Source organism: Mus caroli, chromosome 13 (genome assembly GCF_900094665.2).
Source record: "Mus caroli chromosome 13, CAROLI_EIJ_v1.1, whole genome shotgun sequence".
Lineage (NCBI taxonomy): Eukaryota > Metazoa > Chordata > Mammalia > Rodentia > Muridae > Mus > Mus caroli.
The window spans coordinates 51,161,916-51,232,066 of NC_034582.1; the positions used below are offsets into that span (position 1 = coordinate 51,161,916).

The 70,151-nt window shown below is 49.0% G+C and overlaps 3 protein-coding genes across 6 annotated transcripts in view; 2 read left to right on the forward strand and 1 right to left on the reverse strand.

The window, feature by feature from the left end:
- The window catches only part of Pcbd2 (pterin-4 alpha-carbinolamine dehydratase 2), a 48,218-nt gene extending 38,346 nt beyond the window's left edge, over window positions 1–9,872 (forward strand). For all 4 annotated transcript variants that reach the window (XM_021180717.2, XM_021180716.2, XM_029468631.1 and 1 more), the window contains 2 exons: window positions 8,810–8,890; window positions 9,647–9,872. In XM_021180717.2, coding sequence (XP_021036376.1) covers window positions 8,810–8,890; window positions 9,647–9,672 — 107 coding nt within the window. In that variant the 3' untranslated portion in view covers window positions 9,673–9,872. The remainder of the gene's footprint in view (window positions 1–8,809; window positions 8,891–9,646) is intronic.
- Window positions 9,873–14,314: 4,442 nt separating this feature from the next.
- Catsper3 (cation channel sperm associated 3) lies at window positions 14,315–39,000 on the forward strand. Its single transcript, XM_021180581.1, has 8 exons — window positions 14,315–14,488; window positions 15,902–16,055; window positions 28,278–28,517; window positions 34,317–34,499; window positions 35,240–35,380; window positions 35,755–35,874; window positions 37,762–37,916; window positions 38,823–39,000. Exons 1-8 carry the CDS (start codon window positions 14,391–14,393, stop codon window positions 38,917–38,919), a joined length of 1,188 nt encoding a protein of 395 aa, XP_021036240.1. The 5' UTR covers window positions 14,315–14,390; the 3' UTR covers window positions 38,920–39,000.
- Window positions 39,001–54,309: 15,309 nt separating this feature from the next.
- Pitx1 (paired like homeodomain 1) lies at window positions 54,310–60,638 on the reverse strand. The gene is made up of 3 exons (XM_021180701.1): window positions 59,991–60,638; window positions 57,671–57,906; window positions 54,310–55,864 (listed from the first exon to the last, which is right to left on the reverse strand). The coding sequence occupies exons 1-3, from the start codon at window positions 60,157–60,159 to the stop codon at window positions 55,322–55,324; spliced, it is 948 nt and encodes a 315-aa protein (XP_021036360.1). The 5' UTR covers window positions 60,160–60,638; the 3' UTR covers window positions 54,310–55,321.
- Window positions 60,639–70,151: the final 9,513 nt, after the last annotated feature.

The window sequence follows — 70,151 nt, forward strand, 5'->3', positions numbered from 1 at the left end:
TGGCAGTGATCTTGCCTTGTATTTTCCTTAATAATTTTCATTATTTTTAATTAAAGTTGAAGAAGTGCAGACTCTAGCTGAAATTAAGGTAGGCTGTGTTGCCGGAATCTGGTAATTACTTTAATTGATCACAAGATAGTTTCCTTGATCACCAATTAGAGTAAATTGCCGATCAAGTTTCAAGACGTGAAGAAATGCCCAAACTGATTTATGTAATAGTGTTTCCATTTCTAATCAGACATAAATATCATTTCCTTCCACAGCAATTGTGTTTTTTAAAAGGAGGGTTATAGGCCTACAAACATGGAGTGATTCGTAAACAATAGCGAGTTCTAATTCATTGCATTAGTGAGGGAAGTATTTAGCGGCTTAATGGAGATTGTAGTGGGGAAATTACTTGAGAGTACCTGGTGCTCATTTTCTTAGTGGGAGATATGTTCTTTTTTAGTACATAATTAAAATAGTCTATAATCAAAATATGAAGGCAGTTGATTTGAAGGACATATATCAAAGGGAGGCATGCTGAGGACCGCAAGGTTCATGTTGTAAATGCGCCCAGAGCTAAGCCTGTGAGCTTCAGTAAGTCATACATGTTACTGGGACCAAGGCTGCGCCCTAAGCGCGGGGTGCTGGGACACGTTTCACAGTTTGATACGGATTCCTGTTTTCGTTTTGTTCATCTGATAGTCTTCCGTGGTCCCACAGAGGAAAAGGAAACAAAAGTAACTGAGAAAAATTCCAGTTTCCAAAGAAGACTTGATTTGGGGTTCACAGAAAAAAATCTTTAATTGCTGGCGGTTTGGAGATTTCCAAATGACAAACTTGGTTGGCCCAATTTGCTGTGATTGTAATGCTCACATTCCTGGGAATGGCGGAGAGACTCAAGGACTCATACTTCATCATGCACCCCGGGCTTGGTCACGAAATGTTTGTAATTTGCAATACAGGAAAGACTGAAACTATTATCAGCCATTATATGTTATTTGTTGACCATATGTTTGTTTGAAATGGCCGTGGCTCAACAGAACACGGCTCATAGACAAACTATGCTGTAAATTGGCACTAAAAACCCACCTCAACAGGTAGGCATATGTTAAGAAGCTAACATGAGCCAAAGTATTTTAATATGAACCATATTACACATGTTGCAGGATCCTGGCTCCCTGTACAGCCATAACTTCATTTGCATGACTCCTTTGTTTTTGTTGTTGTTTTTTCTCTCTCAAACTAATTCTTCAAACTAGATCAAATATATTCATGGTACAAATTCAGAAGGTCCTAAGAATGCAGTGCATTCTTCTGGTTTCTGGCCCTGGTCACCTGCGTCTCAGCCCCTGCCTTCAACCACTTATATTGTTCCTGTAGGTCCATAATGCTCAAAGAAAGTAGTGCACAGACAGGCTTGGGGACTGCCTGTCCTCAAACACAGCTCACAGACTCACATGCTCTTCTCATTCAGTAGTGGTTCTTGGCACTACTTCTGTGTTTTCACATCCTTCTTGATGACTGCATCATATTCCTATGTATAAAGGTATCACAAGCCACACTATCTGTCTTCTAGTCCGTGCTGCAACAAAGTAATAAGTTATACTATTGTAACTGTTGTATGAGTGTCTGCAGTGACACATTCTGAGAAGTGAAACTGTTTCTAAAGTCATGGACTTGTGTGCATGCACACCCATGCGTGCATGTGTGTGAGTCTAAGAATGTGGCACGCGTGTGCTGTGGTGTCTGTGTAATGTGGCACGCGTGTGCTGTGGTGTCGTCTGTGTAGAGGCCAGAGGGTCATTTCAAGGGTTGGTTCCATCTTTTCACTGTGGATTCCAGGCCCTGAACTCAGGTAGTCAGGCTGTGTGGCAAGCACTTTTATGTACTGCACTGTCTTGCTGTCTCCTGAGCCATCCTCCTTTTAAAGCCAGGGTCTCACTACACAGTCCTGGCTGATCTGGAACTCTCCATGGACCAGGGTGGCCTCAAACACACAGAGACCTGCCTGCTTCTGCTCCCAGGTGCTGGGATTAAAGGCGTGCATCATTACTCCTGGCTTTAAAAAAAATCATTTTATTTTTAATTTGTGTCTAGCTGTATCTTTGTGTGTAGGTGTCCCCTGAAGCCAGATTGCAGGTGATTGTGAGCTGCCTGTGAGTTCTAGAAATTGAACGGGACTGGAAGAGCAGCAAGGGCCCTAACTGCTCAGCCTTCTCTCTGAGGCATGTTACCATGTGGCACAGGTTGGTCTCAAGCTTGAGGGCTCTTGGTTCAGCTCTCTCAGTGTTTGATAGCAGGTGTGTGCTACCATGCCTCTCACAGACATTTATGTTTATATACACGTAAGGGTTTTTTCTCCTAGAATTTTATCCATGAGCACTTCTTCTATATCACCCAACTCTTTTCTCTCCCTTTTTGCTTTTTTTTACAACCATCACTTATTTATTTATTTATCTATCATTTATTCAGTGTGTATGGGTGTTTGTCTGCAGGTATGTCTGTGCACCAAGTATGTGCCTGGTGCTGAGGAGGTGCCGGAAGAGGACATTGGATTCCCAGGGATTAGAGTTACAGACACTTGTGAGCCACTATACAGGTGCTGGGAATCAAACTTGGATCCTCTGGAAGAGCAGTCAGTGCTCTTAACCATTGAACCATTGCTCTCCAGCACCATCTCACTGTACATTTTTTTAAAGGGGGAGGGTAGTTATTTATTGTAAAAACAACAGTACTAATCCTCAATTCCTCCCACTCCCAGAACATTTAAAATGATTTGTTTATTTTCCTTTTTTATTTGTATACGTGTTTGTCAGCATGTATCGCATACATCATGAACTCGCAGTAGCTGTGGAGGTCAGAGCGGGTGTTGGCTCCCTTGGAACTGGAGTTATGGCTAATTGTAACCTAATGTGGGTGCTGGGAACCTACCGCAGGTCCTCTGCAAGAGCAGCAAGTGCTCGCTCGCGACCCCTGGGCAGCACTGCACAGCCCTTCATAGCCCCTCCCCAGCATTTCAGAAAGAGGGCGTATTTATGGACCGAAAACCTGCCAACTCAACATAAATGTTGTATTTGCCTGTATTTTTCTGTACTTTCTGCATTGTTAGTTTTGAGGCTTTTCTTCATCGCATGGGTTGCACCCCTTCATTGTTTGCTTTTGTAAAATGCGATGAAGCAGTGCCCACTTGCCTTCAATTACATGATGCTGTTTGTGCTGGTGTGTCTTCACGTTTTATTTAAGTTGTATTTTCCTTAGTTGGAAATGTTTGCTTTATTTTCAGTCTGGAGGATACCATTACACATACAGTGTTGCGTGACAAATGCAGCCATCTCTCCTTCGTACTCTCCCATTAAACTGCATGAGAACACAGGTGCTGTCTGTCTGTCCCTCTCTCCCACTGTTAGCTCTGATTGATACTGGCTGTCTCCAGCTGCAGTGCCCCATTGTATGCCTGGAAGGACCTCTAACACTTCTCTTCAGCTTTCAAACCTCCTGGGCTTCTCTTTCCTCTCTAGTTGGTAATACTTACTAGCTGATTCCATTTGCTGTTGGCTCCTTAATTGGTCTAGTTGTGATAAGTGGTATATGTGGTGTGTGTGCACATGTGTACGTGTGTGTATGATGGTATATGTGGTGTGTGTGTGTGTGCATGTGTTTGTGTGCATGTGTGTGTACACATGTGTATGTGTGTGTATGCATGATATATGTGGTGTGTGTGTGTGTGTGTTTGTGTGTGTGTGTATGTGCAATGTGTGTGTGTTTGTATAGAGCAGAAAATAACTTTGTAGGATGGCTTTCCCCTTTCCAGTTCTCCATGGATTCTGAGACTAGGATTTCCAAGGCTCCGAAGGCAAGAGCCATCTCACCAGCCTGTCTCTAGGATGCTTCTTTTACATCTTGTTTTCCTTCAGTCCTGGAGATCACCTGGCTTCGGTTAGTGCCCAGGCTGGATGTTCTACCTCGGAGCCACCTGTCCCCTGGCTCTGTTTATGACTTTCCTCCTTGCTGTGGCAAATAGGCTCACGTTAGATGTTTTATTTGTCTCATTTATTCATTTTCTACTTCCTTTACATTGTTGGTTTCTTTACTTTATGTTTATGGGTGTTTTTGCCTGCCTGCATGTCTGTGTACCATGTGCCTGCCTGGTGCCCAAGGAATTCCGAAGAGAGCATTGAATCCCCTGGGCCTAGAGTTACAGTTGGTTTGAGCTGCTGTGTGGGTGCTGGGACTTGAACCCAGGTCCTTTGCAAGAGTAGCAGTGCTCTTAACCACTGAGCCACCTCTCCAGCTTGTTGACTACTATCCATGCCCCTTTCCTTAGTCAGCCTGGACTGTTAGGGAGCCTGTTCAGTTTCCAGCTTTGTTGGGTGGAATGATTTTAGAAGGCCTAAACCTACTTTTTTTGATTCAAATAATCTTTATTTATTATTATCATTATTATTTTACTTATTCATTTTATATCCTGCTCCCCCTCTGCCCCCACAACTCTCCCTCACCCCCTTTTCTGAGTAGGTGAGGGCCCCTCTGGGTATCTCCTCACCCTGACACAGAATGTCTCTGCAGGACTAGGTGCATACTCTCCCACTGAGAACAGACAAGGCAGCCCAGCTACAAGAACAGGCAACAATTTTTGGGATAGCCCCTGCACCAGTTGTTCAGGACCCACATCAAGACCAAGCTACACATCTGCTACATGTGTGCAGGGAGGCCTAGGTCCCGTGCCATGTATGTTCTTTGGTTGGTGGTTCAGTTCTGAGAGCCTCAAGGTCCAGGTTAGTTGACTCTGTTGGTCTTCCTGTGGAGTTCCTATCCCCTTTGGGGCTGCAATCCGTCCTCCTATTCTTCCATAAGAGTCCCCAGGCTCTGTCCACTGTTTGGCTGTGGGTGTCTGTATCTGTCTGAGTCAGCTGCTGGGTGGAGCCTCTCAGAGGGCAGCCATGCTAGACTCCTACTGCAAGCATAACAGATTATCATTAGTAGTGTCAGGGATGGCTGCTGCCATGGGATGGGTCTAGTTGGGCTAGTTATTGGTTGGCCATTCTCTCAGTTTCTGCTCCATCTCCATTCCTGCATTTCTTGTAGACAGGATAAATTTTGGGGTTGAAAGTTTTGTGGGTGGGTTGGTGTCCCTATTGCTCTGTTGGGGTTCCTGCCTGGCTCCAGGAGGTGGCCTCTTCAGGTTCTGTATTCCCAGTGTAGTGAGTCACAGCCAAGGGCAACCTCGATTGATTTTTGGGTGCCTCCTTTGACTCAGGTCTCTGTCTCATCCTGGAGATGCCTCCCACCTTCTCATCTCAGTCAGTTGCAGATTTCCATTCATTCCTATGCACATGTGGACATCCTTCCTGTCTTTCCCCATACCTGATCCTGACCCCCCCCCATTCTCCTTACCACCCCTCCCCCCATCCAGTTCCTGTCATCCATCTGCCTCTTATGACTGTTTTATTCCCCCTTTTAAGTGAGATTCAAGCATCCTCCCTTGTAGCTTCTTCCTTGTTTAGCTTCTCTGGGTCTGTGGCGTGTAGCGTGGCACCTGTATTTTATGGCTGCTATCTACTTTATCAGTGAGTACGTACCATGCATGTCCTGTTGGGACTGGGCTACCTCATTCACGATGATGTTCTCAAGTCCCATCCATTTGCCTGCAGAATGCATTATGTCTTTGTAGGTGAATAGTATTCTATTGTGTAGATGTCCCACATTTTCTTGGGAATAGTTCTCCCTCAGTTATACTAGCTACATCACTCCTGGACCTATACCCAAAAGATGCTCCACCATCCCACAAGGGCACGTGCTCAACTATGTTCATAGCAGTTTGATTTATAGCCAGAAACTGGAAGCCACCTAGCTGTCCCTCAACTGGATATGGAAAATGTGGCCTACACTTGTAATACCTCAAGGCCATTAGATTCCACTGGAACCTTGCTAAGCAATAGCTAAGGCTGTGAAAAGAAATCTTTGAAAGAGGACTGTCGCCTGTGCTCACTGCTGACATGGTTGTTTGGTTCTTCCAGTGTCTTCCACATAACCACAGTCTTCCTTCCTCCTCTCCCTGCTCGCCACTCATCTAAACCCCTGCAACCATAGATCTTATATCATAAGTGTGTATTGTGTTGGACATGGTAACTGTGTAAGCTCGGAACTAGGTATAGAGTAGAACTGGTCTGTTGTGTAGAAGGATGCAGGCGGGATTTCTTTTTTGCACTCTGAGCCAATTGTGGGATTATTAGACGTTGTGATGTTTTCTTTACTAAATTAAATTTATATCATCGTCGTCGTCATCATCATCAATTAGTGTGTGTGTGTGTGAACCATGGTCCACATGGAGGTCAAAGGACAACTTTTGGGAGTTGGTTCTTTCTTTCTATTATAGGTAGGTTCTGAGAGTCAAGCTCAGGTTGTCCAGCTTATGTGACAAGTGCTTTTACTTGCCAGCCATAGTCACTGCCCTGTGATATCATGTCTGTCTGTCTATGTACCAATTATCTATCTATCCCTTTCTCCTTCCTTCCTTCCTTCCTTCCTTCCTTCCTTCCTTCCTTCCTTCCTTCCTCTCTCTCTCTCTCTCTCTTTTTTGAGGCAGACTCTCACTCTAAAGTTCTGTCTGGCCTGGAACTCTTTTTGTTTGTTTGTTTTGTTTGTTTGTTTTGGGACAGGGTTTCTCTGTATACCCGTGGCTATCCTAGAATTCACTTTGTAGACTATGCTGGCCTTGAACTCAGAAATCCACCTGCCTCTGCCTCCCAAGTGCTGGGATTAAAGGCATGTGCCACCACTGCCTGGCTTCTGGCCTGGAACTCTGTGTAGACCAAACTGGCCTCAAAGTCTTAGAAATCTGCCTGCCTTTGCCTCCTGTAATATTTTCTTAAATCTGAATCTTAAGGGATGGCAAGATGGCTCAGTGGGTAAAGATCATACCACCAAGCCTCAAATGCCCCGCGTCCCGTGTGTACAACCACTGCAGTCATTTGCTCACAGCCATAGCTACCTGCAGCGGCAGAGGGGGCACTCACAGGCCCCTTTCCCTCTGCACTGCTGATCCTTCCTAGATTTGGGGAGAGCAGGAGACCACTGTCTTTAGCGTGTACCCACTGTTGAGCCCACTAGGCTCTCGTGATGGCTCCAGACGCATGCTCACACTGATGGCCCTGGCTAATCTTGGTGGGTCACAAAACAAAGGGAATAGTCGTGAATGTGTGAGAGAGATTTGTGGAGGGTTGGGAGAGAGGCAGTGGGCAGATGGGGGTGAGAATGGTCGGTATTATGTACATATGTGAGAATGTCTGAGAAAAAATTAAATTAAAAAAATAAACCCATAAGGGCTGGATGGCCCGTGATTCAGAGTGTGAGCTGCTCTGTAGAGAACCAGAGTTCGGTTCCCTGTGCGGGTAGCACACCTCTGACCCCAGCTCTAGGGTGTACATACCCACATGCAAGCACACACATATACACATCATTTAAAAATAAATCTTAAAAAATAACTGAGAGGGAAATAAGGGGAGAGACAGGGAGAGAGGGGGAGAGAGGGGGAGAGAGGGGGAGAGAGGGAGAGAGAGAGAGAGAGAGAGAGAGAAAGAGAAAGTTTGAGGTCAGCCAGTACTACATGGGAGAGAAAGAAAAAGAAAAGGAAAATGGAGTCTAGGATCACATGACCATGATGTCATAGTGTCAAAATTTAAATCCAGAGTTCCCAGATTTAAAAGGCCAGGATGCCCTTAACCACATCCCGTCTGCCATTGCTGGCTCTTCCAGAAGTCCTCTACTTCTTCCATGTTGAATAGAAACCAGCCACTCTAGACAGTGGTAGTTCCAAGTCTGAATACCCGAAGCAGACATCCTAGCTCCTCACAGCGTCTGTGGGCTCTCAGAGATCAGATCTGGAGTGAAAGGGGCAGGAGAGGACGTTTGCTCTGGCTAAGTCCACATGTAGCTAAGTGGATTCTTCCCTCCCCTTCCTTTGAAAATGTATTGCCCATGACTGACAGTTCACAGGACCAATCATGCGTGTGCACAGTGCAGGTAACTCAGCACGGTTGTGTATTCATGATTGTGCTGAGTCCAGACTGCAGTCCGAAACTTCATCCAGTTGTCAGCTTCTCACAGACTTTGTGGTCCCTTTCCACAGAAGTCCCTGAGCCTTAGAGGATTATTATATGTAGATGCCTTCATAAAAGTGTATAAGAAAGTAAAACAGAAGCAGAGGCTGTCTGCTTGGCATCTCTGGTTTCCCTGTGGTGTGAGCCTGGCTGTCCGTGTTGTTGGGTAGGGTCCTCGGCTTGTTTCCAGGCTCGTCTTCTGCTGAGGCACACTGGCACCTCAGCTTGGTGGGGCCGTAGCCATGTAGCATGGTGGTGAAGGTAGGCTTTCACTGGCCATCCCCTGACGGGTGGGCTGGGACAGCTGTCGGCCTTTCTCCACAGCCCTGCCAACGATGGCCGAAGTACCCCATTCACTAAAAACAGAAGGACCAGCTAAGAAGCAAATTGGCTCCCTCGATTGGGGCAGGTAGACCTAGGGCGCTGGGTTGAAGGGAAATTATCCCAGTGCAGTCGGGAGTCCTAGGACAATTAAGCCGTCCAGACAGGTCACTAGGTGACACTCATTTCCTGGTTTGTTTATTTGAGCCAGATTGCTTCCCCACCTCGCAGTCTGCTGCCCTGGTGCCCTGGCTTGCAGAGAGTAGCCCTTCTTCCCCTGTGATTTCCCAGGCTTCCCCAGCAGGCCAGCAAGCCTTTATCTGGTTGGGCGGCTCTGGGATCTCCCAGCTACAGAGTGCAGGGCGGGGCAGGTAACTAACTGCTCTGGACTCCGTGTTTTGCAGGCATTTGGCTTTATGTCCAGGGTTGCCCTGCAAGCAGAGAAGATGAATCACCACCCGGAATGGTTCAACGTCTACAACAAGGTAAATGAACCTCTTTATTTTTGGATGACTTTAATTTTGGAATTGAAGAAACTTATTTGTGAATCCACAGAAAGTGCCGAGAAAGTATTCTCTAAGGAACCCCGTGTGTCCTTGTTAGTAACACAGGCAGGGCGCTCCTGAGGGCAGAGCTCATCTTTCAGACGTTTGGGCTAGATTAGGCTCCTGAGTTGATCTTGGATATCAGCCATGAAGATAAGATTATATATATATATATATATATATATATATATATATATATATATATTTTGTGGAGGGGGATTTTAAAAAGAAGCAATTCCTAACTGTCCAGTTCCGGATTGAGCTTGTCCACCCTGGATGTCTCTCTTGCTTTTCAATCTTGTTGAGTCATGGCCTCACCCAGTCCCTCAGCTGGCAGCTTTTGTACCTCACTCAACTGCTGCCTGCCCGATGGGTCAGTTCCCTTTCCTGGAGGCCTGAACAGAGCCAGCAGAAGTGAAGTTCTGGAGTTAAAATGGAGCCTCCATCTCCATCCCTCCAGGAAGCAAGGTTTTCTATTGCTGGCGGCTGATCCCCCCTCCCCCCGCCCCGGGGACCTTTACTCTTAGGTGGCTGATGGGTCTGGGAAACTCCGTGATTATCCGGAATGTATTTTCTAAGTTACATAACCCCCCAGTTCTCAGATGGGAGTGTTGAGAAGAACACTCATGCCTGCTGCCCAGGGAGAAAGCCCACAGGGCCCTGCTCAGATCTGAAAAGCTGCATTCCCCTTCGTAGGTCCAGATAACCCTCACCTCGCATGACTGTGGTGGCCTGACCAAGCGAGATGTGAAGCTGGCCCAGTTCATTGAAAAAGCTGCTGCGTCTCTGTGATCTACGCCCGCCTTGTCTGCAACGTTGTTTGAAAGCCACTTATGTTAATAAATTGTCATAAAGTAGTTCATAGTTACATGTATACATTGTTGTATGATTGATGCTCAAATATAGAGTGATTTGAAGCCAAGCCTGAGTTATTTGTCATTACACCCAGTCAGGGACATGATAAACCAACCTGAATTATTTAAAAATTAAAAATGTGTGTGTGTGTGTGTGTGTGTGTGTGTGTGTGACTATGTGTGTGTGAGTACAGCTGTTTATGGAGGTACAGGGGGCACTCTGGAGCAGTTGTGAACTGTCTGATATGGGTTCTTGGAACTGAACTCAGGAGCCTCTGAAAGAGCAATATAAGCTCTTAACTGCTGAGCCATCTCTCCACCCCCAACCTGGATTGCTATATGAATAATATTTTCAAAGAAATACAACTTTTAAAGAAATGTTTTTTTTTTTTCTAGATAGGTTCTCGCTCTGTAGCTAGACTGCCTTTGTATTGTCCAGACTGGCCTAGAAAAAAAGTGGGATTTTGTTTTTAGATTCACTTTATGTCTATGGTGTTTTACTTGCACATGGACCACGTGTGTGCCTGTGGAGGTCAGAAGAGGGCATCTGGTCCCCTGGAACTGGAGTGACGGACATCTGTGAGCTGCTGTGTAGGTGCTGGAATTGAACCTGGGTCTTTGGCAAGAGCAGCAAGCGCTAAACTGCCGAGCATTTCTCCAGCCCCCAAACGGCCGGGGCGCTGCTAGGAGAATAGTCCCCTTCCGTCACCCAGGAACTTCAGAGCAGGACTTTGTAATACAGGGTTGGAGGGCCACAGGAAGGAGCTCCTCATTCAGAAGATGTGTATATAGAATAATTCTCTCGAAGCAAAAGTCATTCTGGGTTTGGCTGTTTTACCACTCGAGTAGTTAATGTTCTTACAAGAGTGACAAAAATTGGATAACCTGTCTTGGTTGCGTTTTCCTTTTTAGACAAGGGGGTTTAAGAAGAGGACAAGCGTTTTGTCCCTGGCTTCAAGATGTGGCAACGCAAGGATTCCTTGTCATTGTGATTGTCCGCCTGTGCGTTATTGGGCTTAATGAGTTGAGGAAGAACCGAAAGCCATCGATTCCCACAGTTTCTGTGTTGTTGCCAGGGAACAGTCCACAGACTTAGACTCTAACAAAGATCATCTTTGCAGGAACCTCACTTCACAAAAACCTGACTGCCCCACCCCCTGCCACCCCTTCAAGGAGCCTGTGTGGTCATGTGATAAGGAGCCAAGCTTCCAAAGCCACTTCCTGGCTGTTCCGTTAGGCAGGCAGGGCCTTAGTCACTTTCTCACTGTGAACAGATGTCCTAGAGCAATCGGCCTAGAGGAGGGGGCAGAGAGGCACTTGTCGTGGCTCAGGCTTCAAGGATGCAGTCCCTCAGGGCACGGAGAGGAGACGGCAGGTATGTGAACCGGTCACTCTACATTTGTGATCAGGAAGTCTATGGGATGGTGCTATCTACACTTAGGGTGGGCCTCTTCTCCTCAATTAAAAACCTCTGTAAAAACCCCTCTGGATACATCCAGAGATGTCTCCTAAGGGATTCTAAATCTAGGCAACCTGATACCTGAGCATACCACCTCTGCCCCACCCCAATTTTATTTTAAATTAATTCTGAGATTAGTATACAATGTAGTGTTTATTGTTTGCTGTGGGTTTTGTTTGTATTTTAAGGTAGGATCTCCTGCAACTCAGGCTCAACTTCTTCTCTCTTTAAAAAGAAATTCTTTTCATCTGTGTGTGTGCGCCTGCATGGATTTCTATGTGCTGCATGCAGGACGCAGGAGGACATAAGATCCCCCTGAAACTGGAGTTATGGGTGGTTGTGAGCTGCCAGACATGGATTCTGGGAACCTAACCTAGGTCCTCTGCAAGAGCAGTAAGTACTCATAACCACTGAGCCATCTCTCCAGTCCCTAAGGAATGGATCTCTGCTGCCTTTCTTCATACTCTTATACTTGGTGGGAACGTGGGATTATGGATAACCTAAGTCCATGTTTCTGGGTCACGGTCACACAGGTAAACTAAGATCTGTGTTTGTTTGCTTTTGCATTGACAAAGTTTATAATTAAGAAGTAAAAAGAAGGGGCGGGGTGGGGTGGTGGTGGGGAAGAACCAGAGAAGGAAGATAGAGGAACAAGAGGAGGAGCCTTTAATCCCAGCACTNGGGAGGCAGAGGCAGGCGGATTTCTGAGTTCGAGGCCAGCCTGGTCTACAAAGTGAGTTCCAGGACAGCCAGAGCTACNTTCTATGTCTTCATCCAAAGGCTGCTAGTGGAAGACTGACTTCCAGGCAACTAGGGTGAGGATCTTATACCCACACCCACAGTGACACACCCATTCCAAACAGGTCACACCTATTCCAACAAGGCCACACCTTCTGATGGTGCCACTCCCTGGTCCAAGGATATACAAACCATCACAGACCCCGACCATAAAATTGTTTTCGTTGCTACTTCGTAATTGTAATTTTGCTACTGTTATGAACTGTAACGTAAATCTCTGTGTTTTCCAAGGGTCTTAGGTTGGTTGACCCCCCCAAAGGGGCCAAGACCCACGGGTCGAGGACCACTGCTCTAGTTGCTTCTGCCTGGTGCAGTGTGGGTGAGTAGGGTGTGAGTGGTAGTGTTCCTGGGTTTGTGGCGTCCGTGCAGGAGGTTGTAAGTCCTTTCCTGGGCGTTCCCTTGGATCCCTGTGCTCCATCTGGCCCTCTTCTGGACTTCACTTGAAGTTACCAACACATTTTTTAAAGTTCTGTTGTTTTTAATCCAGAGACAACTGGATGGAGCTAGATGTGGCAGTACACACCTGTAGTCTCATCGCATAGCACCGAGGAAGAGGAGGAGACGGCAGGAGGCTAGGAGTTCAATGTCAATTTCTGCTACCCATGAAGCTTGGGACCAGCCTGGGCTATCTCAGACTTGGTGTCAGAAAACCAATTTTAAAAATTGTATATCTTTATAAGACCCAAGGCACTATGATTCTCATCTTTAACACTTTTCACCTGTGATCAGATGGTTTGAAGTCCCTGCTTTTTACTATAATATATAGCATTGTTGATTGTAGTCACCAGGACTTAATTCTCCTATTGGGCAGGCTGTAAACGCTCTTTCTCAATTTGCTGTACTAGCTGCTTATATGGATGTTTTCTTCCAGCAGTGCATACGGACACACATTTTAGTATACTAAGGACAGGCTGGGGTGGAGTGCTTGGCCAACACACAAAGTGTGGGTTCCACCCCTAACACTACAAACCATAGAAAAGAAAGAATATTAGGGTCATACGGTACAGATGGTGTGATGGCCACCCCGTTTTCTTAAAGCTCAAGAACATGTGTTTCCAGGAAATTGACTAAGTCGGTGACTAAATATTTAATATCACACAGCAATCTAGATCTCTGTTTCTTGCCTTGGCTTGAAAGAATCAAGCCAAAAGGGGGTGTCGGGGGGACAATACCGCTTTAAAAGGGTTGAACAGAATTAAATCCCTGTAGCTCTTGTATTTAAAACATGTCTTTGCTCACACTCTGGTTTCAGTGTTGTTCATGACTAACCTCTGACCTCTGAGCCAAACGTCTTTGGGAGTTCAGCAGTGGTGGCTTTGCAAGACCGACCCAGCTGGGCTTATTGATGTTGGCATCCCCACGCCCTCCATCGAAGGAAGGATGGGGAGAGGCGGGGCACAGAACCGTTACATGAGTATCATGTAACATGCCACATGTGTGCAGTTCTGCCCTGACTGCTGTGCAGGAGCCTTACATGAGTAGCTAGTCATTCCATGCCACATGTGTGCAGTTCTGCCCTGACTGCTGTGCAGGAGCAAGGCTAGAGTGCGTTGCTGGTGAGACTTAGGTGGGGCCTCCATTCTGCAACTATGGGAAAGCAATGCCTGCGGTGGAGCCTTTGGGAGGGAGCAACCACACTCCTGTCTGTAACCCCTTTTTTTTTGTGCTCTGTAAGACAGACCAACAAACTCATTGATTCCCCGGAGTGAACTTTGGTGCCCTCCTCCCCAGGTGTGTCTGTGGGACCTTAGACATTGTTTACATTTTCCTCAGGAAAGGAATTTTGTTATCCACAGCCCAAGCCTCCTCCTAGCAAGATCTGTTGTGCCCCCTCTGCGCCTCCCATGGGTTTTGTGTCCATTGCCTGACTCACTGCAAACTTCTCTTCCTTCTAGGTATCTCTGGTGCTGGCTCTGGGTGTGTTCTGACCCTCAGAAACTCAGACAGCTTCATTTTCCTCCATGATTTTCAGTTTCGTTTTATCACCTTATAAAAGGCCTTTGCCTGCCAAAGCGGGCACATCATGAGGGAAGGCCTTCACATCTCTAACGATCTCTCACCTTGCTTTCCCCAGGGTTGCTAGGTACTCACCCTCTCTGGGGCATTCCTTATCTCAGGAAGAAGGAACCACACGTGAATAGGCCTTAGCCAGGCCTCCCTCTCAAGCCTTACCAGTGATGGCTAGAATGCCTAAGAGCGACCTCATAAAGCAGAGAACCCTTCCCAGGGTCCCTTGCTGCTGCCTCATAGAATTCAGGTGCCAAGGACCTTAGGCAGAGGTGTTTATCTGTATGATAAAAGTGAGGGAGTAAGACAGAAAATTTGGAAAATGTCCCAACATTTTCACCACAACCCTGTACGAGTCAAGTCGGGCTCACTGTTTGCTACAGCATCGGAGGCATTGCAGGCAAGACTGAGCAAGATTAAGTAAGTACCCACAAGACTCAGCAAGATTAAGTAAGTATCTTTTACCTCCATGTTAGGAGATGAGTGAAGGATAGCCTTGGTTCAGGACACCCAAACTCTTCCTCTTCCACAGGTGTCTGTGTGCACCCCAAGATAGAAGAGCTTGTCTCAGACACGCCAGTCTCTCTGGAGGCCAGGGTTGGCACAGTTGCTGTTAACCTGGAGTAATGTTTTTTTCTATTAAAGTATTGGGTAATTTCAAGAATTTTTCTTTCTTTTGCCACAGGGCCTATTTAAAATCATATGATGAAGACGATTCATTTTGTTATAGATGATAGAATATATAGAATATATATAGTTGGAGGGTTTTGTTGCTATTGTTTCTTAACTGGGTGTGTGTTATGTGAGTGCCTGCATGTATGTATGTGCACTGCCTGTGTCTGTGTTGACAGAGGTCAGAAGGCGCTTCGGCTTTCCCTGTGTGTGGTTGTGTTTTAAGACGAAGACCTCATCATGTCTCAGGCAAGCGACCTTCCGTCTTCAGCTTCTGGGCTTCTGGAGTAGGTTTGGGACACCGCAGATGCAGGCTGCTACACACAATTTAAATTGTGTGTGTGTGTGTATATATATACACACACACATATATATACACACACACACATATATATATATAAAACCATGGGATAACCATGTGGAACTGAAGTCACCTTGTTCATTTCAGCTTCTATTCTTTTGGACTCAAATCCAGATGAAAGAACTTGAACTGTTCCGGTCTTTTGTTTCGGTTTTGTTTTGAATCCAAACTGACCAGTGTAGGTTTCCCTGTTCCTTAAGAAAAACGCCTACCACATTTCACTTGTGAGCATGAAATGCTATCACATGGAAGTATTCACTCATTTTATAAGCAGAACACATACAGGTGTTATTTTGTATCTCCCTCATACCATCTCAACTGGCATGACTTGGCTGTGTGTTCCTTTTCTCTTAGGGTGTTTGAGTTAATAATCAAGACTTGTGAGCTTATGTAGTTGTATGTACATATGTATATCTGTGACTATATGCATATATGTGATTATAAATCAGTGATATATGTCATTTGATGTGTGCGTGCTTATTCATTAATAAGTTTTTCCTGGGATACTCAAGTAGTTCCTTGTGTTTAAGGAAACGTTGTCTGAGACGTAGTGACCACTCTTTTTCAGGAGTCCAGGGAGAGGAGCCTGGTAGGGGTAGGCTATGCTTATGACCGTGTCTTAGGGGTCACTGTGTCACTCAACTGTTTATAAGCACACAACCCCCCACCCCCAGCCCCACCCCACCCCACCCCGTACATTTCCTTTCCCAGTGTGGGAGGAACAGATGCCTCAGCCCTAGGAGGGGGGCGTTGAGTGGGACTCTCTGTGTAACCACGCCTCTCGTCCCTCCTTTTGGCAGGAGGAAGGATAAGGAGTGCCAGGCTTACTTCAGGAAGGTTATCAAGAGCACTCTCTTCCAGATTGTGATGATCACCACGGTCACCACCAACTCCTTCTTACTGGTCTTGGGGACTAATTATGACATACAATTCAAGTTTTTCAGAACCTTTGAGGTGAGCTGAGCTGAAAGCAGCTTTAATTCTTACTACTTTGCCTGCATTGTTTCTGAAAATGTTAAAATATTTCAAAGGCATCTTTGTTGCGAGAAGTTTTCTATAGGAACACTTTTAGAGACCTTTGACCTCCACATCAGCTAGTGGCAGAAAGCAGCAGCAACGACATGGCTGGTAAACCTCCCAGAATTCTCTCTTAACTTGTACATGGAGATGCTGGATATCACGGCTGAGTCTCCTGGGCAGCATTTCCAATGGAGTTAGGGTCAGTTCCTGTGGGGAGGAAGCAGAGGGGCACCAGGGTGTGCTGGGCTGATGTCAGGCTAGCTATCCACAATTGGGTTGCCCACAGCAGCAGCTCAGTAGTGAGTGTAGAAAGTTCTTGGTCATCTCTGAAGGGGCTGGAGCTTGCAGGACTGACCAGGCAGAGCTCCCTCTAAAGGGCTGTGCACTTAGGGGAACCCGAGGAAGATTTAGCAAGCTATAGGCATACATATACCACCACCACCACCATCATCATCATCATCATCATCATCATCATCATCAAAGACAGCACTCTGATAGAGCAAAAAGAAATAGAACTACAGTCCTCCAAGTGAAGCTCCTGCTGCTTTTGTTTTTTGTTTGCTTGCTTGCTTGAGACAGGGTTTCTCTGTGTAGCCCTGGCTGCCCTTGAACTCACTGTGTAGGCCAGGCTGGCCTTGAACAGAGATCTGCCTGTTTCTGTGCAACTGCTGCTTGGCAAAGCTGCTGCGTCTTAATCGCTTGGCAGAGTTGGAAGCACACTTTCTGAAAGGCTAGGAAAAGGGACTTAGAATGAAAGACACAATGGCAAGGACTGAGGTGAAGTCGCACACACCATAACAGGACAGAGCAAGCTGGGATCTGATCCCCACAGGTAACAAAACCCTACTGCAAAGATATGGCTGCAAAATCCAATCAACTCGGGAACATCTGACTCTAGAGCAAGCACCATGTCCACGGAGATGGCCCTGGGTGTAAGAAGGGACAGAAACAAAGATACTAAGCCCAGAAAACAACTAGACATCAAATAAAACCATTTAAAAATGAAGGCTAACGTAGGGCAAGCAGTTATGTACACAGATGGTGACTCAAATTAAATGGAGGAATTTTAAAAACTCATTTAAAATATAAGTGATAAAAACCACTGAGAAAATACTGAGCGCTGGTGTCGAGGAGTAGACCCTGCTCACGGATGAGAGGAACTCTGGTGTTTCAAATACCCATGGACCAGAATGCTAAAAATCCAAACCCAAGAAAAATCACCCCAAAATGTGTAAATTGAAAGGGTACACATTGCATACCCAAGAACATGGACTTAACCCGAGAATCACTAAAACGATGGAGCGGAATAGTTTGGCTTCAGAGCATTCTCTGTGGCAATTTGCCCAGCGATAGTGGGGTGACATGCTCAGTCTCCCTTGGGGGAAGAGAGTGTGAGCCAAGAACGTCGGGCGAACAGGAGGGACGCAGATTTATAAAGGGCACAAACTCCCTGATGTTCAGAAACGGGTGTGCAGCCAGCCTGAGTGGCTGGAGAAGCTTCGCACCGGTGCTTTTGGTGATGAGCATGGAAGGGTATAGCTGTCTGTAGAGTCAGCGCTGACCGCCATTTCCCAGGAAAACATGTTCGGCACACAATGGATGTATCCCTTGATCCTAAGGCTACAGTAGGACTGAAAGACAAGGCCAACCAGGAGATCCAGATACAACAGTTTTAGAACTTTTTTTATTTTAAAATTGTCTTTATTCTTTGAGAACTCCATCCATACATAATTATAATAATAAAATATGATCACATGTATCTTCCTCCCCTCCTCTTAATTCCCTCCATATCCCTCCTACAATGGATGTACTAGAATTTCATATCTTTAAATTATTTTTGATGACCCACTGTCTTAGGGTTTCACTGCTGTGAACAGACACCATGACCAAGGCAAGTCTTATAAGGACAACATTTAATTGGGGCTGGCTTACAGGTTCAGAGGTTCAGTCCATTATCATCAAGGCTGGAACATGGCAGCATCCAGGTAGGCATGATACAGGAGGAGCTGAGAGTTCTACATCTTCATCTGAAGGCAGCTAGGAGAAGACTGGCTTCCAAGCAGTTAGGACGAGGATATTAAAGCCTATGCCAATAGTGACACACCTACTCCAACAAGGCCACACCTAATAGTGCCACTCCCTGAGCCAAGCATATTCAAACCATCACACCCACTAGTCTGGCTAGTGTGTGTGTGTGTGATTACCTGCAATATCTGCTAGCACTCCGACAGCTGGCCAGTAGGGAGGCCGTTTCCTGGTTGGCTTGAGATGATTTCTCTATGTTCCATGCCTTCTCTGTGGCCAGCTTTCTGCTGAAAGGAAGCTTGTACTGTCACCAGCAGCAGGGTCTTATCATGTGGACCCATGTTTAACAGACACCTTAGTTGTGATGCTCGCAGTAGTGTTATTCTGAGACACTGTAAAATCTGTGAGAAAGCCATGGGTAATAATGAAAATTTTCTCTTCTATTTATTTTTTCCAGCAGGAAGGGGATGCTCACACACAGTAGGCAAGCACTGGACCACTAACTTACATCCTCTGCTCAGGACAGCTTACTTTTTTTCCTTCCATCTTCCATGTTGTTTGTGGTGTTTATCTGTTTGTTTATAGCAGACCTGAGCTTGTGATCTTTTTGCATCAGCTTCCGGAATGCTGGGACCATCCTGTGTTCTTGACAATGGAGATGTTGTGGAGAGAGGAGATGAGAGATGTGTGGACGATGTTAAATTAAAAGTCCGTGTTTACACTGTGTATGGTGGTCCATGCCTTTAATCCCAGCACTCAGGAGGGAGGCAGAGGCAGGCAGATCTCTGTTAGAGGCAAGCCTGGGCTACAAAGAAAGTCTGTTTGGATTGACATTGTCAGCATGAACTGCTCTATGTTTTCTGAGAACAACTAGAACATTGACCGACTCAGCGGTTCTGCTTTCTTGGCGCCTATGATGTCAGCACTGAAACTGGAGCTTCTTCGAGGAATAGCAGATTCAGGAGCTATGCTGAAGGCTTGAATATCTTGTCATCTACTCTGTAAGGAAGCTGGCAGAGTTTATTGTGCTCATGGCAAAGGGATGCAGGAGATAATTTGGGAATACTTCTGCTGCCTGGAGATGAGCTAACTTGAAGTCCAAGGATAGTAAGGTACCATGGCTAGAAAATTCTCAAAGGCTGGGAGCTCCACCTTAACCCTGAGATGCTAGCTGCAGGAAAGAAGCAAGCTTTACTGGTACCTCTGCTGTGAACCCTGACCATGATGAGTCACCTGTGTGCCTACTCATACTGCCGTGCCTAACATTTCTGCTGGCTTATTTTTGTTTGTTCATGCTCTGTAGCCCAGGTTGACTCCAAACTCATTTTATGTATATGAGTACACTGTAGCTCTCAGACACACCAGAAGAGGGCATTAGATCCCATTTCAGATGGTTGTGAGCCACCATGTGGCTGCTGGGAATTGAACTCAGGACCTCTGGAAGAGCAGTCAGTATTCTTAACCACTGAACCATCTCTCTAGCCAACTCCAAACTCATGATCCTTCTGCTTTAGTCTCCTAAGTCCTGGGATTCATACCATGCATTTATTTCAGTTGACGTGTTCTGGTCTGGTGACAGCTCAGGTGAAGCAATGGATCTGGGCCCTGAGTATCAAAAAGAATCCAGCAACACCGTGTGCCCGCCATGGAAGAATGGCATCTGTCGCCTTGCTTGGTGTAAACCTGAATGTTTGGGTCTTTTGGAACCAGCTGCCTATGGTCAAGAAACATAGAGGAGAGGAGGGTTGTTCTTTAGTCACACCACTTGGATTTAAAAAAAAAGATTGGTTATTTATATATGTGTATCTCTCCCTGTGTGTTATGTGCATACACATGGTGATACTCGTGGAGGCCAGAAGAGGGCGTCAGAGCCCCTGGAGCTGGAGTGACAGGCAGTTTTGAGCTACCTGATGTGGGTGCCGGGAAATGAACTTGGGTTCTCAGCTTGTGCTCTTAACCACTGATCCATCTCACAGTGCTTGGAGTCCTTACCACAAAGATTTTTTTTTTTTTAAATGAGTGGGGGATTTAAATAGTGAATGGTAAATTTCAAATTAGTCTGGGGATACGGGCATAGGTTTCTATTATTAAGAACAAAGTCTTAGTGAACATTGGAAGATTGAGGAGACTCCTGTGTATTTCATCTGACCACAACAGAAGGTAAAGTTGCAAAGCAAGAGAGAGCCAAAGCCACGGGGCTTAAACAGCCCACTCGGGAACAGCGCATGCGCCCTGGAAGAAATCGAGGAGGAGAACAGCATTCCTACGATCTAGTGAAAATGGGAACGCAACACAGCAAACCTATGGAACAAGTGAAAGGAAGTCCTGAGAGGGGAAGTGGCTGCTGCCAAGTGTTACAAAATTAGATGGGCCAGCAGGATGGCCCCCAGGTACGGGTGCTTGTCCCATGAGCATGGAGACCAGGCTTCAACCCCTGGGACCACAGGAAGGTGGAAGGGAAGAAGCAGCTGCAGAGATCTGCCTTTACTCCACAAGCCTCTGTCGCTGTGACCCCCCCCGCCCCCTCACATGCAAATCCTTTTAAAATAAAAAGAGAACTTAGGTAAATGGAGGAAACAGTTATGATCAGGGCAGAAACTAGTGAGAGAAAAATGCATGAGACAAGCTAAGGTATCAGACAGAGGGAGACATGATGGAAAAGAATGGAGGTTCAAACCAGACAAAGATGGCCCGACATGATAAATGAGAGGGGAAAGGGATCCAGGACAGTAGACGCTGATAAACTAGAGAACAGGTTAGAATAGACTTTTAAAACCTTATATCCCACTGAATTGGAAAATCTAAAAGAAGTGAATGAATTTCTAGATCCTACTAAAATGAAAATAAACAACCTTCTTGACAATGAAAATTACCTTTCATTCAACATCATAGACCAGTAAGCACAGATAACCAGAACGTTATGATAAATATTACAAGCTGAAGGTTAAGGAACACAGTGGGTCCTTCTGACTTGACTGGCTGGTCCTCATAAGGGGAGTACTGTGCATGTATATTTATCATTCAGAGAAATGAACACAGATAGTGTCGTTTCTAGTTTTGAGACTAGACTTGATCTGTTAGTGTCCCTGTCACAAGCCAGCTTTCCAAGCTGCAGACAGGCTAGTTAGATTTGTCGATTCTTGGAGAAATCAAGAAAGGGGAGGGGAGACCCTTTTCTTTATTTAAATTAAAAAATATGTTTTCGTACGAAGGAATGGATATGCAAGTAGTTAAGAGACATCTCTAAAGATCGATCTTTAAAGATCTTTTAAAAATTAAAATATAACTACACCATTTTCCTTAGAGTAATAATTTTAGTGGATCCACAACAAACAAGATTAAAACTGTAATAAGAATATCCCGACTGAAAACATCCAGATTCAAGGATTCTCTGATGAATCCTATCAGTCCTTTAAAGAAGAATTAGCCTCTCCAGCCTCCACATGCTAGGGGGAGGAGAGGGCACTAATGGCTCTTTATGAAGCTAGGGTTACCCAGCTGCACATACAAGAAACAAAGAACAGAAAATAGATGCAGAACTATTCCCTCTGCTCTCTACAAACCAGATCTAAGAACACACCAAGAAGATGATGGACCATGCTAAAGCTGGCTTTGTTACACAGGTGTGGGGGCGGTGGGAGTGGGGTGGGGTGGGGAGGCTCAGCATGTGCAGACAGACTCAAGGACAGAAATCACGTGGCCTCTTAACTGAGGCAGAGAAGGCGTTTGATAAAACCCCAGATCCCTTTGTGATAAAACCCCTGAGCAGACCAGCAATAGGGGGAACATATGTTGATGTATCTCCGGCTATCGGGGACAAATCTGCGACAGGAGACTGAACTGGGAAAAACTGAAGGAATTCCTGCTAAAACCACATACTCTTTTCTTTCCGGATGTGTTGTTGGACATCTCAGCTAGAATGGTGAGACAAGAGAGGCAAATCAAGGAGATGCAGAGAAGGAAGGTTGGCGTCTCTAACTGCAGAGGAGGACTCTTCAGAAGAGATCCCAAAACGCAGCCGGGAAACTCTTAATGGCAGCGTACAAAAGTCAGCATAGAAGCCAGAAGCCTTCCTAGCCGCCAGTAATAAATGCTCTGAGGAGGACACTGGGGGACAATCCCATTCACAGTTGCATCAAAGCAAAATAAAATAAAATAAAACAAACCACCCCACTCCCAACCAAACCCGTGTAGGTCTGGTGGGCGAGGCTTCCGCTGCCAGACCTGATGACCCGATTCAGTCTTCCGTGTGGGATGAGTGAACAGGCTCCCACAAATTGTCCTCTGACTACCCCAGCTTACTGTGCCTATACACACCCAAGTGCATGCACACCTGGAGGCCGACGCCACGCTCATGCACGGGAAAAAGGCCATCATGTGAAAATGGCTGTTGTACAAATCTAGTGTAATGTCCATTAAAACCCCAACATCATTCTTCACAAAAATAGGGAAAAACTCACCCCTATAGCCCATATGAAAGCACAAATAACCAAGTAACCAAGCACTGTTGGGCAAAAAGAATAATGTTGAAGCCTTTTCCCCATACCTGATCTTTAGTTGTACTCCAGAGCCAGAGTAACGAAACCAGTACAGTCTGTCACAGAGACAGCCACGTAAATCAACAGAACAGAAGAGCAGAGGCAGACACGAGCACACATCGCTATAACCACCTGATTTCTTACAAAGACAGCAAAGCACTTGGAGAAGAGATAGCATCTTTAACAAATGGCAAGGGTGGGATAGAGAGCCCAGTGGGTAAAACACTTACCAGGTGTACTGGCTATTTTTGTGTCAACTTGACACAGCTGGAGTTATCACAGAGAAAGGAGCTTCAGTTGAGGAAATGCCTCCATGAGATCCAACTGTAAGGCATTTTCTCAATTAGTGATCAAGGGGGGAAGGCCCCTTGTGGGTGGGACCATCCCTGGGCTGGTAGTCTTGGGTTCTATAAGAGAGTAGGCTGAGCAAGCCAGGGGAGGCAAGCCAGTAAAGAACATCCCTCCATGGCCTCTGCATCAGCTCCTGCTCCCTGACCTGTCTGAGTTCCAGTCCTGACTTCCTTTGGTGATGAACAGCAGCATGGAAGTGTAAGCCGAATAAACCCTTTCCTCCCCAACTTGCTTCTTGGTCGTGATGTTTGTGCAGGAATAGAAACCCTGACTAAGACACCAGGCAAGCATGTGGTTTGCATCCCTAGCATCCACATGAATGCTGGACAGATGGAGTGGCTTGCCTGGAGTCCCAGTACTTGGGAGGTGGAGACAGGGAGTGTTTAGAGCAAGCTGGCTAGTTAGACTGGCTGAATAAGGAAGAAACTCTGCCTTAATATATACTGTAGAGAGTGACTGAGGTCTCCACACAAATACATACACATGTGCATGGACATCTGTGTGTATACATGCATATATACACATGTAAACATACATGTATGCATATATACACATATAAACATCCATCCATACATAGCTAACATATGAACACACATACATACATAGGTACACATGAACATACATGCATAGTATACACACACATACACACACACAAACTAGTCATGTTGAGAAAACTGTATACCCACATATAAAAGAATGATATGAGATCTTCATCTCTGACCCTGTGGAAAAAACAAAAAACAACAAAAAACCACAAAAACCAAAAAAACCTTGAGGTAAGACCTGGAACTGTGATTTTCTAAAGAGAAAGAATAGAGAGAGTTATGTAATCTTCAATAGATAAGTGTAGGTTGGGACTTTTTGCATAGGAACCCAGGTGTTCAGGAGATAAGACCAACAAAAGGGACTGTGTCACATTAAAAGACTTCTGTATGGCAAAGGGAACCGAATGGAGCAATGAGATGCCTACACAACAGGAGAAACCTTCATTAGATATATATCTATCTGACAGGATTAATATCTGAAACAAAGAATTCAAGAACCCTAGCAACAACAAAACAGCCTAGTTATAAATGGGCTAATGAAACAAGCAGTTTACAAGAGAGGGAAGAGACATGACCAACAGACATGGGCAACCCCATCGGCCATCAAGGAAATGAAAATCAGAACCACCTGAGGAGCTAGGGAGATGGTTTAGCAGCTAACAGTCCTTTCCTGCTCTGCAGGAAGACCTGAGTTCCATTCCCAGCACTCACACTGGGAGGCTCACAACTGTCTGTGACTCCAGCACCACGGGCTCTGGCCCCATGAGCACCCATACATACATGCTGCACATGCACAGATGCCTACCTAAAACACATCTTTAAAAAAAGCTACGACGTTGAGATTCCATCTTACTCCTATCAGAATGGTAGTAACTAAGAAAACAAAAAGGGGGCCATCTTAGCAGTTAAGAGCACTTGCTGTGTAATCATCATGATCAAAGTTCAGATCCTAGCAACTATATAACAGTCTCATCGATGCCAGTAACAAGCTCCGAGGGATCTGGCATCTGCCTTTGCCCTTTAGGTACAAATACCAAAGAGAACTCTTAGACAATGCCAGTGGGAATGTAGACTTAGTCCAACCTCTGTGGAAATCAGCATGGAGTTCTCAAAAACTAGAAATAGGTCTTCCGTGAGGCTCTGCTGAGTCACTCCTGGGTAGTTCCCCAAAGGATACAACCATTATATCAAGGAGATACTTATATATCGGCGTTTATTGTGGCACTATTACTAATAACTGAGTTATATAGTCAACCTCAGCAGCCAACAACAGAGGAAAGAATAGGAAAATGTGCATGTGCGTAGTGAGGTTCATTCTGTATAAAGAATGAAATTATATTCTTCATAGGAAAATGGATGTCATCGGAGACAATAGCATTAGGTCAACTTAGCTAGTCTCAGAAAGAAATGTGTTTGAGCAATAGAAGTCGTCTGTATGTCCTAGATTTTATGTATTCACACACACACACACACACACACAAACCGTCTATGAATAGATTATGGTAGAACTGAGGTTCCTAGAGGAACAAAGAGGACCAATGAAGGAAGAGTAGGAGAGTAAGGCAGGGGGGCAAACGCATTTAAGATACAATGTATTTGTAAGAAGATTAAAAAAAAAAGTAAACTAGAAAAGTTTCAAATATGTGTAAATCAACACATTTTAAACCAGTGGGTCAAAGAAGAAAGCACGGGAAATGAGCACGTGTTGTGGGCGAGTGGGAATGTCCACGCAGCATGGTTGTATCTGACCCAGTGAAAGCAGTGCCCTAAGGGAGTTCACCGCTGTGAGCTGGTCAGTTGGCAGGAAAGAGCCCAGACTACTTGAGGGGCTCTGAGCTGAGTTGAGAGCCTCACCTCAAGTAAACAGAAAAGGAAGACCAATAGACAAGGAATGATCCGCAGCTGTTTCCATGGATACAGAGAAAGCACTTGCACTTGATGAAATCAACATTTTGTAACAAAACAAGCAAACTAAACCTGTTAACAAGTTAGGCACCGAAGGAAAGTTCCTTACAAATAGAAGGCCTTCTAGGGGTTGGAGAGGTCGCTCAGCGGTTAAGAGCACTGGATGCTCTTCACAGGATCAGGGTTCGGTTCCCAGCACCTACTTGGTTCACAACCCTTTGTTCCAGGGGATCTGATGCCTTCTTTTGACTTCTAAGGTCACCAAATACATATGATATACATAGACATACATGCTGATAAAACACTCATACACATTAAATAATTCCAAATAATTTAAAAATTAAGGACATTAAGAAGAAAACCCACAACTAACATCATACTTAACATTAAAAGGTCAGGAATCAGACAAAACCGACAGCGTTTTACCCTAGTCAACACTGAACTTGAAGTTCTGGCCAGAGTAATTACATCAGGAAAAAAAAGGTAGCCACAGGAATGACAGTATATGACAGTACTACAGGCTAACAGACAGACATACAGACAGACACACACACACATACAGACACATACACACACATATACACATACACACATATACATACATACACATACACATGCATGCACACACACAAGGGCCTACACACAAAAAGCACACACATGCACTTGCACATACGTACACACAGATGCATATACACACCATGCACACACACTCTAATAATAATGACCTAATGGGGACTGGCACTGTACCTCGGGCATGGCGGGCATCTCCAGTGTGCATGAGCCCTGGGTTTGATCCCCAACATCTAGAAAGAGAAGCGGAGGAGGGGGCTGGGGGTGGGAGGCGGAAGAGAAGAAAGAAAGTAATGAGCTGCAATGGTGGCAGAAGAGTGATAGAAGAATAAAAGGAAACCAAAACCAGGAGGAAACAGGAAAACGAAAAGCAGAAATGAATGAAATAGAAAACAGATCCGACTGTAAGCACCAGGGAAGAACAACAAAGCCCGGAGCTGGACTCTTAAACATAGTTAAAATGGCTTTCCTTTGTATGACAATTAAAAAAAAAAAATCAAGGGAGAGCCATAGACGTGGTAGGTATTTCAAAATCTGATAATTTGGCAGGCAGGATTGCTCAGTGGGTAGAGGCGCCAGCTGCCAAGTCTTACGACCTGAGGTTGATCCCTGGGACCCACATGGTGGAAGGAGAGCACTGACTTTTGCAAGTTGTTCTCTGACCTCCTCATGTAACGCCACGACACCTGTCGGTGGCCTTGCACACACGTGTGCACAGGCTAAGTAAAACGGGATAAAAACGAACTGTAAAGCCCAGCTTAAAGAGGGAAAGCTGATGAGTCACACTGCCAGTGCATTTGAAAACCATTATTTAGGAAAGAATTTACAAAATGGACTCTCAGTAAGATAGTAAAAAAAACAAAAAACAAAAAACAAAACCGAAAAAACCCCGACCATCCATCGCATAACCTTGCTGACCAGAAAGTATTACCTTAGAAGTTTGAATTTGATGCTCCCACACCCCCAAAACCAGCCTACACTGGACTGAACGTTTTACATGCGCTGTTTAATTCTGGATGCATACAATTCTTTTGGTTATGAGATACATGGGCATCTGGTCCCACCCACAGAATGGTCATTTCTGGAGCTAGTTCAGCCTTCAGGCCCAAAGGTAGATGAGGCCAGAGTGGAGCAGGGAAACAGCATGCAGCTGGGGCCATGAACTGGGTTATGACCTCTCAGACCACTAGGAGACAATGCAAACAGCGGAAAAGGATGATAACCATCGCCAAGGTGCGCTTTTCCAAAAGCGCGCTTTTTTACTGCGCCCCGAACTCATCGCTGCTTTTACCCAGTTGCCGTGTTTGAAACTCGGGGCCTCGTGGCTCTCTCTCTTCGTGTTATCCTTATGTCAGTGGCAAACCCACCCTCCGTGCAGAAGACTTCTCACACGCCTTGCCTGGTTGACTGTCACCTCGCTGACCCCCGAGTTGCTCTGGCCAGCTCCCTGTAAGTCTCCGCACTGTGCAGAGACCGAGAGCCTATGGCTCCTCTGCTCAGACTTCCCCGACACTGGGAATCCACTCTACTTATCCATTTCCCCTACCTAAAACCGGGCTTGCTTGACCCGTGGTTGTATGGTCTTTTCAGTCCCAAGTGAGTGAATTTTAGATGACTATAAAGATGACAAATGAATTTTGATTCAGAGAAAAGTCTTAGATGCTTCTAAAGGACCCGATAGCAAGAAAAAAGCCATTGGAGCTGTAGGGGAGGAAGAAACATTTGAAGGAGATTGGTTCAAACAGTTTAAGAGTGGTTTTTTAAAAAGCAGAAAACAGGTGACTTTAGTTAAAAAGCAGCTGACTTGACTGATCTTTATCTATGATGACAGCAATGATCATAAATGTAGCTAGATATTTGTATATTTCACCCTAAAAGTGATATTTGTGTATTTCACCACATTCAGGATAGCCAGAAAGGCCTTGACTTTCTCTCAGGGAATATTTTTGCCAGGTGGTCTGTTTCATTGAATACTGACCAAGGCCTGTGTATATACATTTACAGTCAGCTGGTCAGCTACAAGGCTTACATCTTGGGGAAACCTAGCTCTGGACTTAGAGCCACAGGCAAGGAAGACTCAGAAAGGGAAGAGAACCAGGCTCCTTAGGAGAGCTAGGGGTTCTGGGTACCTGCACACCTGATAGGGTGGTCTCAGCAGGGAGAGGGACAGAACGCTGGGGCTCTGCATTTGTTTTGATCTCTAACCCCTGTGACCACTGCAGGTCTCAGAGCTTTTCTTTGTATCTGTCTATGTCTGCGAGTTCCTCATGAAGGTCTATGTGGACCCCATTACATACTGGAAGGATGGCTATAACATACTGGATGTGATCATTCTCATTATTATCACCATACCCTATCTCCTCCGCAAAATCAAGGGGAATCATTTTGCATACCTCCACTTTGCTGATGGCATCCAGTCTCTACGAATCCTCAAGCTCATCTCCTACAGTAGGGGCATCAGGGTGAGTGCTGGTGTGCGTGTGCGTGAGTGTGTGCACCGGAGTGTGGGAGTGCATGCATTTGCATGTGTTATGGGATGCTTTCTAAGAAATAATGACTTGAAATGTTGCCTTTCTGTTAGTTTGTTTGACCCTGTGGCCGGTTAAACTTGACCGATATCATCTCAGTCTTGAAACTGATAAGAAAGGTATGATTGGCTCCATTCTAAAGATGAATAAGCGGAGGCACAAGGTTACTCAGAACCTAAATGTCAAGGCTGGGGTCGACAGAGATGATGCAGCAGTTGAGAGCACAGATGCTCTTACAGGGGACTCGGGTTCAGTTCCCAGAGCTCACACGGCATCTCACAACCCTTCTGTAACTCAAGTTCTAGGGCCCGCCCGCTTCTGATCTCCACAGACCTGAGGTATATACAGAGTGCACATACATACATACAGGCCAAAAACATAAACTTTAATAAAACATCAGGGCTGAGATCTGAAAGCTGTTTCTGGCTGTACCGCCAACCTGAGCCTTTCTTCCTATATGTGGTATAGTAGCTGTCTTTCTTTCCTTCTGTTTGTCTGTCTGTCTGTCTGTCTTTCTTTCTTTCTTGTTTGGTTTTTTTTTTTTTTTTCAAGACAGGGTTTCTCTGTGTAGCCCTGGCTGTCCTGGAACTCACTCTGTAGACCAGGCTGGCCTCGAACTAAGAAATCCTCCTGCCTCTGCCTCCCAAGTCCTGGGATTAAAGGCATGCGCCACCACCACCCGGCTGTAGCTGTCTTTCTTACGGTACAGACTGTTGTGAGCTGTATGCCAGGATTTGCCAGTATTTGGGTGGCTTTGACCACTGGCTGCCATTTCTTTTTTAATGGGCAACATCTCATTGTTTTGGTAAGGCCACTCTGAAGGTGCCATTCCCACCATCTCCCTGAGTTGCCGAGACCATGGGGCAGCCTTCAGAACATTTCAGAACAGGCAGGGTGAGCTTGGGCCCTAAATGTGAGCTCTCTTCCTGGGAGACACTCAGAGACACCCATTCCTTACATGCATGTAATCAGATGCCTGTGTATGTACATGTGGGTGCCTAGGCCTCACTCTTCTCCAGTTCCCGGTCAGTGTCTGTACTTCCTTGTTTCTCGTCATGGCTTGCTTTCTTCCCCCAACTCCTTTCTCTCAAAAGACTAGCCCCTCCAAGGTTGCTGGCAGTCTCTTGTTACTACTTTGTGGCCTTTTGCCTCAGTTTCTCCAGGCTGCCTTCTCAATGTGGATTTTCCTGGCCGGGTCATTGCTTGGTTTTGTTGGCATTGTGTTTGCTGTTCTCTTGCGTTCTCCTCCCCGGGTGATCTTTTCTGTTTTCTAGGATTCTGACCGGCAGACACAAGTGCCATCTGGAAGTTTCATTCCTTCCTCGGACGTGTGTGCGTCTAACCTCCGAGCTCACCCACTCTTGGCTCGTTCTTACATTTAAATCCCTGGGCCCAAGTTCTTCCTCCAGCCTTTTGGTTGCTGGTTGAGGTGTGCCCCTCCCCCAATCCCATTCAGTCACCAAGTCAACTCAGGTGTCATCTTTGACTTTTCCATCTTCAAGCTTGTTGTGTGATGGGATGGTTTGTATATGCTTGGCCCAGAGAGTGGCATTATTAGAAGGCGTGGCCCTGTTGGAGTAGGTGTGTTACTGTGGGTGTGGGCTTTAAGACCCTCATCCTAGCTGCCTGGACATCAGTACTCTGCTAGCAGCCTTCAGATAAAGATGTAGAACTCAGAACTCTGCCTGCACCATGCCTGCCTGGATGCTGCCATGCTCTCACCTTGATGATAATGGACTGAACCTCTGAACCAGTAAACCAGCCCCAACTAAATGCTGACCTTTATAAGACTTGCCTTGGACATGGTGTCTGTTCACAGCAGTAAAACCTTAACAAAGACACATGACCTAAGTAGTTATGAACTTGTTTATAGCTCTTTATTCCTGCTACTTCTAGCCTTTGGTTGGGTTCTTGCAGTGGGGTCCCACCCAGCTGAGAAAGCAGAACGGAAATCCTCAGCACCAGAGGAAGTGCTCTAATGGAACATCAAGTCTCCCTGAGTTTTTGCTTCAAACACCTTGTTTGTACGCTATAGCCAGGTGCTACCATGTGTACTGGAAGGAAGGGATAGGGATGTGTGAAGATCTTCGGATCTGGCCACTTCCAAAAAGCCCATCAGCTAGTTATCAAGGCCACGGGCATGAGCCTGTGAGAGGCAGTTCATAATAGTGTGAGAAAGTCCTGTCCCTGCCTAGCAAGGAGACAGGCAATTAATTACACATTCCCCAGTTCTTTCAGAATGACCCTGGAAGCACTAGTCTTATTCCCCAGGGGGATGTAGAGCAGCGCATTTCTCTGAGTTGTCCTTTCTACTGCCTAGAATAGCCCCATGGTCCAGCCCTCACCCCTCTGTGTTCAGCTCCAAGATTCCTTCCTAGTTCTAAGCCACTCTTAAGGGTCACTGTGCTCAGGGGCACTAGTGGTTGGAGGTGGTAGCATGGGGAAAGAGTCATTGTATTGTACTGTGACCAGAACAAACTGGTTCTCTAAGCTTGTGGCCCTTCATCTTGATACTTGTCTACTGCTTGCAATTATGTCTTAGCCATGTTCTTTTGATGTGAAAAGACACCATGACCAAGGCAATACTTACAAAAGAAAGCATTTAATTGGCGGGTGGGTTACAGTTTCAGAGGGTTAGTCCATTATCAAGGCAGGAACATGGCAAGAAGTACAGCAGGCATGGTGCTAGAGAAGTAGCCCAGACCTACCTTCTGATCTACAGGCAAAAAGAGAGACTTCCTGACGTGGGCTTTGCTTTCTCTAACCGAGCAACACCTCCTGATCCTTCTAATCCTTTCAAAGAGTTTCTCTCCCTGGTGACTAAGCATTCAAATATATGAACTTATGGGGGCCTTTCTTATTCAAACTACGCCGTTTCACTTCCTGGTTCCCATAGGCTTGTAGCTGTATTAAAATGCAAAATTGTATTCAGTCCAACTTCAAAAATCCTTATAGTCTATCACAGTCTCAACATTGTTTAAAAGTCCAAAGTTCAAGGTCTCTTCTGAGACTCATGGCAAACTCTTAACTCTGTACTCTCAGTAAAGTCAAAATGAAAGGGCAGATCACATACTTGCAATGACACAGGACATAACCACCATTCCAAAAGAGGGTGAACAGGAGCAGAGTGAGGAAACACTGGACCAAAGCGAGACAGAAAACCAGCTGGACAAACTCCCAACTCGGTATCTCCATGTCTGGTGTCAAAAGATTCTTAAGGTCACCAATTCCTTTCAGCTTTGTTGGCTGCAACATCGTTTTTCTCTCTTGGGCTGGTTCTACACCCTGTTAGCAGCTCTTCTTGGCAGGTATCTAGGCTCTGGCATCTCTAACATCTTGGAGTCTCCAAGGCAATCCAGGCTTCATCTTCAATGGCCTTTATTCATACAATGGCCTCTCTGAGCCTCCATGCAGGGATACTTCTGACACACGCCTGACCTCAGCAGCTTTCCTTGGCTGAAGAGGAAGATTGCAATACTCCTTTCTTGTTGCCTTGACTCTAAAGACAGAACCGCATGGCTGAAGGTGCCAAGCTCTGCTGCCTGCTGGGGCTAGAACATGGCCTCCCCTTGTTCAAATACATTTCATCAGCTTCTTGTTTTCTTTTTTAAAAAAGATGTACTTATGTACTAAAAGATGTAGGAGTCCACTGTAGCTATTTTTCAAACACACCAGAAGAGGGCAGCAGATCCCATCACAGGTGGTTGTCCACCATCATGTGGTTGCTGGGAATTGAACTCAGGATCTCTGGAAGAGCAGTCAGTGCTCTTAACCACTGAGCCATCTCTCCAGCCCCTCAGCTTCCTGTTCTCAATGGTTTCCTTCACTGCCGAAGCTTTTCTTTTCACAAGTTAGAGACTTAGCTAGCTAGGGTCTCGCCCCAAGGTCATTACTCCCTTTATTCTATTTAGCATCAGGCTTTTCTTTAAACTAGACTTGGCTCCATTGCACCTCCTGGTGCTCCCTTTTTTCTTCAAGCTGTGCATTTTGTATTTCTCCTTCCCCCATCTGCTGCTTTTCATTACAGATCTTCGTAAGAGTGATTACTAGTAACCATAGGAAACACTCGATAGTAGGCTGTCTTGAAATCTCCTCTGTCAATGCCATTAATCCAACCTCTCCACCCCACCCCACTAATTTACCCTCCCTTTTTAATTTAGCCTCAGTCAGAATATCAGGACAAAGGCTAATATTTTGGCTTCTTTGCTAAAATATTAAAAGAATGGGTTGTAGGCCATTTACTAATATTCTTTCCCACTGGAATTTCTTGAGCTGGGCCTCCATAGTTTCAATTGCTCTCAGCACTGTCTTCCATGATCCTAATAGGATTGCCCACTAAGCCCCACTTAAAGTGTCCAACTGTTTTTTCCAGTCCAAAGTCCCAAAGTCTTCTATATTCCTGCATAAACCAGTATGGTCAGGCCTGTCACAAAAGTACCCCAGTTCTTAGTACCAACTTTTGTCTTTTTTTTGACAAGATTTCTTTTTGTAGTCCTGGCTGTCCTAGGACTTGGTGTGTTGATCAGGCTAGCCTTGAACTCAGACATCCACCTGCCTTTGCCTTCCGAGTGCCGGGATTAAAGGAGCACACCATCACTGCCTGGCACCAACTTCTGTTCTAGTCAATGTTCTATTGTACCATGACTGAGGCAACTCTTATAAAAAGGAACCATTGAACTGGATGTTTGCTTACAGTTTTCAGAGGGTTCATCTGTTATCATCATGGTGGAGAACATGGAAACAGTACAGCACACATGGTACTGGAGAAGTGGTTGAGAGCTACATCCTGATCTACAGGCGGAAAGAGAAACTGCCTGGTTTTTGAAACCTCAGATCCCATCCCTAGTAAAATACTTCTCCAGCAAGGCCATACCTCCTAATCCTTCTAATCCTTTCAAAGAGTTTTCTCCCTGGTGAATACACACACACACACACACACACACACACACACACACACAGGGTTTTTCAAGTTGGCCTTGAACTCTCGGAGATCTGCCTCCAGAGTGCTGGGATTAAAGCCATGCACCACCATACCTGGCTAGGTCATTCCAGTTTAAGCCACTACAGTCTATGAAAACATTCTTAGTAGCTCCATGTTCATAAAGCACTTACTCAGCGAAAATCTCAAGGCATGGTAAGTGAACAATAAATGCATTTGGCTCTCCAGGAATGGACAGGGGAAGGGAGGATGAGGTAGTTACCTGTTTTACAGGAGGGAGATTCAGGTCCTAAGATGGGGAGCTGCCTGTGAAGAGAGGCCCCCCCAAAAAGTGGGGAGACATTTTCTCTTGGCTCTCTCTATCCTCAGGTACATGGTGGTGTCCCTATTCCTACTAGATTTGGGGGAATTTAGGATGAGCTCTTAGCTGAGAAGCCCAAATGCAATATCTAGGGATGGCCACAGAGTCAGACTGGATTCAAGTAGCGAGGTCAGTGGGGCTGAAGGAAGAGGTGACCCCGACCTGACAAAGTATGTACAGTCTGTCCATGACACAAAATGGATGCCTCTGTGAGACTGGTGCGGCCCTCAGTCTGGGCCCCATTCTGACCATTCACTCATTCACTCACTCACTCACTCATTCATTCATTCATTCATTCTGCTGATACTTATTTAATATCTACTATGTGCCAGACATAGCTGGAGGTCCTGAGGATCGCTGTGAGCTGGGGAGGATGGGCCTGCATGTTCTGGAGTGGGTTTCCTCAGCAGCCCACGTTGTCCCTACCTTGCAGACGCTCATCATTGCTGTGGGGGAGACGGTCTACACTGTGGCCTCAGTGCTGATACTGCTCTTCCTCCTCATGTTTGTGTTCGCGATCCTGGGATTCTGCCTGTTTGGCATGACAGACAGAGGCGACCTGGAGAACTGGGGGAACCTGGCTTCAGCTTTCTTTACTCTCTTCAGTTTGGCCACGGTACTGAGCTTGGGAACCCTGGTAGGGGTGGAGTCTGAAGAAGGGAGCGTCCAGGAAGGGTGAGCATGTGTACAGGCTGAGCCTCTCTGGGACCTTCTCTATGTTCAGGTGCTTATCCTGTGGGTACAGGGGAGCTGGGACTTGGTACGCTAGGACTGGTCAGAAGCCAGTGGCTTCTGTTTCTGTCTATAATTCCGTGATTTTACAAGTCATTCCATGTGTTGCACAGGGTAATAAAACTTGAAAACCTTCTCAAATGATACTTAATTTGGATTAACCTTAAGTTATAAATAAAGCCCACAGCACACAGCTTGCTTTAAAAAACAAAACAAACAAACAAACAAACAAAACCCCTAAGCTGTCACCAATCCACCCAGAATAAGCAAAGCCTAAGTCTTGAGGTCTAGACTTTTGAATTATATAAAGAGAGGCATTTAAAAATATATTTGTTTTGGTTTCTTTTTTTCCCCCAAAGACAGAACTGGAAATAGGCTGTGCCTTTTAGGAGAAAATGGGAGACCTTGAGAGAAGAGACTCTCATAGGCACGCTGGTTCCCACCTAATGGCACCCTACATTTCTGTGCCTCTGTGTAGAGAGGATAGCCAATGGGTGAGATGTCGAAGGATTGGAGTGGAGGCTGAGCTGATCTCAGTGGAGTCGGTGCTACGTTGGCATTGGAAATAGGAAAACCTACTCTGCTGGGCCCCGGTGCTCAGAGTACTCTGTCCTACCTGACCAGGTTGATGGCTGGACTAACCTGCAGGAAGAGCTGGACAAGAGGAAGTTTACCGTGAGCCGGGCGTTTACTATCCTCTTCATCTTGCTTGCATCCTTCATCTTCCTCAATATGTTTGTGGGTGTGATGATCATGCACACGGAGGTGAGGATGTGTAGTGTGTGCTCGTGTGTGTGTGTGTGTGTGTGTGTGTGTGTGTGTGTATACCCATGGCTTAGGTTAGGTGTGGCAGGTATGGGTCAGGTTTCTTGGACAAGCTGGAATTGTGTCTTATGAAGAGGTGTAGAGCTAACCAAATGGCCCCCCTCTCATGGGTACCCAGCCCTGCAAGTTCATCACTTTATGATGGAGGGCAGCAGACCAATGGAGCTTAAGCAACCGTTGCAGGGGCTGGGCCTGTGTGGGGTGGGCCTTTCTGCTGAGGCCTGAGCAGCAGGGCAAGCTAGGCAAGGAGAAGGGCTTGAAATGGAAAGGGTGTAGGGAACACAATCCTGACTTTGTATATTCTGCCGCGTTAGGATTCCATCAAAAAGTTTGAGCGGGATCTGACGTTGGAGAGGAACCTGGCGATTATGGAGGAGAAGCAAATAATCCTGAAACGCCAGCAAGAGGAGGTCAACAGGCTGATGAACACACAGGTCGGATGGCACACCAGACACACAGAGGGACAGTGAGGACTAATGGGATGCCCAGGAGGAAGGGCTTTGGACTCCAGTAGAGGGCAGGTGGGCTCAGGCATGCCTGGCTTTAGGTAAAGCAGGTTTTCCCTTGTGGCCTCTAGAACCAAGCGTTCCTTTCTGTGTTTGTTGTTCTCCAAATAATTTGGATGAGTGAGTATTGCATTTCTTTTCTTTTCTTTTTTTAATTTTTTAAAGTATTTTTTTTTTAAAAAAACGGGATCTTGCTGGTTACCCAGACCAGTCTTCCCCCATGCCCCCGGCCCTGCTCCAGCCATACTTTATTTCATATATGTGGGTACACTGTCACTTTCTTCAGACACAGCAGAAGACGGCATTGGATACCCATTACAGATGGTTGTGAGCCACCATGTGGTTGCTGGGATTTGAACTCAGGACCTCTGGAAGAGTAGTCAGTGCTCTTACCCGCTGAGCCATCTCTCCAGTCCCCTGAATACTGCATTTATCAAGTTTATCAAGTTCTCTACTTAGTGGATGATTCTCCACTGTGGGGTCCTTTGGGAAGGATCACTTGCACTGCAGCTTCTCACTGAGGGCTTGTCTGACTCCAGGCAGCTCAACTCCATACGGATGAGGATGCTCTGTCAGGGAATTGCTCTCTTATACCCCCACACTCCTAAAACCAGGACAAGGGAAGCTCACCGTGTTGGCAGCACTCTTCCTTTCTGTTGCATGTTCTCTCTTTCTCTTCCTCTTCCTCTTTTCTTCTTTTTCTTTTCTTTTTTTCTTTTCTATTTTTGGTTTTTCGAGACAGGGTTTCTCTGTGTAGCTCTGGCTGTCCTGGCACTCATGTTGTAAACCAGGCTGGCCTCGAACTCAGAAATCCGCCTGCCTCTGCCTCCCAAGTGCTGGGATTAAAGGCGTGCGCCACCACCTCCCGGCTCTTTTTCTTTTTTAAAGATTTATTTATTATAAGTGAGTACATTGTAGCTGTCTTCAGATACCCCAGAAGAGGGCATGAGATCCCATTACAGATGGTTGTGAGCTACCATGTGGTTGCTGGGATTTGAACTCAGAACCTCCAGAAGATCAGTCAGTGCTCTTAACTACTGAGCCATCTCTCCAAACCCTCTGTCCCATGTTGTTGGTCTGACTTGGGAGTCCTCCTGGGTCTCTTGTCTGTCAGACCCTCTCCCCTTGGCCTCATTTCTGAATCAGAGGTGCCTGCCAGTCTAGCTATGCCCCAGGTTTGTTCAGGAGGTTGCCCAGACTCACCCTTAGACATTCTCTTATTCCTTTGGTCTCAGGGCAAGGGTGGGGTCTTGCGCGCATCCAACTCAGCAAGACGCTGCAACAGGATCCTTCTGCACATGTTTATTGGGAGAGCTTGATTGTAGAGGCGAAGAGACCCTGAGCCCAGAACTGGTGCTGCTTATATAGGCCTAGGAGAGGCGTGTCTCACACCCAGATTGGTTATGCACTATACCTCATTTGCATGTTCCTCATCTGATTGGTTACTCTCTCTCAGTATCTCACAGTACCTCATTAACATACCTCATTTGCATGTCTCACATCTGATTGGTTATTCTCTCAGTACCTCATTATCATACCCGGGCCAGGCAGTGTTTTGGCAAAAAACTTTACTGCATAAGTAAGCATTGGTTGTTTGCCCAAACTTATGCGTGGTGGCCAGCAGTAGCCTGCGCCACTCTGCAATGGCACATGTGGCTTCCCACAGTGGGGGGCCCATGAGACTCTGTCATCCTTTCAGGGTCTGGGCTCAGTGGTCAGGATAAACTTGAGACTCTTGGGATCCATGGCGGTTCTCAGGTCTCCGTGTACCTTGGCTGCTCCTGCCTGTTGGTCTCACATTGTTTCTGCCTCTAGAAAAGTGGTAGCATGAACTTCATTGATATGGTGGAGGGCTTCAAGAAGACCCTGCGGCACACAGACCCCATGGTTCTGGATGACTTCAGCACTAGTCTCTCCTTCATCGATATCTACTTCGTCACTCTGGATAACCAAGATGTTATTGTCAGCAAGTGAGTTACTGGTCCTCATGGCTTCTTCAAGGTCAGGGCATGTGGTAGACCCTGGGGTTGTTGAAGGGTTGCTGACCAAGATCCAGGACAGATGGGTACACTAAGGCCTTATGAGAGTACAGGATCCCACATATGCTGGGCAGTTGTATACATGAATCTGTGGTAGAAGGGACTCTGCTCTTGACTTGCCCAACCCTCTTTTATTTGTATCCTGTTGTAATCAGCTCCTTTGTCCCTTCAGGCCTCTGCTTGTTAACTTCTTGCTAACCCCTTTCCAGGGAGCAGGAAGTGTGTATGTGGTGGTGATAGGAAGCAGGGATGGGGTAGTAAGTTTAATGCAGGGGATGCTAGCTTAGCTCTGCTACTGTCTTCCCATGTGACTTTGAATGAGAATCTGACCCTTTCCTGCCTGGTTACCTAAGGAGCCCCTGGGCCAGTTAAATGACAGAGATAATCTGCTGCAGGCCTTATTCTCAATGTCAGCTAGTTGGAGGTTTTGACTGGCAGCTGAAGAGCTGTGGACACTTAGAGACTTCTGAACAGGAGTAGATATCCTAAGCCTGACTTCTGGATGAAATCCCTCCAGAAGCCTCAGAGACTGGGGTAACCAACAAGGAGGGGACCAGAGAATGTCCACGGTGGGTCCAAGAATAGTCCAGGTATTGTTTAGGTATTGGTTTATTCCTGCTTTGGGGTCCAGAAGATGAGTTTTGATGTACACCAGGGGCCCTCAGTGGGGTTACAGATGCGGGATTCCAAGCTGCCTGAAGTGTCCGTTCTCTTCCCATCCTACAGACACCTGTGGGCATGGCGACTTGCGCATGCTAGCGTGTGGTGTGTGGTGTGTGGAGAGGGGGCTGGCACATAGCCTGCCTCGTCAGGTTTCCCTCTCCCGCTCTGTTCTAGGCTTCAGGAGCTCTACTGTGAGATTGTGAACGTGCTGAGCCTGATGTTGGAAGACAAGCCCAAGGAGAGCTCGTCTAGTCTCTCGGGACTAAGTTAGAGGTAGCCGTAGCTGGGAGTGCGTGGCCTCGAAGACTATGAGAGTCCCATTAAACACAAGCCTCCAGGGGTGGTTTCTTAAACTCACTGGAAGGTTGATGTCGGGGTGTCCCTACTTTTGGGGGATAGGCCTAGATAAGTGCTCATCTGTAGGCTGCACAGGCACTGGCATGAGAAGAGTAAGGTTCGAGACCTGCCTTGGCGAATGAGCATATCCTGCAGCCTCCCTGGGTGCCACAGCAAGGGTCCACAAACTCCTGGGGAGGCTGCTTGGGGGCTGCAGACCAAGACGCAGCAGCTGTGTGTCATAGTCCTGCAGATGGCGCCCGAGGGCTGATGTGTGCAGGGGTCAGGCTGACCTGGGCAGGTGCCCCAGCCTGACAGAGACCTGTGGCTGGAGAGCCCCTTCTTTGGAAGTCCATGTTGATTTCCCCAAGGTTTCTGCCAAGGCATGCGATATGACCAGAGAGGTTGTATCAGGGAGTTCTGCCCAGGGGAGCCTCCTACTGGCCATGTTAGGTCATCTCCTTTTGGAGTCTACAGGAACAGCAGTAGCTCACCCTTCAGACTTTCCCCTCCCGTGCTTAGTTAAGATTTGCAATTAACACGGTGGCATTTTCTGTGTCCCTACTGGCCAAATGACTCTTGGAGGTGAAAATGCATAATCATAAGAATGCCATCTGAAGAGCCCCAGGGCCAGGCCAGGCCAGCAAGATTATAGATTGGGCCAGCTCAGTCCCTGTACTATCTACTTTTTTCTCATTGCTGTGGTCTATGCCCAAGCTCTGTCACTTAGGCTGTGTCACCTTAAACAGAGAAGGAGGTAGGATCTGAGAAAAGCTAAGGAGGGAGATTGGTACCCACACCAGGGTCCAGAAGCCCCCAACCATGTGCTGAGGCCAGGACCAGGAAGAAACAGAGGAGACACATCAGGACGAAGGGCCCATGGTTGGTCAAGGGGCTCTGGCTTGAGTTGTGGTGCCCTGAGGCCAGGGACAAGGAACCTTTCCTTCCATTGACATATGGATCAGTGCTTAGTGAGCTGTGCCATGCACTGGAGCTCCTATGATGGAGCTCAGAGTCCACTCTAGCAGTTCCACAAGGCTGTCAGTAATCTAGCCAGTCTCCTGTTTGGATGCAGGACGTACCTTCCTTTAAGAGCCCCAGATCATTTCCATAGGCAGACATCCATCTCCCAAGGACATGGGAAGAACTCTAAGAGCAAAGGTGAAGAGAAACAGCTACTGAGGTGACAACAGCTACCGTGAGGGCCTGTGGGGGTAGTGGATATCATCCATGTATCTTCTGGGTCAGAGGACTTAGTGCTGATGTGTCGGTGTGGGCCTGAGGTTAGGTTAGGTCTTTGTCCCTGTGGTTGGGGGAAGGAGTTTGAGATTTTCATGCCAGTGAGGGAGGAACTTGACCCCTTAAAGCAGGGCAGTTAGGCCCCAGGTAGTGGCTCCAGTTGGGGTCTAGTGTGAAGCAGGCGACTCTTAATTGTTGGCCATAAATGTCCCCCTAGCACAAGGAACATGTAGACACGCCTACCTGTTCCTGTCAGGAACCCGGGGGATTTCCCCAGGTATTTTGAAGTGAACAAAACCCGGAAAACCTTGTCCCAGGAAGGCCTGCTGGAAACTGTGCAGCTTTGGACACAGGGCGTCTGTGCCTTTGAGGCCACAGGTCCAGCCTCTGACAGTGGAAGGGAACTACCTGCTTAAAAAACAAAACAAAACAAAACCAAATTGAACATGTGTAAGAGGGCAAGGAAAGATGTTGCCTGCCCAGGGTTTGGTGTTTCCTAGGGCTTGGTCCTCTCTGCCCCCACCCCTAGCTTGTTAGGGTGTAAGGTGGATGGGAGGGAGGAAGCTGAGCCTAGCTAGCATAGAGGGTAGGAGCCTACACAGGGCCCGTGTGAATGTGACTCCAGAGAGAACCGGTTCAGGATGTGAAAACAGAAGCTCAGATTTGGAGGTCAAGGCCCCAGGTGTGTGGGTCATCAGATGTGGGGTGCATGGGTCACCGGATGTGGGGTGCATGGGTCATCAAACAGGGGTGCATTGGCAAGCCACCTTTAAGAACAAGAAATCTCTGGAGAGCAGAGAACTGGGCTTGAGTGCAGTGCTCAGAGCTGGCCCAGCCCCACTGGCAGAATAAACCAATGGCTGTTTGGCAGAGAGTCCCAGTGCAGCTTTTCTATTTGGCTCTCTCAGCCTACAGAGCAAACACTGGCAGTTTGCAAGTCCTACTTGGGTTCTCACCAATTCAAACAGGCTTGGCCAAAATTTCGATTGATTTGCTTGGGACAGAAGGAGTTCTGCTTGCCGGGACCTGGCTGTAGAAAGTAGGACTCACTTCCCTGCCCCAAACCCTGGGATCGCATGGGGTTGTCCTGCATGCAACTTCTGCTCATGCCTGGGCCCTCCCTCCCTCTGGCTCACAGCAGGAAAGATGTGGACCTAACCGGGAGGTGGGTTTTTGTTTTTATTTGTTTTTATTCCCTGGACTGACTTTGGGTCCACCAGCAGTTCAGTGGTGTGGAGGCAATCTCTGTTTTTCCATCAGCCATCCAGAGCTTGGTAACTAGACACTAGGAGCAGCACACCATGCTTCAAAGACAACACGGGGCCTTGGAAACAAAATGGGCCTTTGACAGGCAATGGTCTCAGTGGCACAGAATCATTGCCTGCTTCTCACTCTGTCCTGCACCCCACATGGGGCTGCTTGGTTGTTCTGCAAGCACTTGAGGAGGCCAAGGTGACTGAATTCCTTGTCAGAAAGGAGATGTGGACAGAAAAGAAGGGATTCAGTATGACTGACACACCACCTCTAGACTGCTCCTCCTGGAGAGAATTTCATTGCTCTTGGTTGGCTGTGCCACCGTTTCCTGTGTGCTGTTTTAATTTCATTAGAGGCGTTGTGCGTCAGACTCTGTAAGAACTGTGCTGTACAGGCCCGGGTCTTGGCTAGCTCCTGATTAGCTCTCCTGTGATAGAGAGCCAGGGTAGTAACAAAGCAGGGAGTACGAGTGGACAGTAGGCTTGGAGCATCTGCCAGACAGCAGTTAGGGAAGGGGAGAGGGAGAGGGGACTGGAAGTGTCCTTCTGGCCTGAGAACTGGATCCCTGCTGTTCTCTGGGCAGGGTAAGAAGTCATCATTGGGATTTTTTTTTTTTTTCTCTTTGAGACTAAGTTTCTCCGGATAGCCTTGGCTGTCCTGGAACTCCTTCTGTAGACCAGGTTGGTCTTGAACTCAACAGAGATCCACCTGCCTCTACCTCCTGAGTGTTGGATTAAAGGTGTGTGCTACCACTGCCAGGGTTAAGTTGCTGCACTGAACTTTTTGATGGGGCCCAGTGAGTAATATATTAGACCATGCGGAGGCTGGATTTTATTTAGATTATATTAAAGATCCTCTGGGGCATAAGTGTCTATCTTGGGGAGGGGGAGCTTGCCTAGTGTGCCTGGGTTTCAAGATAGAGATGTAGAGAAATAGAGAAATGAAGATATAGAGATATAGGTAGGCAGGCAGACAGACAGACAGACAGACAGACACACACACACACAAACACACACACAGAAAGAGAGAGAGAGAGACACACACACACAGAGACAGTGAGACAGAGAGAAGACAAGATTATCTTTAAACTGGGAACTGTTAAGAAGGTTGGACATGGTGGTAGATGCCTTTAATCCCAGCAGTCAGGAGGCAGAGGCAAGTGGATCTTTGAGTTTGAAGCCCGCCTGGTTTACATAGTGAGTTCTAGAACAGTCAGAGATAATGTAGAGAGGCCCTGTCTCTCAAAAACAAAACAAAACAAAACAAAACAAAACAAAACAAAAGCAAAATAACAAACAAGCAAGAGGACATATGGATTAAGCCTCCAGTGGACACCAGAAGCCATATCTAGTGTCCTGGAGGGTGGTGACACCAAACGTGGCTGGCTTTTGCAAAATGGAACTGATGGAAAAGATGGAGAGTGTGAGAGGCCACAGGGGAATGAAAACTTTGTTTTTCAGCCCTAAGAAACAGGACTGACTGAAGCCTGTGCATATGGGCCACAGGGAGAGGGAGGAGCTGAGGGCAGAATCTCCCACTGTCCCCGGACCCTACCCAGGGTAAAAAAATTTTTCCAAATTTGATGCTGAGCCAGAGGAGGAGGAGCCTAGCGAGCTCAGGCCAGGACCACAGGTTCTTTCTGTCTTTATTGGCTGAAGAAGCCCTGCCTTCTGCTTGCTTGTGCTTCTGTTTATCAGCCACCTAAATGTGGACAAGTTTAAGCATAGCACACAGTCTCAGGCATTGTCACGATTCCCATGCAGCAGGTGGCAAAACTGAGGTTTGAAGAGGTGGTGTAATCTATTCAAGGTGGTACAAGCAAGGAGTCGGTCCAGCCCAGCACGCCTGGCTCTGCAGCCCCTCTGCGCGTAGCAGCCTCCAGAGGAATCCTCAATGCTTTTTTATAGGTGGGCAGGCTGGCACTGAGTGAAGCCCATGCAGCCAAGATCAGCACGCAGGCATTTGGTATCTGAACCCGGGCCACACACGTACCCCTTTGTTCTGGTGGAGCACAGAGACCTTTTTCTTTCTCGTTAAAACTCTTTCTCGAATGTTAAAATTTAAGCTGTGATTCCTTCTGACTACAGTCTGCCTGACTGGGAGGGAGGGAGGGAGGGAGGGAGGGAGGGAGTGGGGCTCACACAGGCCTGGCTTGGCTAGTTCCTTGGCTTGTCCCCAGTGCTTGGTAGGGCCCTCTGAAGTCTAGTCCTGGAGCCCCAGGAACCCTAGAGAGAGAGGACCACAGGAAGCAATCAGTGTGTGAGGAGAGGGTGGTGACTGTGGTGCCTAATCAGGAAATTACAGCCCAGGCAGAGAGAGGGTTTGGCCTAGGAGGTGCCTTTCCCTGGGCTTCTGTACAGCAGAACCACATGGAGGCTTGGCTGTGTACAAGTGGGTGTGTTGAGCAGGCACAAGTGGCTGACCAGGCAGGGTTAGGGAAACTCTTTGGAGGGGAAATGGAGGGCTGGCGGGTGGGCACGGGGAGGAGTCATAAAAGCTGCTGGCATTTGGGTGGGATGGAGTGTTTTTTTTTTTTTTTTTTTTTTGTACCTTGTTGCTGTTGTTTTTAACCAACTCTTGCCAGGAAAAGGGAATAAATTGTCTGTTGTGAAAAGCTACTTGTGAAAAACTGTACATACACGAGGCATGATGCCACCCTCCACGCCCCCACACCCCCACACATACATATACACACACATACATACACACACACATACATATACACACACATACACCACATACACATATACACACACATACACACACACACACACACACACACACACACACACACACACAGTGGCAATGAGTTTTCCACCCCCTTTCAGATAACAGAAACCATAGATTGAACCTAATGCTGGTCTGGTTTGGAGAATGGGTTCCCTTTGTCTGCATTGGGTAACACAGAGGGGGTGGCCTCATCATAAGGCAATGTGGGTTTGTTTTCCTACATGCCCAGTGGCAAAGGCAGGGGATGCTGAAGGAGGCTGCTCACCGTGACTGCATTAGAAACAGGGCAGGAAGGAGGAGGCCTCACCTCATACTGAAGGTGAGAAAGTGGGCTGAGTTCCTGTAAATCTGTACACGTGGCCATTAGGAGAAAGAGTTTGTTGATAAAGGGTCATCTTGGTATTTAACTGGCTGAAAAAAGTGGCTTCTAGGGCCACCATTGATACCACAGGCATCTGTATTGAGAAATATAATTGTGGAAATCATAGTTTGGGGGCAAAGTGTGTCCTCACTCATTCTAAAACTTTATGGATAGTAAGAACTAATCGTGTTTTATGATCAGGAAAAAGTATGCATTTTTTTTATCCTGAAAAGTATGTTAAGGGACACGCGTGTGTGTGCTTGTGCATGTACCTGACACTGCACATGCACCTGTGTGTGCACACCTGCGTGTACACACCTATGAAAGGTGAAGGTGTTCCAGGCAGAAAGAAGGCAGGCTCGAGTGTGCAGAGGCTGGGCGAGGGCTGAGGTGTATGTTGGTGAGGTCACGTGGAGTTTACAGTGGGAGGGGTCCTGTAAGGGACGGTAGAGGGGAAGTGGATGATTGCAGTAGGACCCTGAGGGCCTTGAATGTCTGTAAGGGGGCAGTGACCTGGAGGTAGCAGGATTCAAGGTTGGCTCCTGGCATCTAAACCTCCTAGTTCTGCTCTCTGTCTCTTCCAGGGATGTCCCCTTGCCTGGCTCAGATCTACCTCAACTGCACACTTGTTCCCACACCTGCTTATCCTTCAAGGCTCAATTACATTGCCCCCTCTTAGACGAAGTCTTCCCAGATTACTCCAGTTATCCTTGGATTTCTTCCTTCTTGCCTGTTTACCCTTGACTTTTCCTATTTTTCCCCCATACTCATTCTCTGTGTAGACATTTCTTCTAGAATTACCTGGATATGGGAGTAGACTGAGAGGTTGGGCTTTAAGAGCTAGATGCCTGAGAGATGCTGGCTTTAGAATCTTGACAAGGGAGAACTATGGCTGCACATAGACCCAGTGCTTATTTAGAGCCTACAATGTCATAGACATGATGACAAATACCCCATATTACAGACATGGACACAGGCACTCCATAGATCACATGGAAGATATGGGTCTGGGCACTCCACAGGTTACACCGCAGTGAATATCAACACAACAATGCCGTGTGCTATCCTAAGTGTCTGCATGGCTCCAAAGTGTGTGCTCTCAGCTCTTGTGATTGTCCTGTCTTTGGTGGTCACTCCAGTGCTGGCTGAAGGAAGCAGCAAGGTGGGGCCTTCCCACACTCTATTTGTTTAGGACTCAGGTGATCTCGAAGAAGGGAGGGGATTCCAGCTCAGTCAGTGGGAACTCCGCCCCTCCGGGGGGGGGGGAGTCCAGGATTACTCATTCGGAAATTCTGCCGGGGTCAGAGGTCGTGAAGAGGATGAATCTTGTACATTGAATTCAACAGCCCCTACCCCACCCCCACCCCTGCCAAGCCAAGCCATGCATACTGGTGTCATGTACTTGACGATAGGAAACTCCAGTAAGCATCAGGTGGCTCCAGGGCCTGCTCTCCAGTGAGAAACTCAAGGACTTCCAGAGAACCAAGGGTCTAATGTTCCAGTGACCTAACAGACCGAACTTGCCAAGCTCCCCCAAGAAATGGCAGTTGCTGAGTGGCTGGAATCTGGGTCTCTGCCCCCACCCACAGGCTCCCGAGGTTCCTTTTCAGTCCTCACTGAGTGGGTATCCCTGCCTTGAGGGGCTAGGGACATCTCAGGAACATGATGAGCTGTGGGGATGCTGCATCTGTCCCTCCGGGCTCTGGACTAGGAGAGAGCCAAGAAGCTCAGAGGCAGCTTAACTACAGATGTGTAGCTGTCCCCACAACAGCCTTAGTGGCTCAACAGGAATGCTAGCTTGGGGTGGGAGTGGGGGACCTTTGGCCATACTTTCAAGGGGTTGGGGACTTTCATATGACATACCCTTTATCGTGTGCATGCACACATCTGTGAACATGTGTGTGCATGAAAGGCTGCAGTGGGGGGTGAACATTTCTATTGTGCCCTGGGAAGTTCCCAGAGAGACCACAGGCAGGAGTGGTCTGAGGAAAGCCTGGCGGGCCTGTCAGAACCTGGCAGGCAGAGAGGTGCCCAGGCGCTCTGAGGTTGCAGGGGCATGCATGTTTGCCACTTTCCATGAGGCCGCTGGGATGTTCAACGCCTGGTTCAATTAAATGGGTTAATAAGCTTTGTCTGATTGTGATGGCTAATAAGAACATTATAACGTGATAACAGCAATAATGGTGCTGCAAGCCACACTGTCTCAGGCACACAGAGAAGTACAGCGCACGCCCACTTTCCACTCATAAAACTCCACTTTTCAGAGTTGTTCCAGTCCAACTCCCTATAATTTGTCCTGAAAATTACCAACACTTAAAAAAAATTGGTCCATTTTGCATGCATGCCAAGTTCAAGTGACTGTGACTTCCTCCCTGTGTCTGAGATGTGAAAAGGGGGAAGGGAGGGGCGGGCAGAGGAGCCCTGGAATGGTGGCGAGGAGAAGCGGGCAATGGGGAAACCAGGAAGCAGGGCATGATGGGAGAGGAGGGGAGCAAGGTTTCTTGATTCAGTAAAAAATGTCTTTCTGGAATATTTCAATTCAGCTTACTCGGGCAGAGAAATTAGGAATGGTAGACTTGTTAAGCTAAGGAAGAGTGGCTATTTTTAGTAGTGTTGTAAAACCTTGGTAATTTGGACCTTTTTCATAAAGATTCCGTGAAGATGCTGGCAGGCACGTGTGTGCGTGTGTGCATGCATGCTTGTGACTGCCCCCCTCTCTCTCTTTCTCTCTGTGTGTGTGTGTGTGTGTGTGTGTAGCCAGGTAGGTGACTGAGTTGGGAGTATAAAGTTGACTTTGAGGAACAAGAAGAGGAGAGAGATTAACACGGTCTCAGCGTCTCAGCCATTCCCCATGATTCTCATCCTGGCCTGTGGTTGGTGTTTATTTACTCAATAACTCTCACACCACACTGCTCTGCCCAAAATGAGAATCCCAAGGCACTCAGTACATTTCATTTTATTATGTTTCGAGTCAAAGTCTACTAGCCTTGGCTGGCCTGGAACTCTATGTAAGCCAGACTGGCTTTGAACTCAGAGACCCACCTGCCTTTGTCTCCTGAGTGCTGGGATTCAGTGTGTGAGCCCCGATGCCTGGCAGCTTGCTGCACTCTGGGCAGGTGCCTTGGGCTGAGCACATGGACTGGGCAGAAGTCCTTTAGCTCTATCCTGCCGATTATAGGTTTTTCCATTTTTAAAATAATATTTGTCGCTTTATTTCATTGTTTTAAAAGTAACACATGTGAAAAAAAAAAAAGAAACTTAGAAAGGACAAATGAGAAAAACCTTAGTTCTCAGCTTCCAAAAGCAGCAGGCATTAGCACTTTGCTGGAACTTCTCTGAGTGCAGATGACAGTAAAGTAGCCCCGTGCTCTCCGATCATGGTGTAGCTGCCTTGCTTAGTTTCTTCTCATTGTTTTCTTGCTTGACGAGGAGGTGTATTCTATATGTCCATCCTTTTTCTTGCTCACAGTCGACAGACACTCCAGGGAATGTTACAGGTTCCTACTGCCATGCCTGCTGCAGCAGCAGATGGAGACTTGGAGTGAGGACCACGTGTGGAGCAGCCTATTGCTGGTACCCCACCAGGGTTGCCAGCTGAAAAGGGCTGGCTAACTAACCAGTGGAGGGCTGGCTAAGCAGCAGAGGGCTGGCTCTGGAAGTCGACTTTACCCTGGGAGTCCTGATCCAGGAATCTGGATACCTCTCTGGAAAAGGCAGGGATATAAACACAGATATGCTTTTTTTTTTCTCCCATGAAATTTAAGTAACATATTAAGTGACCATTTTGATCTTTTTAGTGGGTTCCTGTCAGTGGCAAAAAGTACATTCACATGGCTGGGCAGTCAAGCATTACCAGTATCTGTCTCCCGAACCGCCCGCCTGCCCCTCTGAAAGGCTGCGTTTAGGACATTGTAAACTCCCCCGTTGTTCCTCTCTCTGCAGCCTCTGGAAGGCACTGTGCTATGAGCTTGTCTATTCTGGGTACGGAGAATAAGTGGGATCATAGCCGTTCTCTCGTGTCTGGATGATTTTACTTACCTCGTGTTAGTGTTCCCTTCTTAGAGGCTGGATAGGATTCTATTGTATGGTACGCTGTTTTGTTTAGCCATTCACTGGGGATGGGCAGAGGCTGACTCCTCCTTCCTGCTTTGGCTATTGTGAACACGTTTCGATACTGCTGTGGGCATGACTGAACAGACAGTTCTTTGACTCCCTGCTTTCAGATCTTGGAAGTCCATACCCAGAAGGAGAGTTGTTGGATCACGTTAATTCTGTGTTTATGTGTGAATGTGTGTATGTGTGTGTATGTGTGTGTATGTGTGTGTGTATATATGTGTGTATGTGTGGATATGTGTGTATGTGTATGTATGTGTATATGTGTGTGTGTGTGTGTGCAGATGCATGCGTATGTGCATTGGTGGAGGTCAGATGTCAACCCAGGTGTTCTTTGGGAGCTACTTGTTTATCTGAGATGGGATCTTTCATTGACCTGGTGTTCACAGGTACGCTAGGCCGGCCGGCTACGGAGCATGAGGGATCTGCCTGTCTTTGCATTTCTGCCAAGGAATTACACAGATACACCACCATGCCATGCTTTTCCCTTGAGTTCTAGAGATTGAATTCAGATCCCCCCCCCTTGATGACTGAGCCATCTCCCCAGCCCTCGAGATTTAATGCTTTGTGGAAGCTTCTAGACCACCCCTGGCAGTTCATGCTTTCATGTCTCCTCAGCAGTAGATTCCAGCTTCTCCTCATGACACTGATGTGTTCAGGTTTTGGTTTAGGTACTAGCCGTTCTTGTGCATATGAGTCGATATGCCAGGGTGGTTTTAAGGTACATGTCTCTGACTAGTGATTTGGGCACTTTTTCTTTCCCTTTATTGGCCATTTGTGTCATATTCTGTAGAGAATTCAAAGCTTCTTGGCTATGTTTTAAATAGGTTTCTTTATTGTTCGGATATAAATTTTCTAAGCTGCCTGTGCTGGTGTGTGTGTGTGTGTGTGTGTGTGTGTGTGTGTGTGTGATGAATGGTGAATGGATGGAGGGAGAGGGAAGGAGGCATAGAGAGGCAGGGGCAGAACAGGAGGAAGAGGAGGAAATGTTGAGATGCATTGCCAAGTGTAGGAAAAGGGAGGACGGCCCGTCAATTTTTTTATACCACATTATTGACTGAGTCCGTACTGTATGAAGGACACTTTTCCATGTTGCCTTTTGTGCCTGGGTAACTCAGGTCCCTATGTCGTTCTCTGGGACTGCAGTGGCTTGCCCAGTTGCCAATGCTAGTCTGTAGGAGTTAGTGATAGGGCCATATACACCGTAGTCAACTAGTTGAATATCCGAGTCCTACTGTAAGGTGTGCATCCAGAGAGATAAATTCCTGGACCAACCTACCTCTCTCTCTCTCTCTCTCTCTCTCTCACACACACACACACACACACACACACACACACACACANAGAGAGAGAGAGAGAGAGAGAGAGAGAGAGAGAGAGAGAGAGAGAGAGAGAGAGAGAGAGAGAGAGAGAGAGAATTGAAAGAGTTAAGTAGTGCACACTGGTGGAGGATAGCACAGGGCCATGCCTGGGTCAACAGAGCCTCTTGCCCTCTCCCACACCTACATGACTGTAGTCCCTCCAGATGTCTGAGGGTCTCCAAGGTGCTTTGCAGCTATTCTGCAGCTGGAAACATGTTAATGGTCGCCAGCTAGACAAAAATCTAGATCTTGCAAAATAGCACAGAAGATGGTAGGTGATGGGGACCAGGGACAGCTCTGCGGGGTGGGGGTGGGGGGCTTTCTGGAACAGAGGCTGTAAACCCCTGTGTAAGAAAGAAGAAAGAAGCCGCAACACCACGGGGATGGGGATGCTTGGTTTTCAGGGCTGGTATCCCAGAGTCCTTTGTTTTTCCCTGGTCACCATTGCTTATACTATCTGCTGCTCTGCTGCTCTCATGTAGCCCTGGGCTCAGGAGAGCAAATCCTAGAGCTCAGGGCCCTTTCTGTCTGTCCCAGAGCCCAGATGAGTAGAGCCTCTTCAAGGGAGTAAGCGGTTTAGTTTCTTTTCCCACCTGCAAGTAACGTCATGTGAATACAGAGCACAGTCCACAGGGGTAGAACCTAACCAGGGAGCCTAAGTTCACGTCTGACTCTACTCCATATTTGTTGGCTTATTTTGGGGGACTTAACTGATTCCCAACTCGTCCTGTGAGAAATAAGGCAGACGGGTGCTCTGGTTCTTATAGTGTTTGTAATGAGGTCTGGTGTTCAGTGAGCGCCCAGCATTAGTGAGTGAGGTGGTACAACAACAGAAAGTAGCCAGGCAGTTTCACCCCAGGCTGCCAGGAGCCCCCAGAGGAGACCATGTCTGTGGCTCATGGTTCCCTGGCAGGCTAGTGGGTGGGAGGGATTGAACCTGGTTCCTCTGGGTGTTTCAAGACCAGGATGGGGCCTTGGGAAGATTGTGGGGGACCTGCCCCCCACCTAGGTTGGACTACTGGGGTCTAAGACTGGGAGGTCTTCTGGGATAGAGGGGGAGGGGGAGTGTGGTCAGCAGGATTATCAGTTATGACTCACAAGGACATCCTGTGGCCCTGAGAGACCCTATAAAGAGATGTGACTCAGTTGGTAAAAGGCTGGCCTAGAATGCATGGAGCCCTGGGTTTGGTCCCTGTCACTTCATAAACCAGGCATGGTGGCACACAGTTGTAATTCCAATACTCCGCAGGATCAGAAGTTCAAAACCATCCTCGGCATGGTGTGCTTAAGGCCAACCTGGCCTATATGGGACCCTTTCTATAAAAAATAAAGCAGTATTCTTCCAAAAAGACAAAACTAACAAACTAGCACAAACAACAACAACAAAAAAAAAAAACCCACATCCAAAACAGGAAGGAACTCTGGCAAAAAAACCCTATTTCATGCCAAGTGGGGATAGGGGCACAAGACATCCAGATTCTGGACACTTCAGTGATACCACTGATAACAGTCCTAGCTATTCATAGGAATAATGTTTATGCATTGAGTGCGTTGTCTACACCAGCACCCTCATTGAAGCCTAATGTGTATGATCCCATAGAATTCTATAAACAGGAGAATGAATGTTTCTTTTATAGAAGAGGCCAGAGAGGGGTAGAAATGTTAACGTCACCTCAGATGTGGGGGCTAGAACCCAAACTCTCACTTTCAAAGACAACAGTACAAGTTCCTGTGGCCAGATAATAAGCCTCCAAATGCAGAGGTCGAAGGTCATCGCCTCCCCCCCCCCCCCCCCCCCCGGTCGTGACGTGGTTTATCTCACCTGAGATGGAGATCTCCCAGGCAACAGGAGTTACCCTTCAGGGCCTGGGCTCCCGGCATGATGCCCAGTCTGGCAGGTCTTTTAACTGTGATTTCTCTATACCTTCCAACAACTCTGGTAGCCAGGCTCAGAAGCCTGTGGCCCCAAGGGACAAGGTGGTCCAACGGGCATCATCTAGCTGGAAAGGGAGCAGGTCCCTGGGGCTGTACACAGTGATGATCGGACCTAGCTTCCCTTCATTGGCCTTCACTCCTATCCCCGATTTTCAATCTTTCAAAGCTGTGCTGCCTTTTTGGTGTTCGCTCTGTAAGGACTAGGGAAGCCCAAAGCCACACCGCTGTTGACTTGGAGAAGGGTAGTTCTCTGTCACCTGTGTTGCCCTTTAGTGGGTGGCCAGGGGCAGCCCAGTGTAGGGGATAAAGAGTGGGCACTGGCTCTAAGTTGACCACGTGAGGCAATCTAAGCTCTTGGGATTCACCAGGGAAAGGAAATAAAAAGGACCCTTCCTACGGGGCTCTGTGCAGGCGAAGGGATTCAACAATCAGATGTGTATACAGCATAGGACCTATGCAGGTTCAATCAATGTTTGTCTTTGCTACTAAGGGTAGCAGTGAGGCCACCCCCCACCCCCCGAACAGCCTTGCCTGACCACCCTGCTGAAGGTAGGACTCTCACTTTTTCCTGTTAACAGCCTCGGTGTTTCTTGAGCACACTTTGTAATTACACACTGAACATGTGTTTACTTGTTTGCGAGAGTGGGGCCAGGACTTCTCTCCTGCCCACTCCCTAGCACCAAGAACAAGATCAGAGTCAGTGTTGACTGTCCCCTCCACATGTCCCTCTGGCCGAACAAGCAGCTTATTTATTTTTATTTTTTTGGAGACTATGACTTTCAGACAGTCTTCCCTAGCCCCCAGGAGTTTACTGCAGGAGGGAGGGGCGGCATGCTTTGTGTCAGAGCAGCCATGTGCGCTCACCCACCCAGTGTGGGCCTCACACCCCAGTCAGCTCTGTGGCCAGGGCTCAGGATGGACGAAAGGGTCATCATAGGACAACTTCTGTCCTCTACCATCTGCTGCTGTCTGGTCTTGGTCCCACAGACACATGGATTCTCCACCCTGTGTGGTAGCTCCCTCTCACCTGGGCTTGGCTTTTGTGTTTCTCTCTGCTTGCTTCCCACTTTGTTACAGCCCCAGTCTCCTATGTCTCCCTTGCCTCCTGGCCTCAAGTGAGACCAGAACCCACAGGCCATGGCAAATGTGTGGGGCTGGGGGAGGCACTCTGTGAATCCAGATGTGATCTTGTTTATGTTTCCAGAGAGAGGAAACTGGGGACAGTTGCTGCTGGGGGAGGGGTGGCCAGGCTGCAGCCCCCTACCCCAAACTTCCCTCCCGTTCCATTCTCCCCCAGCCTGTGTATCTGGCCTTGGCTATCGAAGAGGCCTATACTGCAAGTTCCATAGCTTCGGGCTGACCTGACCTCCAAGGAGGGCCTCTCCATGGGTTCATCTGAGGGAGAGAAGACCTGTGGAAAGATGTCTGGCTTTGGAATCTCAAGGCCTATTTGCTTAGTGTGACCTTGGCTGGGTTAGAGACTCCCAGGGCCTGGGTTCCATCTGCAGAACAGAGCCAGGTCGGTGATGACCTGGTTTGAGATCGCTCTTCCTTCGTGACTAATCCTGTGGCTGTGCCCATCCCAGCCAGGGCTTGCCTGAGTCCAGCTCCAGGGCAGTGCCAATCTCCACCACAAGGTGATACTGAAGTGGAGCGGGAGCCCCTCCTCCCTCCCCCGCAGCAGCTGCAAACATTTTGTTTTGCCATTAGAAGTGACTTACTTAAGGGAAGCAGAATTTTACAGGCAGTTTACAGGCTGGTCTTGTTCAGTAGTTTCCAAAAGCCCGGGGGTGGGGGGCAGAGGCGGCCAGCAGCCTCCATAAGTTGAGATAGAGGAGAAGTGAGAAGTGAGCCTGAGTGGACACTTTCTCTTAGAGTCGCACGCCCCTAGGTGGAAGCTAGGAAGTAATTGGGGCACTAGGAGAACAGGCAGAGGAGTCCGGCCAGACTGTGGAGCATCCGGTGCCCAGAGCTGGGCTCTAAGGGCATGAGGGGATGGGGCCACGGGAGAACAGATAGCCCCAGCCCTAAACGGTCCTCAGAGAGTGTGCCCCTATGATCTAGGTCAGTAAGTGTTCTCACAACACCCTGGGAATCTGAGGATCAAGCCGGCAAAGCTTGTAGAACTCAGGGTGTCTAGAGGGGCAGAGGTGTCTCCACCAGGTCGCCTATCCTCGCTGAGAGGCTGAGCAAAGGAGCTGGTCAGAAATAGGGGTGGGGAACCCCTGCCCCGGTCTTCCCCGCACCGCCCTCCGGGTCAGGGAGGCTCAGTTCTCAGTTCGGTGTCGGCCTCCCCCTTCAGTTGAATGAAGCAGCTAGGGCTCAGTGGTGCTTAGCACGCTCCGACTATGGTTTTAATAGACGTACATGGACAAGTTGATATAGATTTATAATTCTATACAGTCAGTCCGACATACACAGGGACGCTGTAAACGGGCGCCGGCCGGAGAGCGGGTGTGCAAAGTGGGCGGGGGCCCTGGGGCTGTGGCCCCTCGCTCTCCTGACTCGACTCTTGCACGGGCAGGCGGACAGTGGAGAAGGGGGATGTTCGCTGGGCCACCTCCTGGACCCAGAGTGGAGCAGAGGGCCGGGCTAGCGGCTAAGCTTGGGGCTGGGGAACTCAGAACTGAGCCCTTCTCCTCCTGCTGCCGGCTGGCCGAGGCCAGCTGCGGCTCAGTGGCCTCAAGTGTGCGGCTCCAGAGCTCAGTGCTGCTGGGCTCTTCCTGGCATCCCGGGGCCTTAGGCTAATTCAGCGCAAAGGCCGGATCCCCGGCGACTCAGCCATCCTCAGCCAGGCGCAAGCTCCAACAGGGATCCGCGCTTGCGTGCACTCGGACGGGTCGGGCTAGGAGAGGGCGCCACGGTTCTTGACCGGGTGAACGATCCCAGGGCCTCCAGGTTCCCTACATTCAGTTCACGGGTTGAGGCGCTCCGGCGGGGACACACGGCATCTTCTCCTAGCGCTGGCTTCTCCCTGCCATGTCCCATTGGTGTAGTGGACAGCTGGGATCCGGGGTTTGAACGCACCATCTGCGCCATCGCCAGGGACATTGCAACTTACCCCCACCTCCTGCATTTTTCTCCAACGTCTTTTTTTTCTTTTTCTTTTTTTTCTTTCTTCCCCACCCGACCCCCTCCCTTGGCTTGCTTTCTTTTCTTTTCATTCGTTGGGGGATAGAGAGGGGGTCCGGAAAAAGCAAACACAAAACCAACCTGGAGGCGGGGTGGGGAGGAAGGGGCTGCGCAGAGGTGAGGTCCGAGGAGCTGCGAGCGCCCCGCGTGCTCCCGCGCGCTCCCTTCTGTGCGCCTTGCTGGCCGGCGGCCCCGGGGACCAGGCGGGGCGGTCAGCTGTTGTATTGGCAAGCGTTGAGCCCCGACGCCGGACCCTGCAGACCGCCATAGCCAAACGACGAGTGCTGCTTGGACTTGAGCCGCAGGCTGGCAAGGCTCGAGTTGCACGTGTCCCGGTAGACGCTGTAGGGCGAGGCTGGGGTGCCGTAGGGGCAGGCGCCCGGCGACATGGCCGAGTTGAGCGAGGAGCCGGTGAGGTTGTTGATGTTGTTGAGGCCCGAGTTGGGCATGCCGGGCACGGCGCCCGGGCCCATGCTGGACGGCATGGTCATGGAAGAGATGGAGCTGGGGGCCGAGAACATGGACTGAGAGGACAGCGGGCTCATGGAGTTGAAGAAGGTAAAGCTCTTGGTGGACAACGGCGCCGGGGCCAGGCTCTTGGCCGCCCAGTTGTTGTAGGAGTAGCCGGCGGCGTACACGTCCTCGTAGGGCTGCACCAGGCCGCTGAACTGCGGCACGTAGCCGCCCTTGCACAGGTCCAACTGCTGGTTCCGCTCCCGCTTGCGCCATTTGGCTCGGCGGTTCTTGAACCAGACCTGGAGAAGCCAGCAGGAGAAACGTCAGGGCCGCGGTGGCCAGGAAGGGTCCTCACCCCTAACTCTGCAGCCTCCTCTCCTAATACCCAGTATTTTCTTCGGCCTCTGCCGAGATTTTCCGTAATGGTTCCCTTCACGTCTCCAGAAAATACGAGCCCTCTCCTCTTCCCCCACACCTCCCCCGCTTTTTTATCCTCTTCCCCAAGTTAAATTTATTTTCTTTTTCTGACTCGGGTTCACTTTTGTTTGAACAAATATTCGTTTTCTTTTCTCCCTCCCAACCTGTCTTCTTTCTGCCATCTCTCTCCAAATGGGGTACCACCACCCTCTTAGTAGTTCAATCTTTTTCGTCTCCCTCAAACACAAAAAGTATTTTTCTTCCCCAAAACTGACCATTTCCGATTTTTCAGACGAGTTTCGTTGTTCAAATATTTTGTTTTCACCGGCATTTATAACATTTAATAATTTTTCTCCTCCCAAAATGTAAATTTTTGTCCACTTCTTGACTCTCTAAACTCGTCTGGTTTTTTCTTTATTTCTTGCCCCCATTTTATTCTTTTCTAAATATTTAGTTTATCCCTTCTTTCCAGATATCTGACCCTCACTGTTTCCCTTAAATAGTCGATCCTTTCTTTTTCTAAATGCCCAACTTTTTTGCTTCCCTTAAATATTTAATTTCTTTCCTGCTACCTAAATATAATCCAAATACGTTTCTCTGCAAATATTTAATTTCTGTAAGTTTACTAGTTTCCCTCTAACCTCCACCTCTGTTTTCTCCTAAAAACTTTGGTAAGGACCACTTTTCTCTCCCTGACCACGTCTTCCCCGACTTCCCCTATCTTCCCAACATTGGCCCCCTGACCTCCTAGCTCATTCTCCAGACCAGGATCCCTGTACCCCAGCCTTTCCCAGGCTATCTACCCAACCCCACACCATCCCTACTCCCATAAACCTGGGCAGGATTAGTGAGCTCCGAATTACAGGGTGAAGGTCTGCTGTGTCCAGGCTCCCACTGGGTCGGACCAGCCTCACTGGGGAGGGCTGAAGGTTGGGCTTATGGCAGGGGCTCTGTGAGGCAGGTGGGACTTTGGTCTGGCTTGAGAAGTGCTCCCAGTCTGATTAAATATTTGCCCACCCAGGGAAGAAATGATTTCCTTACTTCTCCTGAAGGAGCCAGTAGCATTTGCTGGGAACTGTGGAAGGTGCCAGAATACAGTGTGGCCTTGGGTCTGGGACCTTACGTCTGTAAAGTGTAGTGGAAGGGCCACTCACTATCAGCGTCCCCGCTCCACATGACCCCAGACCTACAGCGGGAAAGGGCATTAGGCAAAGATCCAGCTAGTACCTGGCTGACTGGCCAGAAAAGATGGAGACTATTCCAAAAACAGTTTGGAGAAGGGAAATAGATCATAGTTCCAAGAAGTTTGAGATACCCCAACTCAAGCACCTTTCAGGCCTCTCTGAGGCAGCCAGGCACGACCTGTCTTTCCCTTTCGTTTTCCAGGGGATGAAGGCTTAAAGCTCCCGAGGTCCTTAGCGGCAGAGAATCCTCTGCCCAATCTCCAGCTCTGAGTAATTCTGACAGGGTTCAGGGCAGGGATAGGGTCTTCCGACAGGGGCTTGCAGTAGCTCCTGCGGGACAGGTAAAAGGGCTCAGAAAGCAGTAGCCCAGGGACCTGGCTGACGCGGGTGGCTGGCTGGGGCCTAAAGTGGGGTCTCCTAGGAAGCAAGGTCCGCGAGGTCAGAGTTATAAGTCTAAGCTACTGAGTGCCAGCCGGTAGCCCTCTGCATGCGCCCCACGCTCACCCGCACTCGCGGTTCAGTGAGGTTGGTCCACACCGCGATCTCCTCTCTCATGCTCATGTCGGGGTAGCGGTTCCTTTGGAACGTGGCCTCCAGCTCTTGCAACTGCTGGCTTGTGAAGTGAGTGCGTTGCCGCCGCTGTTTCTTCTTCTTAGCTGGGTCCTCTGTGCCGCCGCCGCAGCCAGCACTGCCCGCGCCACCATCCTCTGGCCCCTTGGCTTCCCCACCGCGCTCCTTGTCTGCAGCAGGTAGGAATGGGCGCGAGTCACCTCGGGCTAACACTATCGCGCCTGGTCCCGGCTCCACCGAAGCGCCTGCCGTCAGCGGTGGCTTCCCTCCCTCCATCCAGGGGCCCTGGGAACTGTTTCCCCGCTGGAAAGGGCGGGTCGGGTGCCGGTCCTCAGTAAGCACCCCTAGATCTGGCGTGCCGCCGCAAAGAGCCCGGGAGCCCCATCTGGGCCTGGGTTCCCAGCTAGGCAGGGCCTGCTTCTGCAGCTCGCGCTGGCTGCGGCCCTGCTGAGACTCTTGAAGGTCTAAATCTGAGCGGACACCTCAGCTTTCCTGGGGCATCAAAACTTTCCAGCTGAAGCTAGCATATCTGTGGGGTAAGAGCCATGTAGTTGCCTGGAATGTTGTTCTTGCCAGGGCTGTGTCAGAGCCGCAACTTAGCTTGGATCCCAGCCTTACCGGCCTCGGATTCTGAGGTCTAGAAAACCCTCCATTTGCAGCCTAGACAGACATATTCTGTCTAAGTGACCCGGGCCTCTCTGTCTCTTTAAAGCTACTCAAGATGCACACAGTAGTCAATAACATTCAGACATAACGCAAAGGAACTACAAACCAAGACGGAGCCCTAGAAAAGCTCAGAGCTCTCTCCCTAGAAACAGAAAGGTGCACAAACCCTCAGGGCCAGGCAGGCAGAACCGGAGCAAATGTAGATCAAGAAGTCAAAACCGTTTCTGTGAACACACCCCTAAACTAAACACACAGCCAAATGTGTATAAACTCCAGTCAGATGGCCATTTCTCTGGGAAAAAGAATCTATGCATCACTGCAGATAAATTTTAGACTCCCTCACACAAACACTGGGAGAGATACTTTCCAAACCCTAGATAAATCCATTACAGCGAGACGATTTAAATTCGCAAAATAAAACTGCTACGAATGGATTGGGGGGGGGGCAATCTCAGAGAAATGCGCCATTTTGAATTGACTTTAAAAAAATCTCTCCAAGTAACTTGTGGCATGTAGGTTCTTTTAAATTTCAGAGAAATACTCCTAATGAATTGTGTCAAAGGAAGCATACAGTTAAAATTGTTAATTTATCCCTGTAGATTTGATTTGAAAAATCAATCTCTACAGTTTTTTTTTTTTAAAGCAAACACCACACTTAAAACTTCTAAAAACAAAAGTACAGTCAGAGCTTTGTTTTCTAACCAAGCAAACAGAGGCTGGAAGAAAGTCACTTAGAGATGCAAAACAGAAACAAATACCGATTAAATAAACGTGGAAGAGATGCCCAGGGCTGGGGATGGCTGTTCCAGGCAGCCTGGAGATCTGTGACTATTTGGGGTTGGGACCCCCGCGCACAGCCGCTCCAAGACAGGACAGGCCTGGAAACGGACATGGCCGAAGCCACCCAGTCTCGGGCCCAGCTCAAGAGATTGGGGTTGTTTTGTTTTGTTTTCTTTTTAAAAAGACAACTGGAGGATTTGTGGAGTTGAGAACCCACCTTCGCTGGACCCCTGGTGGCTCTGGGCTAAGGTGTCCACGTGGGCCAGGATCCCCGCTGCAGCAGGGTTCTGCCGGCTCTGCCGGGAGTCAGGCCGCGCCTCCTAGCTGGCTGGCTCTCCCTGTCCTCCGAGCTCGAGCCCGGCTTTACGGACCCCTCTTTTCTAGCCTGCTCTGTGACCCCACCTCTTCTTTTAGGATTCTTTTCTCCATCTGTCAAGGTGTCTCTTTGGGCACTTTGTCTGGCCATCCCTTCTATTCCCTGCACATCTGCTTCTCGCCCTGAGCCCCAGCGGCTCCTCAGCAACCAGTTAGGGAAAACTCAACTTTTTTCTCCCGCGTGCTATCTGCTCCTGCTCCAGAGGGGCTGCCAGTCCCACTCAGGGCTTGGCGTGTGGGGACTGTTTGGAAGTGACTTCGCGTGTGCGTGAGAACGCGCGTGTAAATTTCCGTGTTCATCGTCAGGTCGAGACCAGGGAAGAAAAAGAAAGCTCCTCGCTGTGGAGATGCAGAGGGGACCCGGCTGCATGCCAAGCCGCCCGGTGTGCGCGGAGGCAGGATGCCCGCCGCGGGTTGGGGGAGCCGCGTTTACCTGGCAGATCAGCGTCGGAGGATTCGCTGGCGGAGTTCTCCAGCGGCTCCCGGGGGTCGGCGGCGCGGGCCAGGTGGAAGCTGGGCCCCATGTCGTGCGGTGGTGGCGGCGGTGGCCGCAGCCCCTCCGGTAGCCTCTCCAGGCTCATGCCTCCCTTGAAGGCGTCCATGGAGGTGGGGACCGCAACGGGCGCTCCAGGGGCCGGGGCTGGGAGCTCCCGGCCGCCCAGGCTGCGACCTGTTGGGGACAAGAGAGTGGCGCCTAAGCGGCTGCCCCCCAGGGCTGCCCGCGCCCACAGCGACGCCGCTCGAGCTCCATCGACCTCTCCGGGCTGCGGGACCGGGTTCGGGTCTCGGGGCTCCGCCACGCGCTCCCGCCGCTCCGGCCTCAGCTGCCCGGCCGGCCCGGGCCCTAGTTCCGATTCGAGGCCGGTTTCTAAGGCTCGGGTCGGAGCCCGCAGAGTCTGTCTGAAAACGACAGCGCGCGCCGCCAGGTTCCAGCAGTCCCTGCGCCAGGGGTGGTGGGTGGGGTGGGCCTCGGTGGGAGGGGGCTGGGAGAGAAGGAGGGAGGGCGCGAGCGAGTGAGCAAGCGAGCGAGGGAGCGGGCGCGGGCGGAATCCAGCCCCGAGCCGCCCGCGCCGCGCCCTCTCCGCCGTCCTCCCTCCCTCCCTCTCTCTCCCTCCCTCCTTCCCAGCCTCGCCTGCGCCCTCCCCGTCGCAGCCACCTTCCCGCCGCCTCACCTCCCCCTATCTCCCGCGGCCTCACCGCGCCTCTCCCTCCTTCCCGGGTGACACACGGATTTCTCCCTTGGCCGCACAAAAGAAACGCATCTGGCCAGCTAGCCCCGGGCGGCTGGTGCCCACCTTGGGGGCCCCAAGTGACTTGTTTCGCTGAGAGTCAACTCCTGTCTGGGCCGCCTCAAGTTCCCAGCCACTGGAGAACAACTTAGAATGAGTGAAGGTTCGCTGAGCAGGATCGCTCTGAGCCGGCGCCTCCAAGCCAACGCCAGGGCAGTCAGTGGCAGAGCCGGGGTGCCGGTTCCCGGTTGCTGCAGCTCCCAGCGGTGTCGTCCTCGAGGGGCAGACGGGCCCCTCCTACCTCAGTAGCTTCTCCCAGGAACTCAGGGCCGGCTGAGTGACAGCAGCCTGCGAGCTCTAATGGGCCCCGGATGCTGTCTTCTAATTAGTTTGGACCCTCTCCCCTAAGGCTGCTCTCACGGCCTTCCTCTCTGCACCGCAGTCAATTTTCCGGAATTGGGGTAGAGATGACGGCTTCTAATCAGACGAAACGTTTCTGTTGGCTCTAGGCCATGGCGAGTGGGATTGGAGACCCCAAGAGCCCAACCAGACCCGTGGCCTTTCCACATCCCCCTTTGTTTTGCATCTCCAATGATCAGGTCTTTGGCAGCCACCAGGTAGGCCTTGCCAGCCTCTGCCCTCCTTTAGGGTAACTTTGCTCCAACGTGGGGCCTACTTTCTGAATTCTCAGGGCTTCAGCAGAGGCCTGGTAGGCCAGGTGACTGACGTCTCACAACCCTGGGCTGGGAGCTTAGGAAGCCTTCTGTTTTCTCCACACACTGCTAGGAAACTGTAGCTCCAAAACTCCCCCCTCCCCAAGCAAAGACTTTACCCTCTAGGCTCACAAGAGTGGTCCCCTCCTTAGCTCCTCACGCTCCAATGAAGTTTGTCCAAGGATTTTATCCAGCAATTGTTAACTGGCCCAGGGACTTCAGCTTCTTGAGTAAACAGGTCACAATTGAGGTGGCCCTGACCTGCCTCTCTAGCCACGGGAGGACCCCTAGGCTGTCCCTGGGCCTTACCTGCAGACCTCTCCCCTGAACCAGCCACTGATGGGGTAGACTAGGGCTTAGGAAAGAAGCACTTCTCTGTTCTCCAGTGCTCAGAGCCCAGGACATCATCTTCTCCTGTAGTCATTTCTTGGGTTGGCTCTACAGGTGTGTTAGTGGTGGGGACTGCATGCTCTGCCTTTGGTCCTCCTCCCACCTTCTCTACCACCAGAGGGAAGTAGCTGGGCCCTGGATGGGTGCCTTGTGAGAATTGTGGGGGCAAGGGCAGACATGCAGGGTGGGGCCAGGACTGTCTCATACTCCCTTGGCCTTGCTTCAAGGTGCCCAGCTCCTTAGGGCCAGGTCTATTGTGGGAGGCAGAATCTGGGCAAAGATGGAGGGAGGATGCTTCCCAGCGAGTTGACTAAGGCCCTGGGGACTCTTGATTTCTCCTTGCAAGTGAAGCCCACTAGATTGGAATTACCTTGACGAGGGGAGCGGTGCACAGGGACAGCTGTGGCCAGTGGCTCCACTTTTAACCTCACTTCTTGGTTTAGCAAGTGCCTCCTTTCAAGGAGATACCTAGGTACTTCGGTTGGTCCACGGAGCTACACTACCTCCCTCAGAGAGCAGCCTGGATCACACAAGGATGGCAGTGCACACCTGTACATCTGGACCCAGGAGGCTGTGTACGGGTGGACGCACACATGTGCTGTTTAATGTCCAATTGGATAGCATGGAATAGGAGGTCCATCAAGTCAGATCGAGGTGGAAACACCTGGGAGTGCGTCTCAGACAGGGATAGGAAAGTGGTGAAGTTAGGTCCTACAAGGACTGTATGGAAAAGCATCTGCCGTTCACATCATCATTGTGTTAATACATTGGCAGTGTATATTGCAGTTATTAAGCTATTGCTGTGTGCCCCTCTGGGCCCAAGCCTTTAGCACTGCTCTGGGTTAGACACAGCAGTCTTTTTATTTGGAGATATCAAGGTTTGCTGTGTGGGTGGAGTGGTCTTCAGAACCTTTCAGATACTCCTTCTGCTATCCTCATAGACCCCGAGCCCCAAAGAAGCACTGAGGCTAATGGGGACTGCCAGAGGAGTGTGTTTTTCAGTAGCACATATAGTGATCAAGGGGGGTGGGGGTGGACATGGGAGGGCCAACAAGAGGCTGTGCCCTGACCCTGGGCATGTTGAAGAATGAGACTAGCATAAACTCTCTGCTCTTCCACAGCCCCCTCCCCTCCTCACTCACTGTCCTAGTCTAAGCAGGGGCTTCCGGTATGCACATGCACATACACACCGGGAGGAAAGCTACAATCTTTCTGGGGCAGAGGCTCATTCACAGCCCCCTTCATTTTGATGCGTGACTTGGACGAGGTTTGAGGGTTGACCTTCAAGTGAATCTCAGTTCTGTTCAGTATGAGAGTTGGCCTCCAGATGGGGCAGGAGGGGTGGAGGGAAGGGGGCTCACTGAAGCAGGTCGAGTTCTATTCCACTACCCTCCCCACCTGTGCAGAGTCCGAAATATTTCTCTGGCCTTCAAGAAACCGGGGAGGCGGTGATCTGGAGAAGCCTGCATTGTTGTGGGAGTTAGAGGAGAGACAGCCCAAGGACCTGTGCTGATCTGGGCTTAGTCAAACAGAATCTGGCAAAAGGATAGTTTAGTAATTTAATTCTTGAGTGGAGGACTCTCATGGTCCCTATCTGGGTATGCTGCCCTAAAATCTGTACTCCTGGAGAATCAAGGGATTTTAGGGAAAAGGAAGGAATGTGCTATGGCTTGCCCCCAGGGCCATCCGTGATTCCCCGGGACATTCCAACCCTAAGCCTCTTAGGCTGTGGAGAAGTTCAAACTAGAAAACCCAGTTTTTGGAGTGTATCTGGGGACCACCTACCTCTTTCTGCCCCATCTAATACCCCCTCCCCAATAAAAGCTCTTAGTTTTTATTTTTTTCAAGCAATTATAAACACCTAGTGCCCAGGTGGAAATTGGATCAAACTTGGAGGATTTTGTCAGTTTCCCAGAAGGTTGCAGCCTATTGAAGTTTCTTTGAGGGATGTATGGGAATCCTGACTGCTGGATAGGACATCAGCCACCAGCTACAATGGATGTATAGGGCTTGGCTCTCTCCATGGCTGATATGGTCTGTGACTCTCCACTCTGGTTTTCACCCGTCTGCCACCAGGTTTTCTGATTCCAGAAGAGCGGCTGAGCTAAGGGAATATAGGGCGGCTAAGAAAATGGTAGCGTTTGTCACCCCGCTCTGGAGTAGAGGAGGACCCGCTTTTGTTTTCCACTCTTCCCAGAGCGGCTTTCTTGGGAGCCTGAAAGTTATCAATTGCCCGTGTTTCCACAGAGTCCTCAGACCCTACTTTTTCTCTCTGGTGGAGGCACCAAGGCCCAAAGCCACAAGGGAATGGGCAGGAACTGGGAGTCTTCTCCCAGGGTGCCCTGCTGCAGGTAGTTTGTGTCTTTACCCTAGACCTGGCCAGTCCCTTAGTCCTCCATCATTCACAAGTGGACAATAACCTAGGGATTTCTCCAGTTGCAGAGATGCTAAGATAATATCTAAATCTTCATTTCTCATAAATTTGGGATATATAATATATATATATAATATCTATAATATATATATTAGATTTTGTTGAATTCCTAGATTAGAAAATAATCTTGGGACCCAGAATTTTAGCCTGAGATTTCCCCTACAGTGATCAGAGGTGAACTTCAACCCCCCCAAACACACCGACCCAGGCTTTGCTTCAGCGTTAATCAGCCTCAGTGTGAGAAACTGGCCAATTTTAGAAACTGAAGACCCGGTTCTAGAGAAACCATTGTGTGTTCAGAGATTCTGTATCAACAACCAAACCCAGGAGAAGCATCGGGAGCAATTTTATTGGACTTTACGAGGTGTATTTGGGTTTTCTCTTAGGGGAAGTAAAAGTCCGAACTATGCCGCAGGGAGCAGGCCACCATAGGCTGGGATATCTCTGAAGGTGACAGCGGGACATCGTGGTCCTGGGCGAAGAAGTCAGGACTTTGGCCGGTCCCTACTACTTTTTGGCAGCATTGCTACCCTAACGAACTAACGAACAAATGAAGCAGTTTCGTTTGGGAAAAATACCCTTGTGACGCGAAGCTATGTCTCAAGTCCTCAGCCATTCCCAGGGGCCAGCGTTTCCATTCGCGGTGGGGCCCCATGCCTGGATGCCGCAGCTGCTAGTCTGCTCACGGGCCACTGTCTCCCGCAGGCCCTCGGGAAGCACTGCCAGGGGCTTCCAGGGCTGCGCCTTTGCTGTGCCTGAGCCTGTGCCCTGGACACCGTAGCCCTCTGGGAGTGTGGGGCCGAGGCACAGAGTGGACCCACCCGTAGGTGAGTTAGCATCCGGTGATGGCACGATCAATCTGGCCCGCAGGAACCAGTATCTCCCGCTGCCTCGATGGTCTTGGCCTCCTCTCTGCCTACGACTGTGAGACCCCCTCGCCCCAGCCCGGCGTCTCTTACCGTACGGAGGCAGCTCTGTGTCTGAGGCTGGTCGGCTCCGGGCTCGCCCGCTGCGGACTCCGGCTCAGGTGGCCACTGGCTCTGCTCTGCGCGCAGTGTGGGTCTCCGCCAGTTCGGTTCGTTACATCCTAGCGCGCAAGGTCCCGGCTGCCTCGGTTCAACCCGCTCCTCCCGCCGCCGCCCGTCACCCGTCGCCCGTGGGGAAGGCGGGGACACCGGCCGGGGAGGCGGGAATGGGGGGGTGGGGAGAAGCGAGGCGCTCGCCTGGACCCAAGGGGAGGGGGCGGCGCGGAGTCCCACGGGCGTGGGGCCGGGGCCTTTCTCCCCACGCAGGAGACGTCGGTGCAGCTCACCGCCGCAGTCGGGGCCGGGGAGATTGCCCAGGACTGCATGCATAGGGAGGGGCTCAGCTGTGGGTCCCCTGAGATGCCTCGGGTCCCACTGGCCTAGGGACTTTCTCCCGGGTCTCTGTTTCCCACCTGGCACTTGAGGGACTTGTCTGATTTCTAGGTCCCGCCAGAGTTTTCCCGCGTCCTGTCAGGTGAAGGTCAAGCCGGGTCTATCATTTCCCACTTTTCTGCCTGGCTTGAGGAGTGTTTTCGCCACAGATGTTGTTATCCACAGAAGATTGAGGACAAACTTGGGGGGTTTCTGTGTGCAGGGGTGGGCTGTGCTAGGGGCAGCCTCTGGTACCTACCCCGCCTGAGGGATTCCTTTCTCCTCAAAGTGCTGCGGGGCTGGCATGGCTAGGCTTGACAAACTCTCCCTGCTGTCTTTTGTCTTGCTCTTTCCCCTGAACCCTCTCCCGTGGTCATCCTGATGTGGGATGGGATGCAGAACGGCAGGGAGCCCAGCGAATCTTTAGGCCTCTCTTGACTTAGCAGCCTTTGGAAGATGATGAGAATTCAGGCAAGCTGATAGTTAGCCCTCCATAGACTCGCAGCACGCTGGGTGCTCGAGTGGTGCTCTGGGACCAAATAGTGCTACAAGAAGAGCCTTCTATTCCGGGGGCGATGGGGGGACCAATCGACTGAAACCTCCGCTTCCTCTGCCTTCCAGACCTAGCCTGTCCCTTCAGAGGGCCAGCCTGTGACATTAGAGGCGAATCGGGCTGTGTCTAGGACTCCTGGACTGAGAGCGACCCAGGCTGGCTTCCAACTTCCCGGGGCATCAGATCTAGGGCGGCTGGTTCGATGTAAGGTGCTGGGGGGGGAAATGGCATTAAAGTTTCATGAGGTGCAGTCACAGGCGGCGCCTGCCTGCCTAGTTCTAGCCGACAGCTGCTGTAGTGGATGGGTGCTCCTCTGCTCCGTTCGGATTGGTACCTTTAGGGCCACCTGGCCTAGGAACGGGGAGACCCAAGACCCTGCCACCAAACTGCAGCTCCAGGCTAGCCGAGGTCCGGGGAGTTAGATCCCCAGCAAGGATGAGGAAGAGAAACTTCACAACATCCATCTACTCTAAGAGCGGGTTCTAGGAGCTTCACACTCACTGGCTTCAAAGGGTTAAGGATTCTGGTCCCCAGTACTTGCCTATAGTGCCTGGCAGAAAACCCATCCCCTACCCCAGAGCCTCTGTTCCCCTTCTCCAATGTCTATCGAGTCCTCCTAACTGGTTTATGGTAAAAATGGCCTTCTCACCTAATCACCAGCCGCCAAGTGTACCTGCATCTTTTAACATAAAAGCAAACCAGCGGATCCTTACTGCAGGACACCCGCAGGCGCCTGGTTGGGGCAGCATTCTCTCTGACTGGAGTAGGAAATCTCGTTGTTCTATTCTCCTGCTCTGGTGATTTTCTCCTGATTTGTTACCAGCTGATGACTGGGCAGCATGGGAGATTTTCTGCACACCCTTGTTCCCAGTCATTGCCTGCCTCCCCCGCAACCCCCACCCCCACCCCAGCTTCCTCTAACTGCAGCAGTTGGCCAGACTTGGAATCTTTACTATAGCCGTGTGGCTTTAGGGAAGCCACAGAACTTTTACCTTCAGTTTTCCCATCTGTGAAATGGGGAGATGAGAGTTTTTAATTTTAAGAAATTATTGGATAGAACAATGTCTTGAGATGTTTGAGCAAACAATGGAATGCTCTTGGTGACACCCAGGGGGGACACTTTGTTCTTGTTCCTTCTTTCTTCAAGTGGTCACTGTGTTTGATTAGGGTAGGGATGGACCCCTTTCCTGGCCTTGGTTAGCTACTAGGAAGTTTCTATGTAGGACAACTGGGCAGGTGGCTAGGGTGGGGATGACCAGAAATCCCAGAAGTCTTTGGTGAACCTGGATGGGCCAAAACATCTTTTTTCTAATCTTGTTTTCTCACCTCCGTAAAGAGTGTTTCACATGTTCCCTTTGGGTTTTGGCATCGCAGGCTGCATATATTTCTTGACCTCCAGGTGCATCATGGGAAAGGTCAGCAGGACTGTTTGACACACTGACTCTGGCATACTTTTTAATATAAGTTTTTCTTTTAGTACAAGATTCTGAGGAGAATTTACCACATGGGCTCTTAACAAGCACAACACAACATCTTTGGCCACAGTCACACCCAGAAGGCCATAGGGATTCCTTGAGCTATGTTTATTATCTCAACGCCTAGCGAAAGTGGGGAGAATTTATTTTTCTTTCACAACTGCTGTATTTTCTGAAATTAATATTTGTGTAACGGTTGAGTCAAATCTGGTGGTGCAGCTCCTTCTCAGCAGAGCCAAGTCTCTCCTGCTAACCACAGGACCCCCCCCCCCAGGGTGGGAGAGGGGATCCCTGTGCTGTTTGGTGGGGTACAGCTTACGTGCCCTCTTCTGAATCAACCACTGCGTGAAGAAGACTTGCTCAGGATTGTGGTTGGTCTTACCCCAGGAGGTAGACTACCACGGGAAGAGGTAGAGTTCACGTTCCTCCCAAAACCCATCCATAATAATCAGTGACATCAATGATGGTGATGATGATGGCAGTTAAATAAAAATGCTTCCTAAAGAAACTGTTGTCCTCGTGGGTCCTTAGGAGCTGTTGAAGCTGTGGGTGGGGAGTCTCCCAAGGTGATCAGCAGGCACTGGCTCTGTTGAGAGAGCCAGGGTCTCTTAGAACGGCTGCTGTATGGCTCTGTGGTGAGCAGAAGCTACAACAGGGTGGGGAGTCTTATATGCCTCCTCCCTCCACGTCTACAAGGAGGAGGGGGTTGGAGGCTGCAGAACTGGAGGTAACTCTTGTGTCGGGCAAGGCATTCATTCATGTGCTTGAGCGCCTGAGATTTCCCAGGAAGCTGAGCACAACCAGTGGACTCCTCAATATTCCACCTCACAGCAGTTCTGAGGATCTGCATGGCACAGGAGGCTTTCTGACCTGGGATCCTTCTGTGCTGGCCTCACTCCTGTCAAAAGCTTGAGAGAATCCACTCTGTGCTTAGGCTCTCAATGAGAAAGACAGATGGCTTCTGCACATTTGGGTTGAGCCAAGGAATCTCTTCCCCCTCCCTCCCTGCACCCCATTAACTACAACACTGGAGAGGGAAGGACCATGAGTGCCAGCCTAAGGAGTTACCAGGGGCCATTTCCACCCCTGGGCATCTTTCCCTAGAGATGCAAAGGCTCTTAAGCAAGAGGAACTGTGGTGCCTAAAGGAAAGGCAAGATGGTCCTATATATATAGTTGGTGCCTGGGAAGGGAGGAAGGTCCTATAGAGTTGGTGCCCTGGAAAGAAATCATGGTGAATGTCAGAGAAAAATGGGAACCAGATGCCACACGACGCTCAAAGTTGTGAGATGTTTTTCCGAAAGCAAAGAGAAACAGAGGAAGGGCTGGAATGAAGCAGTGCATTCAGATTTATATTTTCGACCAGGAATGGGAATGTATGTCACTCAGCTAGGGCACATGGTTAGCATGCGTGAGGTTCTGGGTTTGACTGCAAGATGAGGAAAGGAAAGCCAAGGGACCCATCTGCTCTACCTAGAATGGACGTCACCAGGCGAGATGAGAGCAGATAGAAATCCACTCCGTCTGTCTGTCTCTCCGCCAGTCCATCTGCCCGTTTCTTCTCCCACTAAGCTCTAGAGGCCACAGTGTGCCGTGGAGGAAACATATAAAGAAGTCGTGGCCCCCACCTTGCTAGAGTTGCCTCTTTGGGGAGCCTTGGTTTACCTCCCTGTGCCTGTCAGTCCCTCTGATGTCTCAGCTGCCTTCCAAGTGACTGGTGGCCGCGTGAGGAGACAGGGTGCCGGGGCACCAGCATGGTGAACAGTCCTGTCGGAAGCTTTTAACGTAATTACTCCTGCTTGAGCTGGCCGGCTGGGCCGACAAGCTGCCCGTGTTTCCCTGAGCTGGAAAATCTGAATTGTTTCATGACAATTGAAAGCCTGGTTGGAGACCTACCAGAGGGAGCTGCCCATGAAATATTTATGTTTCCTCAGTGTCGCGGGGGAGCCTGCTCTCCTCTGCCCGTGGGAACCCTGGGTGTGCAGGGCTGGTGGCTGGCTGGTGATGGCTATTATTTTGGAACATGTTCCCAGTGGTTGCTTCACTCCCAGCTGTGCACATCAGCACGGCCAGACTCAAGTGGGACAGAACCCAAGGGCTGAGACCATTTCGGTGTTCAAGTCCAGTGGTGCTGAGGGAACCTACTGACAACGATAATGAATCAGTCTGGGGGTGAATCTTAGCTCTGCCTCCTTAGCATGGTGAGCCTTGTTCTCTTTGCTGGTCTCCGAGGGATGAAGAACTCTTGCCTTGCAGGGCTGTGAGGTATGGGGTGACCATATATAGGGGGTCTGGGGCTGAGACATAGCCCTTGGAAGACCCCGGGTCACCCACCATGGACTGGCTCTAGGAGCCCCTACAGGATCCCTAGAGGGTTGTGGTCCCTTTCCTGTAGAGTGCTTTG

What these genes read in the sequence shown, in the direction of transcription:
- Catsper3 (XM_021180581.1), top strand. Translation starts at nt 14,391, where the DNA reads ATGTCCCAACATTTTCACCACAACCCTGTACGAGTCAAGTCGGGCTCA. An exon ending in AGTTTTTCAGAACCTTTGAG is followed by an intron (nt 16,056 to 28,277) that starts GTGAGCTGAGCT and finishes TGACCACTGCAG; the next exon opens with GTCTCAGAGCTTTTCTTTGT. An exon ending in TGATGATCATGCACACGGAG is followed by an intron (nt 35,381 to 35,754) that starts GTGAGGATGTGT and finishes CTGCCGCGTTAG; the next exon opens with GATTCCATCAAAAAGTTTGA.
- Pitx1 (XM_021180701.1), bottom strand. Translation starts at nt 60,159, where the DNA reads ATGGACGCCTTCAAGGGAGGCATGAGCCTGGAGAGGCTACCGGAGGGG. An exon ending in CTCCGACGCTGATCTGCCAG is followed by an intron (nt 57,907 to 59,990) that starts GTAAACGCGGCT and finishes TACCTGCTGCAG; the next exon opens with ACAAGGAGCGCGGTGGGGAA. An exon ending in TCACTGAACCGCGAGTGCGG is followed by an intron (nt 55,865 to 57,670) that starts GTGAGCGTGGGG and finishes TGGCTTCTCCAG; the next exon opens with GTCTGGTTCAAGAACCGCCG.